The sequence below is a fragment of the Odocoileus virginianus genome, chromosome 2 (assembly GCF_023699985.2).
Source record: "Odocoileus virginianus isolate 20LAN1187 ecotype Illinois chromosome 2, Ovbor_1.2, whole genome shotgun sequence".
NCBI lineage: Eukaryota > Metazoa > Chordata > Mammalia > Artiodactyla > Cervidae > Odocoileus > Odocoileus virginianus.
In genome coordinates, this window is record NC_069675.1 from 60,318,989 (window position 1) to 60,372,025 (window position 53,037).

Here is a 53,037-nt window from a genome sequence, read left to right on the forward strand (position 1 = left end):
CAGTCAATTTTACATCAATGAGGGCTTCCCTGGTAGCTCAGCTGGTAAAGAATCTGCCTGCAATGTAGGAAACCCTGGTTTGACTCCCGGGTCAGGAAGATCCCCTGGAGAAGGGGTAGGCTCCCCACTTCAGTGTTCTTGGGCTTCCCTGGTGGCTCAGATGGTAAAGAATCCACCCGCAATGCAGGAGACACGGGTTCAATCCCTGGGTTGGGAAGATCCCCCGAAGGAGGGCATGGTAACCCACTCCAGTGTTCTTGCCTGGAGAATCCCCATGGACAGAGGAGTCTGATGTGCTACAGTCCATGGGGTCACAAAGAGTCAGACACGACTGAGCGACTAAGGAGCACAGCATATCTCAATGAAATTAGAAAAAAACACTATAATAGTAGAGTTGTATAACCATCACCACAAGCAATATTAGAACATTTCATTATCTCAGAAAGAAACCCCATACCCATTAACACTCACTCCCCGTTTCTCTACTTCTCCCCCACAAGCCACTAAGCTTAGATAATCTATCTTCTGTGTCTAAAGATTTGCCTATTTTGGATATTTCATATCAGTGGAATCACACAATATGTGACTTTTTGTCTCTGGTTGCTTTTTTTAGTGTAATGTTTTCAAAGTTCACCCATGTTGTAGCATGTAGCAGTACTACCCTGCTTTTTTGGCTGAATAATAATCTATTATATGGACTTCCACTGCAGGGGGCACGGGTTTGATCCCTGGTGGGAGAGTTAGGATCCCATATCTCATGGGGCTTGGCCAAAAGAAAGAAAGAATGTTAAAAAAATTTAAAAATAAATAAAATGTCAAGTAAAACTGTAAGTCATATACACGTAATGCCTGTGAGAAGCTTTCCTGATGGCTCAGTTGGTAAAGAGTCTGTCTGCAGTGTGGGAGACCCATGATTGATCCCTGGGTGGGGAAGATCCACTGGAGAAGGAACTGGCAACCCACTCCAGAACTCTTGCCTGGAGAATTCCATGGATGGAGGAGCCTGGTAGACTGCAGCCCATGGGGTCACAGAGTCGGACACAACTGACACTTTCACTTTCACAATGCCTATGAGATTGGTTTTCTTGATTTGAAGAAACCCTTAAGTAGTCTAGTTTCAAAACTATAGCTGTTTAACTTGAAAGCAAATGCAGTGACTAATTAGGTAAAAACCTCTTAGCTTTGAACATGAGAAATTGTGGGTCAGGCCAACTGTACTTGATTGTTTTTTGGTCCAATTTGGCAACAATCACTGATGACTGCTTAAACTCCCATCTGATGGCTGCTTAAGTGACAAGTTCCTGGGGAAATTCTGTAATAGGTCATTTGGGACCCCCAAAATCCAGTCAATATTCTTAACATCACTAAATATGGGGCACCCAGACATATTTCTTCAAATGTGACACAAGAGGAAGTACATACTACTGCCTATGAGATACTTCTGCCAAAATAACTGAATCTTAATCTAATCATGCTTCTAGATCTAACTACCAGTTTACAAAAATATGGAGGCTAATAGAACAAGAAAAACAATGCTACATATCAGCCAAATCTAGAATGTTGGAAAATCTAGAAGACAAAATGGTCCAGTTTATTCACCCAAAATATAGTATAGAAAGGAAACAGGGAAGTAGTATAGATCGAAATAATCTTAAGAGACATGTAAACCAAATAAATGATATGGATGTCCTCTTCCTGAGTTCTTCAGATGCAGAATAAGATGTAATAGATGTGGTAAGACTATCGGTTTCCTAAATGAGAGGACACCTTTGGAATGAATTAAAGTGTTACTCAAAACATTCCCAAAGTGACTTTGTGCTCATTAAATTAGAAACTGCAGGTATAAATCACTGCACTTATAAGAGAATCCAAGGAAATCATTCCTATCCATAAATTCTGGAGAGAAAATAGTTAATAAACTATATTATTTTACTTTAATTACTAGAAGACAGTATTTTCCTTCTGAGCTCAAGTAGGATACACATCAGTGAGTAGGAGTGTATTTTAACAGTTATTGTATTACTCTATAACCATAAAAATATACTGACTCACTTTCATTTAAGCACAGAAGCTAAATAAGATCCAAGTGAAATGCTAGGAAAGTCATCTCCAACTGAGATGCCAACTAGAGGTTCAGGTTTTCATGGCAGTTCCAAAGTTCCCCTAAATCCTGAATGACTGGAACTTTGGAGTCAGTCACACCTGTAACTGTTCCTGATTCTGATACAGTTTGGTGAATTTGGGCAGGTAACAATTATTAAAAACAACTCTGTGGAATTTACAAGGTATAATTTACAATTCTCAAATGTACAGTTTCATGATTTTAGTGAATTATGCCATTGACCAACTTTCACCAATTTCCATCACCCCATAAAGTTCTCTCCTGCCTATATTCAGTCAAACCTGTACTCCCAGCCTGAGTGAACACTGATATGCTTCCTATATCTACACATCTGCTTTTTCTAGACATTTTATATAATTGGAATCATACAACACAGAGTCTTTTGCAGCTGGTATATTTTTAAGTCTCATCCATGTTGTAGCATGTAGTTTCCTTTTAATTGCCAAACACTATTCCACTGTAAGGATATACCACTTAGTTTACTCATTCACAAATTCAAGGACATTTGAATTGTTTCTACTGTTCACCTGTCATGAGTAATGCCACTCCAAACATTGGTGTACAAGTCTGTGAATATAATTTTTCATTTCTCTTGGGTATAATATCTAGGAGTGGTATTGCTAGGTATAGTGACTTTAGGTTTAACTTTTTGAAAAACTGCCAGACTGCTTTCCAAAGTTGCTGCCCCATTGTACATTCCTACCAGTGATGTTTGAGGGTTCCAGTTTCTCCACATCTTTGCCAATAGGTGTTCTTTTCTCCTTTTGATTATAGACATTCTAGTGAGTATAAAGTGGTATCTCATAATCAGTTCCCTAATGACTAATGACATTGAGCATCTTTTCACCTGTATATCTCCATCAGTGAAATGTTTACTCAAATCTTTTGTCCACTTTTTGATTAGATAATGTATCTTCTCATTGTTACAACTATTTTTAAATATTAAAAAAAAATTATTTTTGGCTGTGCTGAATCTTCATTGCTGCATTGGTTTTTCTCTTTTCTCTGCATGGGTTTTTCTGGAGAGCGGGGGCTACTCTCTAGTTGGGTTGCGGTGCATGGGCTTCTCATTGAGGTGGCTTCCCTTGTTGTGGAGCACGGGCTCTAGGCACCCAGGTTTCCATAGTTGTAGCATGTGGGCTTAGTAGTTGCAGCTCCTGGGCTCTAGAGCACACGCCCAATAGTTGTGGCACGTGGGTTTAGTTGGTCCTCAGCTTGTGGGATCATTTCTGATCGATCCCATGTCTGCTGCATTGGCAGGCAGATTCTTTATCACTGAGCCACCAGGGAAGTTCCTAAGTGTTCTTAATTTATTCTGGATACAAGTACTTTTTTGGCTATGTGATTTACAAATATTTTCTTCTAGTCTGTGGCTAGTCTTTTTCTTTTCTTAATACATGACTTAAAAGTGTTACATTTCTATTAAGTGTATCAGTTTTTTCTTTTATGGATCATGATTTTGGTGTCATATCTAGGTCATTTTTAACTCAACATCAAAAGATTTTTCCCCTTGGACTTCCCTGGGGAAGTCCTCCTAACGTAGGGGGCCTGGGTTTGAGCCCTGTTCAGGGAACTAGATAGCACATGCATGTTGTAACAAAGATTCCAAGAGCCACAACTAAGACCCAGCACGGCCAAAATGAAGAATTTTTTTTGAAGATTTTTCTCCTGTTTTTTTCAAGAAATTATGTAGTTTTAGCTCTTTTACATTTTGGCCTATGATTCATTTGAATTAATTTTTATGTATTGTGTGAGGTAAGGATCAAAGTTCTTTTCCCACTACACATGGAAATTTGGGGCTTCCAGGTCTAAAGAATCCACCTGCCAATGCAGGAGATGCAAGAAATGTCGGTTTAAGCCCTGGGTCTGGAGGATCCCCTGGAGTCAGACATGCAACCCACTCTGGTATTCTTGCCTGGAAAATCCCATGGACAGAGGAGCCTGGTGGGTTACAGTCTGTGGGGTCGCAAAGAGTTGGACACAGTTGAGTGACTGAGTAGCAGCAGCATACATGTATATTCCATTATCTCAGCACTACTTGTGTAAAAAAAAAAATTACTGTTTCCCCATTGAATTGTTTTAGCACATTTGTTGAAAATCAAATGACCATAAATGTTAGAGTTTATTTCTGGGCTGTCTCTTCTGTTCCATTGATCTATACATTTATCCTTGTGCCAATACCACACTGTATTCATTACTGTAGCTTCATAGTAAGTTTTGAAATCAGATAGTGGAAGTCTTGGAGAAGGAAATGGCAACCCATTCCAGAATTCTTGCCTGGAGAATCCCAGGGACAGAGGAGCCTGGTGGGCTGCCGTCTATGGGGTCGCACAGAGTCGGACACGACTGAAGGGACTTAGCAGCAGCAGCAGCAGCAGTGGAAGTCTGCCTCTTTCACTTTTCTTTTTCAAAACTGCTTTGGATATTCTGGTTCCTTTGCATTTCCACATAAACCTTAGAATCAAACTTGTCAATTCTAAAAAGAGAAAGGACTATTGGGGTTTTGATAGAGATTATATTGAAACTGTAGATCAATTTGAAGAGAACTGTCATCTTAACAAGTGTTCAATTTATGGCAATGGTATATTTATTTACCTGGATCTTTCATTTCTTTCAACAATGTTGTGTAGTTTTCAGTGTATAGGTCTTGAATTACTTTCATTATATTTATTTGTATTTTTCTTATACTCTTGTAAATAAAATTGTTCTCTTTAATTCTCAGATTGTCTGCTGATGGCATATCTAAATATATTTATTTCTGTATGTAGATCTTGGTAGACTTAATTTTTTTAATGCTCCCATTTTGTCATATGTAAAAAGGAAAGACCTGCCTAGCAAGATTTTGTGCAGAATAATATACATAAAATTTCAGCAGAAGGCTAGAAATGAAACTCTCTTCCACACACACATGCACACACACACCCCCCCACACACACAATTCAATCACCTAAAATGTGAGGTCACATTATTTTGAGGAAAGTGAAATGATCAGGATGAGGCTGGTACAGAAGACAGGAGCCAGTCACCAAGAGCATTATATCTGAATCTGCATAATCAAGGGGTTTTACTGCATTTTCATTAGTGTAGCAAATAGATGTTTGTTGATATTTTCTAACATCTGCATCTACTGATTTTGTAACCAGAACAACAAATGCTACTTCTTAAAGAGTAAAAATTAGTAATCCATTAAATTTCATAAAGAGGAAAAGTAAAAGGACACAGAAATTATTGAATTCAATTTGCTGAGACCAATTAAATACACTTTCAGAAAAAACTGCACAGTACTACTACTCAGGCCACAAAGGTTGTTGGTTTTCTGTCACTCAGTCACCTCTGACTCTTTGGGACCCCATGGACTGCAGCACACCTGACCACAAAAGTAAGATGTGTAATTTATGAACTACTGCAAAGTTCAGCAGGCTGAGATAACTCAGTGACTACAGAAGCAGATGCAGGGAAGACAGATTTCCCTGTGGCCTTAACCCATCCTAAATTTTCAAACTTCCAACAACTATGGCAGTTTTATTTTGATTTTTCCCCCCTCAAATTTTGACTGTTCAGCTTGTGGGATCTCAGTTCCCCGACCAGGGGCTGAACCCCAGGCCACCACAGTGAAAGCACAGAATCCTAGCCACTAGACTACCACGGAACTCCCTTATTTTGATCTATTTTAATATACTGGGTTTCCATTTAAGATTAAATTTAAATAAAGCATTCTTCATCTTTATAAAGTTCGAAAACTACTGATAAAAGAACAGAGTGAAACTGAGAAGCAGTCTAGTATTATAATACCAAACTGGGGGTTCATCATCCAAGTTTTATTCTTGTCAATACACATGTACAGCAAGAGAAAGGCACAGTCCTAGTTCTCACCTCTCAAATATGATGGCATTTTTAATAGATTAATGTCATTCATACAATAAATACTTGTTAAGTGTAACAAGCACAATATTCAAACACCCATGGTAAAATAATAGCAAGGAACAAGAATAAAGAGCATCTTGGAGATTATCGGCAAAGTCTTCAAAGATGTGACAACCGGCTCTGAGAGCTTAAGTCTCCTGATTGATTAAAAAGAAAAAAGACAGGAGCACTATAGAGAGATCTACAAGTTTAAGAGGGCTTCCCAAGAGGCTCAGTGGTAGAGAATCCACCTGCGAGTGAATGCGAGTGGGATTCCATCCCTGGGTTGGGAAGATCCCCACTCCAGTGTTCTTGCCTTTAAAAGCCCAAGGAACAGAGAGGCCTGGCCCGCCACAGTCCGTAGGACCACAAACAGTCAGATACGACTGAGCACGCACACTCGAGCTTAAGAATATGGAATTAACAGTAAATAGCGTCCACTGAATGGACTGCTTACTTTGTTGTGTAGTCACTAAATCCTGTCCCACTCTCTGCGACCCCATGGACTGTAGCCTGCCAGGCTCCTCTGTCTATGGGATTTTCCAGGCAAGAATACTGGAGCGGGTTGCCATGTCCTTTAAGCATACAACCCATGGAAGAGAGATTGCTATCCCCGTAAATAGACGGCGGTAGGCCCAGATCACATAAGTCTTCGTTGGCAGGGCCGTATTTGAAAGTAGGGTTGCCCGATTTCAAAGTTGAGAGCCTGGGTTCAAACAGGTACAATAGAGGTGTGAAGCAATATGGTGCTGCTGGAAGGGAAGTGGTGAGCAGTGAGGCTTACCTAACTAACGGCAAACCCGGACAAGATGGGTTGGACTGGAAACGGAGGGATCGGTATAAATGCACGATTTCATGTGTCTATACCGATCCCCGCTCCGCCCAATGAAAAGGCCTAGAAGGAATGACACACCAAGTCTCATTCAATGGTGGGGTTAGCAAGGGTGTCTTCCGTTTCGGCCCTGACGGCAGGCTTCTGTCACATTTCAATGCCCTCTCGCCACAAACCCACTGTCCTTCATCTGCCTGCAGCCGGGAAACCCCCAACTCCTGCGAAGCCTTAGAAAGCAGGGCAAACCGCCTGGCAGCTCGGCTACCATCATAGCCCACCAAAGGGTCGGGAACTAGACGCCTACAGGAAGAACCCGGAAGGGCGGCGACCCTAAAGGAGGAGCAGGCGCGGGAGCCGGACTGGCGCCGTAGGCGGGGTCTTGGGCTCCTTTTTTTCTTTTTTTTTTCCCTTTTTTTTCTTATTGGAGTTCACTACTGCCAGTCTCGGCCTCCTTCCTCCCGTCCCCGCCTCTTCCGCGCAGGCAGTTTGTTAGGTGGCGGGTGGGACCAGGCGGTCACTTCCGGTTGGGGGAAAAAGTTAGACCGAAGGCGGGGCCGGGACGAGGGAGGAGGAGGAAGAGGAACGAGACGGACGGTGGGTGCTCTAGGTTGTTCGGCAGCGGCTCCGGCTCCGGCTCTCTTCCGGGAGGACGATGGACAGCCAGGGCAGGAAGGTGGTAGTGTGCGACAACGGCACCGGGGTAAGCGCTCGGCGGGGAGGCTGCAGCGGCCCCGGGCCGGGGCGCGGATGTGCTGGGGGCGCGCGGGCCTAAAGCGTCCGGGGCTGCACCCCTGGGCCCTCTGCCGCCCGGGCCAAGGGGCGCTGGCCCGCGCTTTCCGCCCGTGTGGGTGTGGGGCTCGAGCGGGCTGGACCACTTTAAGTAGCCCCGAGCCGCACTCCCGCAACTCCGGGTCAGGACGGCGGGCGAGGCCGGCGATGGATGGGGTTCTCACCTGCTACCGGGCCGGGGCCGGCCCAGCGCTCTAGCCGCAGGAATTTGGCTAGAGGGCTGGAGGGGTAAAAGGCTGGGCTTGTACGTTGCGAAAGGGCTTCACTCTCCAGGGTCGCCGGTGTGTAAAAAGGAAAAAGATCTAGAGGCCTTCCTCTTCCTGTAGAGTTGAAGATACGGAACAGGAGGCAGGAAACGGGTTTAAAGAAAAAAGGGAAGTGCTGTCATGCAATGAACCTCAGTCCTTTCGCAGTGTTTGAAGCTTTTGTTGTTTTGTTTCTTGTTTTCTGAGAGGAGGGAATGCCAGATCGGCTGTGCATCATTTGCTTTTTGTTCTCCGTGCTGGAAATTTGGCCCAGGTGCAGCCCGGCAGAGACCAATATGTTTCCTGCTTGATCTTGATCCATTAAGGCCCAAGTGTTAATTCCACTAACCTTAGGGAAGTTAATCAGTTTGGGTACCCCTCCTCATTTTTTTCCTTATTGGCAGACTACAGTTAATGCTAGTATTTAAGATCCTGAGAATGCAAATAATTGTAAAAATCAGAGTAAAACACTGATTCAGACATTATTTGAAAGTTGTTTCAGTCGCCCCTCCCCCCAATTAAAAAAAAATGTATTTTAGGCAGCGAAGTCAGCAAGTTAGAATACAGAACTGTTACTTATTTTGGGTGAGTTCTGTAGTGATCACTTCCCCCTGCGTTACAGCAATTTCTAGCCATTTTGAAGCTGCAGTATTTTGTCACTTTATCCCCTTCCTTCCATAAATGTAATGTATGAATTAAAATAGATTTTGTATGAACTTCAAGTCACTTTGGAAACTGGATAGTTGAGGGGAAAAAAGAGCTGATATTCACCGCCATAATACTGCCCTTGATTGAATTTTTACAAGCAATGATTATACTAGCTTTATCTGAACTAAGTTGAAAATGGAGGAGAGTAAGAAGAGTGTTATCATTTAATGCGGCGTTCATACAAAACAGCATAGTACTTAAAAAGAGGCAGGTTCATCACTACAGAAACATTTAAAAATTTTATTTCCATTTATGTGCGTGTCCTTTATTAAAGTTATTTATGTGTCCACAAATGTGTATGTGTATGTGAGAGTTTTGAAGGGATTTCTGAGAAATTTAAGTTCATAGTGGTTACCTGTGAGACTAGGGATAAGAGTGAGGTCAGGTGGGAAGGAATTCATGACTCAGTTGTTGAGAAAATGTTCTTTGTTTTTTAACAAACCATGTAATGTTAAACTGTCTTTAAATGAAATTGTGTGTTCCTTTTACAGTTAAAACTCAGTTTAAAGGTGCTTTTTAAAAAAAATTGGCCTAATTCCCCCCTGTAGTCTCAAATTGACATCTAAAGAAATGTAAATCTTTTAAAAACTGATAATTATTTTTTGTGACTATGCCAGTTTTTTGTTTTTTTTTTAAAGAAATTGAAGTCAGTTATATTTTAATGGATTCCTCCTCTTTGAAGGACAGTGAAACCAGCTTTTGTAGTGTATGTTTTTTCATAATATTTAATTAAAAAAATTTTTTTTTCTTTTTCTTAAACTTTTTTTTTTTTTTGGCCATTTGGCATGTGGGGATCTTAGTTCTCTGGCCAGGGATGGAACCCACGCCCGCTATAGTGGAAGCACTGGACTGACAGGGAAGTCCCATAATTAGTTTTATGTTACTGTTTCACTAGCTTGTTAGAAAACTCATTGTGTATTTGATTAGCCTTATGCCGAATCTATAATTTAAGAACCTTGTTCTTTAAGACAAAAGATAAGTTACTATGACCTAAGTAGAAAAGTGTAGTTAATTCAAACAAAACCTTGTGTAATATTTGGCATTGTATTTCTAATTAGTTTAAATATCCAGATTTTCTATAGGCCATGATTGACTTCATGAAGAAATGTCATGAAGAAAGCTCTGATGTAGTATGTAGTCAAGAATGCTATGCTATTTCTGAACATTTAGAAAATTAGGAGCCACTTAGAGTCTGTATTTCTTATACTTCATAGTCCTCTTGATTTTATTTAGGTACCTGAAGGCCTAATGATTCCTCTATGATAAAGGAGATAACTAAAATTTAATTTCTAAAAATTTATGAGAGTAGTTGTTACTCTAAAGCAACTTGCCACTCAGCACATTTTAGGTTTTAAAATTATAGGCCATTTGAGAAGTTGATTATTTTTTTTTAAGCCTCTCTGGCAGGCCCTAAATTGAAAGCCCTAAGGGTAGATGAGTTCTTCTGATCACATGCCAGGCTGTGGTCCTGCTCCTCAACCTCTCCAGCTCCCAAGCCGACCAGTGCCTCTGTAGGGCCTCCTAGAGGAGGAAAGCTCATCCGATTCCAATACCTTATGCACTTCATCCTCATAACCATCCAAACCTAAAATGGAGCCTGTGTAAACCGCCACCTAAAATAAAGCTGTGAAAAGTGGCCAGATAGGTGAAGATGTGGAGATCTGCTTCGGTTTAGGTGCCTTTCAAGGGTTGGGCCCAGGCCCCTGATATTGTGTATTCTTTTGCCAAACTTGGGTGATTTCATCAACACTGAGTTAGTTTATCAACAGTGAAGACTTCACTCCTTCTCACAGCAGAGTGCCTGCTGTGTGACTGGTATAATTTTTAGGGTCCAGTGATACAAAGTAGCTTGTAGTGTTAAGATAGTTACACTTTTTTTTAAATTGTACTTTTACAATTTACATTTATAGTTGATTACAGCTTGGTTTATCAGGCTTAAACAAATTTATGTGTTGGATTTAGGAGTGTTAGAACCAAATCAAAAGTAGATTTGGTTTAACCCTAGAAAATGCTTTGGAATAAACAGAATAAATATTTTGGTGGTCTAAGATCAGAGTAATTGCTATGCAATTAAATCATTATATCAGTGCCATTTGTTTAAAATAATAAAGGAAAAATACAAATTAAATAAGCCCAAATGAAGCTTTATAAATCCCAGTTTGTTTTTTTGAGGGGAGAAAGATACCTTTAGAGCAAATGTATGTGGGCTTTTTTTTTTTTTTCTTGAAAGAAAATTATATTGTTCATGTTCTTACCATTTGATGACTCAGTGGGAAGTAAGGGAGCCTGTTTAAACCACAGTGCTATGAAGAGGAAACTATATATGGTAAAGTCTATTTCTTAAACACAGCCTTATTGCACACAGTGAGAGAACTAAATCACCAAGTCTTAAAATGATTGAAGTCGGGGAAGGTATTTCAAGAATTAAAGTTATGCCAAACAAGTAGTTTAGAAAAGAATATTTTCTTTGTATTTTATTACATTATGGTTTAGACCTTTAAAAAAAATTTTTGGCTTTTTTGCAAGAAAGGAAATGCCAGGTTGTCTGTTGGTTATATATTACTGAGAAATAGATCATTGTAATTATATTCTTGTTATTTTAACTGCTAATGCGTTGACATTTGAAATAATGTGATGTAGTGCAGCTATTGCCATTTTGACCAAACACTAGTTCCTTGTAGGAATGCTAGCATTGGATTACTGTGGCAGCATCTACTTCCAATAAGTTAACTGCTTAATCAGAGTAAATAATTTCATTAATTAGTGATTGCTATCTTTAATTTGAACTAAAAGCCAACTTTCCATTTTTAAAATAATTTTTTAAAATATTTATTTTAATTAATGTATTTATTTGGTGGCACCACGTTAGTTATGGCACATGGGATCTTTAGTTGTGGCATGTGGGATCTAGCTCCCTGATCCCTGGGAATCAGGGAATGCATTGGGAATGCGGAGTCTTAGCCACTGGGCCTCCGGAGACGTTCCTTCATCTTTTAATAAAGCACAGGAATAGTAGTTCAGAGTTATTTTTATAGTTTTAGGAATTCTTAATTTTTGTCTTCTTACCTTAGGCACTTGGCGAATATGTTGTCCTGCGAAATGTGCTAGAACAAGAATTTTGCCTCCCCAACCTCCTGACTGCCTGGGGGTGAGGATGGGACGGACGTGACTTGACTTAGGCTCCATCCCAGGCTCCCCCTCCCATCTTCACCTAGTGTTAAGATTTCTCAGTTAAATCATTGGTTTACATTTAATATGCTGAAGTTGCCTTTACAAATGTGTAGATTCTTTTTTTTCATTCATTTTATAATTTTCTTTAAGAACATTTATACCCATGGACACTTTTGACCACCTAGTGTGTTTATCTGCTCATCATGTCACTACATAAAAATTTAATGTGTACATTGTATTTGCTACCTATATTTGGAATATATGTATAAATTATGACTAAAGCTGATACTTGTCTGGTGGTCATGACAGGTTTTATTTATGTAGAAATTTAAATATAGTGGCATAATGAGAAGAGATTCTCTGGTCTTACATCTGATTTCAGTTCACGTCAAGTGAGCTGGCTTTTAGCTTAAGGACTAGAGAGTTTGATTCAGAAGAGACGGGTGTGAGAGGTTTTTTCCTTTTGATTTGAGTAGACTAGAAAATCCTCAGTGGTATCTTTTCCTCTGCTGCAGCTGTCACTCCAACTCTTTCTGGGTCAGATTGATCAATTATTTGGGAAGATACTGTGGAAAAATGACCTAACACTTCTGAATTCTGTTAAACACTTTTTTTTTAGGGTGGGAAGTATATTGTTCTTTACTATCAACCACTATTACGGCAGAGGTAGGTCTGAGCAAGCAGGATATCTATTGCATATGTCATCATATATCACACTAACTTCTCAGCCTTGGAAGGTAATCCAGAAAGAATTGTATCATAGTTTTAGGTTTTAGAAAACCTAGGTTCAGTGGCAATCTGAGCAGGACTAGGTTTTGTGGGTTTGGAAGAAAACCTATTTGAATGGTGTATTTTATGTAAATTCTAAAATGTGAACTTGAATGAGGGGATATGAATTCAGGTGGTATTGGAAATGTGCAATTTTTAAATTTGAGACAGATTTTTTTCAGACTAGTAGCTTCAGTCTGCTGAAGACAAGATTTTAACATATTTTTTTAAAGCACTATTTTAAAAAGACTTGCAGTTATGCATGGCAGAATGTTCTAGGCTATTTATAATTAAATGTGGTTCATCAACATCATTTCCAACAAGGTTGTCTTTGAAATAGAAAAATTTTGTATTTTAGAGAGTTAGAAGTCATTGAGTTTCAGGTTGTTGCTAGCTTTTACCACCATCAAACAAAACAGTTCCTTGTATGTAACAGCTTTCTGTCCACTTTTGTGTTATTTCTGTCATATGTCACATGCAGGTATTGTTTTTCTCCTTAATTCTTCTAAGAGAATGTGGTGCCAAATCCATGGAACAATAGATTGTCTCAATATTGAACATATTCTCTCTATTAAAATAATCATAGTATTGTACCTTTGAGTCAGCAGCAAAACTTTTCATTTTTATTGATCAGTTAAATAATATGTACCTAGTATGTGTCAGACGCTGTTCTGGGTGCTTGGGATTCATCAGTAGACACAAAAGTGTTTGCACAGTGTACTGTATATTGCAGAAAATCTTGTTAAGGGAATGGTAGAGGTTGATGACAGCTCCTCTCTTATATAGCTTCTTCCTCCCACCCTGAACTTTTTAAACTGCCTTTTCCTTGTAATGGCTGCTCTTAAAAATAAGGCTAAACAGACTGTATTATTGATGTAAACATTAAAAACCCTTGGTTCTATTTTCAGTTTTATTGTAGTCGTTAAATCTCCTAGTGTATCTGTTTCTTATTCATAAAGTGGAAGTATTATTAGAATCAATGCTACATCCTCATTGGCGAAGTACACTATCTGAATATGAACTTATGTCACCTGGTATTACTAAATGTTTCTCTAAATATAAAAATGTAAATAGCCAAAAATGCCTAATAAATGTTTAACTTGATGCTAGTCCAGATGCCATTTGATTTTCCCATTTTGGAAAATGGTGTTACTTAAGTGAATTGCCAGACATGAATGAAAGCCTGCTTTCGTTCTGTTCATTTTCTGACATTTCTTTTAAAAATCCTTAGCATTCATTGAATGAACTTGTCCCTTCTTTGCTGTGCGTCAAGGCAGCAGGTTCCAGCATGCATGCTCAGCTTAGCTCCCTTGAGGCTTTCCCTCAGAAAGAGTTAACCAGTCAAGAAATGGGAACTCCAGTAGTCGTGCCATGAAGGAAACAAATGGAGGATATGATAGATGGGGTGATTACTTTGGGTAATTTCAAAGCACCAAAAATTTAGAATATTATATAAATGCAAAGCAGTACTTTTCAGATACAGTTTTTAAGTGGATAATAGTGTAAATACTTTGACATTAACCCACTTTTACTGTTCTTTTCCAGTTTGTGAAGTGTGGATATGCAGGCTCTAATTTTCCAGAACATATCTTCCCAGCTTTGGTTGGAAGACCTATTATCAGATCGACCACCAAAGTGGGAAACATTGAAATCAAGGTAATATTTTATTTATTGATAAACGAGGAGCAAAACCTACTGAAGTGTTCTTTGAATTAAGTAGTTTTAAAATGTGATGCCTTGAAAAGCAAAGGAGGAGGGCCGAATTTCTTATATTTAAAATTTTTATCAACACGTGAAGAAAGGCAGAGAAACTGAAAGTAATTTCATCTGACTTTAAGTATAGCTTGATGCCATTACTCTCTGAATACAATAAAAATAAGATTTTTATGTTGATGTGAATGTTGTATTAGTGACTTAAAGTCCTATAATATAATTTTAAAAGAAATCAGCCTGGTATTTTTATGTCTTTCCAATTCCATATATTTGTCATTCAGTGTTAGTGTCTCTTTGGGAGCTGAAACTCCTCCTTCCATGTTCTCATGGCCTGATACCCCTACATTTTTATATAGCTAGTCAGGAAAAATAGAGTGTGCATCTTATTGGTTCCTTTTTTCACCAATATCATAACTGATTTCCACAGTGTGCAGAAGGAAGCTGTGCAAGTCGATTTGATTTGCATCGTTTATCTTAGGACAAGGAGAAGGGAGGGAATGTTGTCAGTGCCTACATACCGTCCTTAACATGAGATTGGACCTTAATAGATTTTTGTCTTCTGTTAGAGGAGGTGGAAATCAAAAGGGAGTTACAATATTTTAGAAGGAAAAAAAAAAAAGAACAATCAAAAGTCATTGGTTACCACTTCACTTAAAATCTTCAGATAGCATAGGGATCAGGTTAGTTTATACGAAATGTAGTAGAATTTTGAAGCCGTTTTAGGAATCATTTGTGAACAGACTAGCGTCATTGGTCCTGCCTGGACGGTCCTTGACAAGACTTCAGAGAGTTTGTTAGGTTGTAAGTTAAGGTACCCATCTTTGCGACATTTGTTTGAGGTGTCTAGAAAGCTGGTAATAGATAGTAGACGTTTGCTGCTTAAGAGCTCTCTGCTGTTGCAACTAGAGGATTGAGTTACACGATGAATAAAAATACAAACTGAAACTTAGGTTCTGTGATAATTTTTTTAAAGACTTAAAAGAGTGAATGATTCTGGCCTCTGTTTTATTACAATCAGAAGGGATACTCAATATGAGAGTTTTTTGGTTTGGGTTTTTTTTTTTTTTTTTAGGGTCTTTTGGAAATTTTACAGAATCCCGTATTCTCTTTTTGTTAACTCCTTTCGTTCTGATTGAATTCCATCTTAAATGAGCTTCAGCGTGAAATTTAGCTAGTAATAGTGATAAGGATAAAGTTTTTTTTTTAATAATGTTGAAAGTCACTTTTATTCAGTATCAGCCTTTTAAAGAAGAATGGCTTTTTAATATACTTTATGGATAACATTTTTGAGGTATTAAACTACATCACATATAGCTGTTTTTCTTGTCCAGCATAGTCACATATAATTACCTATATTTTCACTCCCACTTTTCTTGCTTTTTAAGGGCAAGTGATAGAAATGAGACTAGATGATACTCAAGACATTTTTGCTAAGGAATTCCCCAGTAACATTTGCTTGTATGGTTTGTCAGTTGGTTTACTTCTGTTCAATCTGCTTAATCTTTTTAAGTCTTTAAAGTTAATTTGTTCTTCCAGTAGAAAACAGTGAAAGAAAAGAGAACTGTGTCAAATTTAACTTGACTACTAGAGCTTGGAAAATCACTCTAAACACCCTTTACCTACTCAGCTAGACCTTTTCTGCTGTTTATTTTCCTTAATTAAGGTTCTTAAATCCAGTAACAAATGAAAGAAATTTGACTTTTTTGGAATACCTATGCCTAGTGGATTGATTTATAGTTTTTGTGTCTTGTTACCTAAAATGTGGTAGACTGAAAATTGGAAATTTAAATTGTTTAATGAGTTAACTTTCATTCAGGAGTAATAACTGTCCGTGTTAATTTGGCCCTAATTATTAACTCCGTAAACTATAGTAGTACTGCATCTGCCTCAACCTAATTTGTCTCTATTGCTTGTATGTTTAAAAATTTCAGTGAGGATTTTATTTAGGCCTTTTCTGACTCTTACTTCTACCTTCTCTCTCTTCACCTTTCTTGACCTGTTGAAGTAGAATAACAAAAAGATGGTAAGTGAGGTTACACACATGCTCTCTGTTTGTTTTCCACTTTTGCTTGGTGGGACAGTAGTTGTTGTTTTGTGTCCCTTTAGTATTGGGGAGGGGGGTGATTCCATATTTTAATTTCTAAGTACTTTGCTTTTTAACCTTTTCCATTGCTTCAATTTGGTAGCAACTAATTAAGTCCTATACTCTCCTGATTGCATACAATGGACCAAACCAGAACTAATTACTAACATAGTTTTGAATTGTTTTCCTTGTGTTTTTTGTGGATGAATGTTACGATTAAAATGGAATGTAATGTGCATTATGTTAGAAACCAAGTGGCTTTCTTTAGGATATGTGTGATCCAGAAAAGTGGGGTGAAGTTGTTGCATTTGGATCAATTCACTTTACTGACCACTGTTAAATTGGACATTGCCTGTCATAGCCTGTATATGTATTTATTTGCATCTGGTACAGTATCATATGTGTATTTAATAAACTAGGTAAGATTGTAATGTGCAGATGAACTATAAATAGTAAAGGAGAGGAAAAGAGATTGATTTGTTTACTGTATTATCCTTATTTATGAGCAGATTTTACATTATCTGATTATAAATAAGAAAAAGGTAGAAGTCTTGTAACACTTTTCCATTGACAGTGGGTTTTCCCTCTAAATAAATACCATTGTGCCTTTTTCATTTGAACTAGAACTAGACACATCCTGGCAATTGAGTCTTATTATATTTTTCTGTGATAATCTTAAGTTTTTCTATAGTAGATCTTCTCAAGTTTGTTTTTAATATTATTTGTAAGTAACTTTGACAGAGATAAATATCATGCCTTTCTAGTGATAAGTATTTTAGCTAGTAACAGTAACTAGTTAAATCAGTGGCAAGTTTTCTTTTGAATAAACAAAAACATGGAAAACTGGAAATTACTATATTCTAAATGAAAGATCATGCATTTGTCTTAAAATCCTAAGGAGATTAAGAAAAGAGAGTACTTGCAGACAACTCTTCAATGTTTTTTTATGAAATTTCTTTCTAATAAAACTGGTTTTAGAGTATATTTGCTCTAATTTCCAATTTGAGGTGACATTGTTCAGAATGATTCTTGGTGTATCTAATCTACACTGCTTGCTTTTCATAAAATATAAATGCCTTTAAAACAGCATCTTAGCCAGCTACTGTTAACTTTTCATTTTTTCAGATAATAGGTGATGGTTTAGGCTTGAGGTCCGGTGATGAGGTGGGTGGTTAAAAAAAAAAAACCACTTGTAATTTTGATCTTGGAGATGAAGGCAAGTTCCATAAAACTTAGCATTTTGAAGTTTTGGAAGTTGAAATGTTCTAGAGAAAACTATGTTTTAGGATTTTTTGAAATAAAATTTTAGATAAATTTTTGAAGTAGGTAGCTCGAGTTACTCAAGAATGTTTGTACTAGTTTGACAAGTTAATACTGGTTTTCTTCCATTTTAAATGTCCTCTTTGTTCAGAAGGATGGTAAGATACTCGATGCCGATGTTTCTTTCAGTTAATTCTTCATAGTATGTGTGCCTAGAAGTAGACACATGACACTTTTATTTTGAGTTGGTATTCGATCCGACATCTGTAGGCCCCTATTCTTGCATGGAATAAGAACTAAATAGTCAGATGTAATTAGACCAGATTTATACTGAATTTGTTGAAATACAGTTGTGAATATGTACCAGTGATATAAACCATCTTAATTATCTAATCTGTTATTACCTTGTATAACACAAAGAAAGATACATTCCAGAAAAAAGTAACTAACATTATATATTAAATTATATTGATGACCAGAAGTCATATGGGTATTTGGAGATATAGATTCCTCCCCCTGACATTTTATTATAAAGTATTTGGAATACACAGCAAAGTTAAAGGAATTTTATCATGAAACCCATACATCCATCACCTAGATTCCAACACTAATGTTTACTTTGCTGATACATCACATATCTATCTATTTATCCATCTGTTAGTCCATCAGTGTATCTTGTCTTTCAGTGTATTTGAAATTAACAGTATTCTTCTCCCTAAGTAATTCAACAAATGCATGTCATTTACTAGAGTTCTCTAATATAAGATTTTTAGTTTTTCATTTTCGTATCAGATAATTCTAAATAGTTAATATTTTAAAAGTTTGAGTATTAAGGCACGGTACATTAATTTTATATGAAATTTAGTTGCAACAGAAACATTTTAGTGAATATTTCTAGCATCTGCTTTAACTTTGTTTTTCCTTTTTGTTGCTTTCAGTGGATTTTCCAGTGGGTTTTTTTTTTTTTTTTTTTTTTGGTTGTTGTTATCTTTAAATAGAGTCCTTACCCTGGTTTCTTATCTCTCTTTTTTTTAAATCATTATTTTAAAAAATTTTAAAGTCATATATTTATTTAAACTGCTGTTTTAAAACATCTTAAGATCTTACAGCAAATAGTAGCTATTTTTGATACTAGGATTTTTTTTAATTCATCAGTATATGTTTAAATCAGGATTATTTAGTATTTTGGCTAGCCAATTTTTAAAGTAAGTTTTAATTCTGAGACATCATTAGCCCTATACACATAAAATTTGACTTTTGAAATGTGGGTCATCTTAAGTATGCGCTCATTGGAGACAAGACTTGTGAGTATTCTGCTTCCTGGGTGATAGCGTAGTTTTCCAGTATTATACTTAAGATTGGAAATGTTGCTTATGAGATAGTTTTAAAGAAGAATTTCTTCTCTGCATCTTAATTTTTTGTTTCTACAAATTATCTTTCATCTTGGTGAGGCACATATTGAAGCTTAATTTCAGTTTTAATTGAAGCATATCTAGGTAGATGTTTGTGAAACTTACAAGTTTGTGGTGTGTATATCCATTATTACAGTATAATCAAAATAATTTTATTTTTTGCTTCTCATTATGCTGTATAGTACTACACTTATCATTTTGATATTTAGTACAAAGAAATGTGCTGCATGCATTGAGCATTTTTCTACAAGTTTTTTTTCCCCTGATGTGCTATCTCACATATCACAGGCCTTATTTTTTGAACATTTGAGCAAAAGAAAGAGATGAAACCTCATACAAACCCCTCCAAAATATGAAAATGTGGGGTTTATTTGTGCTAATGCTCTTCTTTTGGAAACATATTTATTAAAGGTAAGGTCAATTTATTGATTTAAACCAACATTGTACATAAAAACTTAACTATTCATGATTAAGATTTATGAGACATTGTTCATGAAAGGAAAGATCTTTTTAACTTGTGGAATGAAGAAATTTATCTGAAAGTGCCAGAAATATTAAAATTAATTATTCCCCAGTTTTCCAAAATATGAGAGGATAATTTTCTGATGGTATTTTATGCAAAAATTTGGTCTAAAGCTTTGATATTATAATTTTCTAGGATCTTATGGTTGGTGATGAGGCAAGTGAATTACGCTCGATGTTAGAAGTTAATTACCCTATGGAAAATGGCATAGTACGAAATTGGGATGACATGAAACACCTATGGGACTACACATTTGGACCAGAAAAACTTAACATAGATACCAGGAATTGTAAAATTTTACTCACAGAACCTCCTATGAACCCAACCAAAAACAGAGAGAAGATTGTAGAGGTAAGTTTTTAGATGGCTTGTGCATATATGTGTTTCCGTGATGTGATATTAAAGCAGAATTTTTTGTTTTATGTTACCTCTGTTGTTGAGAATAAAGGAAATAAGAATAATTGTTACTTTCTCCCAGATCCTGTTTATTGAGCACCTAAGTATATGTTAGTCATTAGAAGTAGAATATACCAGTAAACAAAGTCAAAATCCTGCTGCTATGAAATTTACCATCTAGCAGGGGAAAATAGACCAAAAAAGGTGAGTTAATTGAATGGTTTATTAGAAGATTCTAGATGCTAAAGGAGGGGTGGGAAAGAGGGAGATCGGGCATGTAGGAAGGCTGCGTTTTTCATAGGTGTGGTAGTACATGTCTGTAGGGTGATATTTAAACGGAGGGAGTTAGCCAGTAACTAACTGGGGGAAAAGCATTCCAGGCAAAGGGAGTAACCAGTGTAAAGGTCTTGAAATGGGAGCAAGCGTGCATATTAGTCGGCAAGGAAGCCAGTGTGGGAGAGCAGCGGGAGAGGAGGGGGGAGAAATGCTGGGGCTGAATCATCTAGGTCCCTGTAGGCTCTTATAGGAGCTTAGATCTAAACTCCGAGTGAAGTGTAGGGCTGTTACAGGGAAGAGCTATTACAGATTGAGGTTTCTGTGGCTGCTGTGTTGAATGTAGAACATAAGGAGGCAAGGGCAGAAGAAAGACAAGTTTGGAGACTTTTTTCAGTTATCTAGACACCAGATAATGATGGTTAGGATTAGGGGTAATAGCAGAGAGGGTAATGAGAAGTGGCCAGATTGTGGCTCTGTTTTGAAGGTAGGACCAAAAATATATCCTGATTTCTTAAATACATGTGATAGAGGGGTAACCCTGAAAGTTTCACTGGAGCAAAGACTGAGAGTAGGACAGGATTTGGGAGGGAAATGAATCAGGAGTTCAGTTTTGGACATGTTATGTTTTCTTTAGACATCCAAGCAAAAATGGTTACATATATAAGGTCAAGTTCAGGAGAAAAGTCTGAGACTGGCGGTATAAACTTGGGAGTCACGAGGATATAGATAATATAGGTAACCAAAGAAGTGATAGCAGACAGTGGGGAGAATGCTGAGGGCCAGGGAGATGGGAGGGCTTGGGAAAGGAGGTGGAAACAGTAATGAGGTGTAGGCAAAAAAGAAAGCAAAAAGTCTACATTCTTAATACTTTAGATAGGTAACTTTTCAACAGTTACCTTTAATTTGTTATATATGAGGTAGAAAATTTTAATTAATTTGTATTTTATCAGCTTTCCAGATACTGCTTGATGTAAGTAAATATTTTGTTTTACTCATTGACTCTGTTGAGATGTTGATGCAAATTGTAGAAGAGATTTAAAATTTTTGTATTTTCAAATTTTGAGACCGTGGTTTTAGCTACAGAATCATATCATTTCTTATGGTTCATATTTTTATTTACTTTTTTTCTCGTAGCTACCCCTGAAACTATGAAAAATGGGCTTTATTGTATTTATATTTTAATTGTGCTTTATACTTTCTAAATGATTTATAGTCAGTAATAGTTTGTAATGGATAAGTGGTCATTTATAATTGCTCTTTATTTTTAGCAATGCATTGCAAACAGAGTGCAGAGATATTTTTGTATTATATCAAGAGGTTACCAGACAAGGAAACCCCTTTCAAAAAAATTATACAGTAGCAGAATGGAAACCCAAGTTTTCTTTCAAGTGAAAATTTAGGGAGATGGCATTTGCTATTTAGTGGATAACATCATATCTGATCTCCACTAACTATTTGACTAGGACAGATTTTTTTTTAATCTGCAGAAGTGGCAAGAATTAGTCTTACCATACACTCTTTGTTTAATGCTCTTTTTTACTTGTAAATACAAATTTGACTATGACTGATAGTGCCCCATTTTAATCTCATTCAGGAAGTTGCTTCTGAACTACAAATACTTCTTAATGATCTTATGAATAAAAACAAATTTTGACGGACTGTCAAGTTGATAAATGCAAATGACCTTTGAACAACACAAGGTTAAGGGTGCCAATCCCCCTCAGTCAAAATTTGTGTAAAACTTTATAATTTGCTCTCTGTATCCCAGGTTCTGCATCCCTGGATTCAGCTGATCTCGGATCATGTAATGTTGTAGTATTTATTTATTGAAAAAAATCTGCAATTGAATGAACCTGCACAATTCAGAACGACCTGTGTTTTTCAAGGGTCAGCTGTAGGGCATCCCTCTTCCATTTTCATCCCTGTAGCAGGGGGTAAAGGATGATGGAATAGAATACTAGTCAGAAAATTTAGGTGCTTAATTGATGAGTTTGTGTTTCAGAGTCGTAAAATTTTTTTATTTATTTATTAGGATTAAAAAATTTTTTTTAATTTAGTTTTATTGAAGTATGATTGATTTACATTGCTGTGTTAAGTTTCAGGCATACAGCATAGTGGTTTAGAGGGTTTTTTGTTTTGTTTTGGCTATGGCATGTGGGATCTTGGTTCTCTGACCAGGGATTGTGTCCCCAGCAGTGGAAACACAGAGTTTTAACCACTGGACCACTGTGGAATTCCCCTGAGTTGTAAAAATTTAAATTGTATATAATTCTCATTGTGGTCAGTTGTAAAATTTCTAAATGTCAGATATTCATAGTGGTAGTCTGCACTGCCAGTCAGTGAATGCTAACTGTGGATGACAGAGAAAATCCTACGGAATATTCCCGGCCAACCTGCGATACAGACAATGAGCAGCATTGTGAGCAGAGAGGAGGTGAAGGAGCTCCTCCCTGCAGTGGACCTCAGCACACGTGGAGCACAGCCTTGCCCCATTGGGGAGCACAGACTCAGCAGCTGAGCAGCTTCTGGATCTGCCCGATTTCAAGAATTGTTTAGTTTTGTTTCTCTGCCATACCGTTTATTACCTGAAGGTAGAGCCACAGTCTTCCTTGGCCCAGGTTGAGGGAAACGGATGGGAACATTGGCAGTTAAGTAGTTTGTATAGTTTGTCTTTAAATTAAAAGACATTTCCCTTAAGGGACATGAGAAAGTCTTGTTCAAAAACAGAACACTTTCTTTCACTCTAATCTGCCATTAGCTAAAAACTCTCAGAAATCTGCTTTGTAGCATTTAAGAAATGCTTGGGGACTCAGTGTGTATTAAAAAAAAAAAATCCATCCTCAAAATTGGGGTTCTCTGACAGCAGGACTTTAATAGAGGCAAGAAACAGCTGAAGAGAATGGAAGATTCTTTTGGGTCCTTTGATTCTATTTTCATCAGCTAATCCACTCTGGCCATCAGGATAGAGTATATAAATATATATATATTACATTTTATATATATAATGTAATTTCTAAATACTAATATTTTCCCTTTCCTTTTACACTTTCAGGTAATGTTTGAAACTTATCAGTTTTCTGGTGTGTATGTAGCCATCCAGGCAGTTCTGACTTTGTATGCTCAAGGTGGGTGAAGCTTAACTTTCAGTTAATTAATAATTATTATATTATATATAATATAATATTAATTGTATGTAATTTAAATTAACAAATTTAATTTATTAAATTAATTATATAAATATTTATATAAATTATATATATAATAATATACATTTTATATAATATACAAAATATAAATATATTAATAATTAAATATAATTTTATATAATATATAATAATATATTAATAATTGCTGAGTCATTAATTCAGCAAACATTTGTTCAGTTCAGTTCAGTTGCTCAGTAGTGTTTGATTCTTTGCGACCCCATGAACTGCAGCACGCCAGGCCTACCTCCCTATTTGTTACATGTATTTTATGTCGCAGGAATTTGATTTCTCAGGAAGTTTTAAGTCCCAGAAAGCACAGTTTTATATATTTATATTTATTCAAATATTCCACAGTTTGTCAAATAAAATATACACATTTTTGTTCTCTTTACTAAACAATGAAGGACTTAAGAAACTTCTCAGTTTTTTATAAGTAGGAAGTTCCTTCTTTTAGGCTATTTAAAGTAAGAAAATTTTTGAAGAAAAGAATGAACATGGAATCTGTCCTCAGAATTGTCAAAAGAGTTTTAAAAAGCCAGAAAGGTTCATATAAAATTATGTTTGTCAAATACACAATAGATTAAATGTAAAGGAAAAGGCAGACATTTGAGAGCACCTTCCCAACTTCTGAGACTGATTTAATGGAGGGGACCTACTTTTACTTTGTTTGCTTGATCCTGCCATTAGTAACTGCCTCTGTATCTACTGGGAATAAAACCGTAGCTATGTAGGGAGAACTCTGTATCCTGATGGTCTTGTGGAGAACTTAAGAGACCATCAGATACATGCACAGAGCCTGTTGGGCACTTAAAATGTAAAGATCCCTCAAGAAGTTAGACTCTTCATGGGGAAAAGATACAGAAATTGATTTAGCATGTCAGAGAAGGTTTCTGAAGAAGGTGACAACTAAATGTCAAGCCTTAGCACTTAAGCGGTATATGACAGTACGGTCGACCCTTGAACAGTGCTGATTTGAACTGTATGACTCCATTTATACGTGGATATTTTTCAGTAGTAAATACTACAGTACTACATGGTCCATAGTCAGTTGAATCGGGATGCAAAGGGCCAGCTATAAGTTATATGCAGGTTAACCCCCACGTTGTTCAAGGGTCAGTTGTGTTAGGATACAAATTTTAATGTTATGGTGATCCATCTGATTCTACACGTGAATGAGTAAAAATCACTTTATCAAAATACGTGCTAGGTTTTAAAACTGTCTTTGCTACTTCATGTAGATATTAAGAAGATACTTGGGGAGAATTAAATTTTTAAAGAGACTCTATTCATTCACCAAGTGTGGCATGAGCTTGGCGTTCTGTTTAGGACAGAGGATACAGAAGTGAGTCAGCTACTCAATAAGCTACATATGGTCTCCTTGCCCTTTAGTCCATTATAGGCAGGCTCTGAGGAACTAGTGCTTGTCTGCATCTAGGAAATTGTGTTTCATTTTTTTAAAGTAAATTTCAGAATTTATTTTAGAAAATACGTTTTTAAAATAGATATTTAAAATTTTGAATCTAAACTTTGAAACTGGTGATTCCATTTAGGGGGTGGAGATGGGACACCTCTGCTAAAATGAATTTTAACTTTAATTGTACTTGAATAAAACTGACCTTAACAGATATTTCTAGTAATATTCATAAATTTATTTCTTCCAAGAAGAAGATATTCTCTCTTAACTCCTGATATTTAGCTGCTTTTGTTTAAACATTGAATTCTTAATTTTGAGAAATGATAATCCAGTAATTCTAATCAAAAGAACTCTTCAGCTGAGGAAAAATTCTGCATAAAAACAAGGTGGCTAAAACCTACCAGTTAAATCAAAAAAGTAAGAAGCTACACTTGGAGCCAGGAAAGGTTTTTGAATAAGAGAGGTGACACGGTGATTCAAGAAAGTATGACTGCATTTTGTGTACAGGATTGAGGGGAATAACTGAAATTATGGAGTCTGAGCTAGAGGTTAAAGTGGTCAGGGAGGGTATGAATGAAAAGTTAAGAACTAGATTGAGCTTTAAAGAATCCTTCAGAGTTGAAGTAGAAAGAGTGAGTAATCTAGTGCTTCAGTTGATATTACTGGAAGCGTTTTTGAATTAATGATACTATGGATTCTTTTTTTTTGCAATAGAAAGTCTCTTGTTTAAAAGAAAGCAACCTTAAGAGGCAGTGTATGATTTTTTTATGAAACTTGCAAAATAAGTCAAGGAAAAACAAATTATATGAACTTCAGTAGGAGATGTGAATAAATGTGATCAGAGATAAATTAGATGTTTTGTGCATAATAAGAAAGAAGGAGAGAGTCTATTCAGGGATGGGACAGTGATAAAATAATAAGCTTAAGCAATTAATGCTTAATGCATATTCTGGTTAAAAGTATCATTAGACTTAAAAACTGCTAGAAAATGTGATTTAGAAAAAGTGTTTTTTTTTTTTTTTCCTGAATTAACTCTGGCACAAAAGGTGAAATACTAACTTTCAGCCATTTGTACTTTTATATATATATATATTTTTTAAATCTCATTTTATTATTATTATTTTTGTTTTTGGCCATACTGCACAGCATGTGGTATCTTTTTTTTTTTTTTTTTTTTTTTTACTTTTATTTGCATTTATTTTCTGCGGCATTTATTCCCGGGCCATAAGTTTTTGTTTCTTCAGTTTCTTCTGGGATATCTTTTTCTTCTGTGCAACCTCCTCTTCTGGTTTAGGAACAATCTGTTCTTTTTCAGTAAGGATCATCTCAATGTGGCAGGGAGAGCTCATGAAGGGGTTGATCCGACCGTGAGCTCTATAAGTCCTGCGCCGCGTCTTGGGGGCTTTGTTCACTTGGATGTGCTCAATGACCAGAGAATCTACATCTAAGCCCTTAAGTTCAGCATTGCTCTCTGCATTTTTGAGCATGTGTAGTAAAAATTCAGCACTCTTTTTGGGCCACTGACCCTGCATCCAGCCCCACTGTTTGGCCTGTGCTCACCCACCAACTCCACCATTGTAATGACGGGATGGCACACATTGCTTCTTTAAAGTGACATCCTTCAGATACTTGGTGGCTTTTCGGATATGCATACCCTTTATGGCCTGGGCAGTCTCACGAGTGTTCTTAAAGTGAACACGAAGATTTGAACCTCTTGATTTGCATGATTTTGTGAGGTTTTCTGGGTCGAGTGAATAACGCACCATTTTTAAGGGTCAGCTCAGGCCGCCTACTGGAAAAGGAAGAGCATGTGGGATCTTAATTCCACAACCCCCTGACCAGGGATCAAACCCACGTGTCTCCTACCTTGGAAGCATACAGTCTTAACCACTGCACCATCAGGGAAGTCCCTATTTATACTGTTAAGTAGCACATAATGAGGAACAAAGAGACTTTCTAGGTGGTGCTGGTGGTAAAGAACCCATCTGCCAGTGCAGAAGATGTAACAGATGTGAGTTCGATCCCTGAGTCAGGAAGATCCCCTGGAGGAGGAAATGGCAGCCCACTGCAGTATTCTTGCCTGAAGAATCCCATGGACAGAGGAACCTGGAGGGCTACAGTCCATGGGGTCACAGAGTCGGACACGACTGAAGTGACTTAGAATGCATATACTCACAAGAAAGAAGATGGCTTCTTTGCTGTTCTTTTATTAAAAAGTTTAACTAACACTGTCTTCTTGATTTCTGGTGAATAATTGAAATGATTCTTTGGCTAGTCAAGATGAATTATTCTCAGATTTCTGGCTATTTTGTATCAACAGAAATTTTCCTAACAGAGTTTTGAATATACTATATGACAAAAATAATAAGAACTAGATTATTTCAGCAGATTCACTGTTAACTTGTGTAATATTTACCCTTCACAGTGGTTTTCATAAAAGCTATCCATGATACTTCAGAGAATTTGACGTCAGGGGAATTCAGGGATCGAGATTAAAGTTAGGATTAAAGACCATGTTGTATTTTTCAGTCCGCAGTCTGAGGATCTGTTTCTTCCATCACTGGGGGAGCACATGATTAGACTAAAGGTCTCACAGGAGGCATGTGAGAGAACACCAACGTCAGTGTCTGTGTGTTGGAAATAAACTGCAAAATAAGCAAATAATAAAGAAATGCTTTTAGACCATTTTGGTTGGTTATGTTTCTTATCAATTAGTAAAGAAGCCAGCATCTTTGAATATTGAAATACTTGAAATTTTCTGGTTTGATTTCTGATTTGGCTTTTTGTTTACAACTTCATGATTTTTCCACAGGTTTATTAACTGGAGTCGTGGTGGACTCTGGAGATGGTGTGACTCACATATGCCCGGTGTATGAAGGCTTTTCTCTCCCTCACCTTACCAGGAGACTGGATATTGCTGGGAGGGATATTACCAGATATCTTATCAAGGTAAGCAAAAGGAATATCATAGAATTAGATTTTGTAGGTTTGTGTATATCTACTGAAAACAAATTTGAATGTATCACCTCAGGGTTCTAGTGAATCTGCACCACCAGAGAAGTGGCCCAGTACTTTATTCATATAAAAATCTGTATGAGATTTGCACACATAATCTCCTGTGTACTAATGAGAGCTCATCATTACGTAATTAGAATTACATAATGCCTTTCCTGAGGAATGGGAAGAGAGGTATGTCAAAGATGGAAGAAGACTCTTAAGGCTTCCTTGAACAACTTGGGCAGCCTTTCAGCCGTAAAACCCTCTTTGAACAAGATGTAAAAATTTATTTGTCAGTGTAGTTAGTGATGATATTCTTTAAAATATTGGCCGATATTTAACATATAAGGCCACTCTTTGGAAACATGTGTGGTTTTTGTAATGTAGGGGAAAAAAGATTTAGAATATTGTCTGTACCAGAACTCTGTAGTTAGTACATTCTCTCCAGGTCAGTGGTTCTCAATCAGGGATGATGCTACTCCTCCAGGGACACTTTGAAATGTCTGAAGACATTTTTTGGTTGTTACATCTTTGCAGAAAGGCCGCTAAACATCCTACAATGAACAGGGCATCCCCCACAACAAAGGACTATAAGGTCCAATATGTCACTGGTACTACTGTGGGGAGACTGTTCTGGGTTGCGTTAAGTCTTCATATTGACATTGGGTTAGTAATAAGATTGGTAATGAGAATTATAATACCATTCTAAGCCACAATTCTATTTGAGGGTGACTACCAAAGGATTGCCCAAGAGTTTTCTTTTGAATGTAAACTCAAAGATCAGAGGATTTTTAGTTTTTCATGTGAAAAGTCTAATTTGTTTCTGATGCATATTGTGTGTGTTTTTGTTTTTCCTGTCAGGTTGAATTCTTGTTTATGTTTGTTTGTTTATTTAACAAATACTGTTGCCCCTCTAATATGTGTCAGACATATTTCATGATTATGGCATTGACTGAGTAAATTAAATTGCAGATTATAGGAATCCAGTGCTAAAATATTATTTATTAATAGATTATTATTATTATGTCCATTTACTATTCATGAACTGTTAATTCTGTCACTTCCTATGGAACTTTTCTGTGAAAGTGAAATGTAAATTCTTTTATGGTAAGTAATATTCTCCTTTCTGAAATAGTAGAGCTAAGGTTCTGCTGTTCATTGTATTTGGTATTGATGTGACATACTTAGAGAACATTAATCTCTTTTGTGGAGTTGAACTCACTCAGATTAATTACTGCTCTTTTTTTGTACCAGCTGCTTCTGTTGCGGGGATATGCCTTCAACCATTCTGCTGATTTTGAAACGGTTCGCATGATTAAAGAAAAATTGTGTTATGTGGGATATAATATTGAGCAAGAGCAGAAACTGGCCTTAGAGACCACAGTATTGGTTGAATCTTACACAGTAAGTATATCTGGTGTATGATATATAAATATGGTTTTAAAGTGGGCGACAGTGACTATTGGTGTGTGCTTAAGGAGGTTTTCTTGGAATTTAGTACTTTGGGTTTGGGTTGTTATAATTTGTATATGTATGACCTTTAATGTCTTTTCTACATTATGATACTATGATTTAGTTATTTTAATAAGGCAAGAATCATATATTGCTTTTCTACTTTAGGATGCAGTTAGATATGAAATGTTATTTTGAGATTCTCGTACCTGGAGTAGCATTTTTCAGCATGGGTTTCACATAATGTTATTTCTCTGAGATGTTAGTAGGTATTGACAAAAATTTTAAATGTAGGGTTACATTGTCAGATGAATTTGCGAGAGAGTCAGTTTCCCTTTATTAAAGGACTTCTCAGAACCTTTGATATGCTGATTTCTACATGATTACGGTATTCTTCAGCATTTCATGGGACTGGTATTCTAAGATACTTTGGAAGATGGTCATCCTATAGGATTGCTTTAACAATTCAGTAGGTGACAGTCTTCCTGACTTAGTATTTTCTTACTGAGATGTTCAGAACAAATGTTGAATTGAAATTGTAACTAATGATACTTAGAACCAAGTTATAGTTTATATCAGGGGAGTTGAATTTTCAGTGTATTGCTGCCTTAAGTCTGTCATTTTCATCTGGGTATAAAGTACTTCCATGCTGTGTCTTTGATCTGCTACTGTTGTTTAGTCGCTAAGTCATATCTAACTCTTTGCGACCCCATGGACGCCTGCCAAGCTCCTCTGTCCATGTGATTTCCCAGGCAAGAATACTGGAGTGGGTTGCCATTTCCTTCTCCAGGGGATCTTCCCAACCCAGGGATTGAACCCTTGGAAGGCAGATTCTTTACCACTGAGCCACCAAAACTGGAATTGAGTGATAGGCAATAAAAGCAAGTATTCTTCCACCATTTAATTCATATAGACAGAAGATATCACAAATATGTACAAAATAGTCACTTTAAAGATAATTTTAAATTTTTATAAGTTATATTGTTTTATTTCAGAGGATACTGATCCAAATATTCAGTAAATCAATACTTTGCACCTCAGTCATCTACAGATTTGCCCTAGGGATTCTTTCCTGAGGCCTTCTTGATAGTTCCCCTAGATTTATAATTTATCGTCTACCTGACTTTGGAAGAAAGTATCATGAGACAGAGGATAAGGGAACTAGAAATATAAAACATATTTTATCTCTTCCCTCCTTCCTCAGAATTTGAGGCAGGTTACAAAAGTATATGTGACTATGTGACAAATAAACCGGGAACTGATGAAGAGGGAAAATAGTGGACAAATAGAGGATAGGATAAGGTTTGGTGCAGAGAAATTGGGAGGCATACAGTTTTAACAGTTCTGAGAGGTAAGTAGTTTCATGGGTAGGTGGCCCTAGGCTGATCTCCAACCAGAGCTTTGAGAAGAGCCACATTGTCCAGGTACAGATGTTTTATGCTAATGATAGTCTGCCGTGTGAAGTTTTTCTATATATCTTGGATGATTTCATGTGGTTTTTAAAGTCACTGGATGGTTGTGTTTATTTTGTTAAGGGTAAATTTTTTTACAAAAAAATTTGATACAATTTATAAAAAGATAATTCTGGAGTTTTTGAAAGATGTGATTGCGTTGCACATACTGTATACAGTTAGAGCAGACATGGAGTAAATGTCTTTAAGAACTTGCCTTGAGATACTTCGTCATGTTGGAAAGTGAGTTTGGGAATCTAAGTATAGTTATTATAATTATGTTATTTTAAACTGATATACTGTTAGAAATGTTAATGTAAAACTAATTCTGGTCTTTCATATAGAAATGTGTCAACATGCTTGTTACTTAGGTCAATTCTATGAATTGTGAGGGAGTTTTTGTTTAACATTTCTCATTTAATTAAACATAAACATGATGTAACTTAAAGGTTTTCTGCACAGGGTCATATGATAGTGGTATCTTACCAGTTGCTTAAATCTTATTTTCATAAAATTATATTTATCTATTTAAAAATTTAATAGGACCTAGTAAGTAGGATACAACTGAATTGCCTAATAAAAACTAGGTTAGCGTCCTTAAGCTTTTTTGATCATAAGATTTTCCTTGGATTAAATGATTTGATGGAAGTTTCACACGTGATATAAAGTGTTTGATGGCAAAAAAATAGCTCCCCAGAATAATTATTTGGTGAAAGAAATTTAAAATTTTTAATTGAATGTGTCTGTGCTACGTGGTAAAAATCTCCGTAAACTCAAAAATGTGTTAAAATGATAAAGAGAAACAGCATTGACTCCGGCAAAAGTCCAGTTGCTGTGGGTGATCAGCACTACCTATAGTGCTCACTTGCACACACCAGTAGACATCACACATTTGTGTATTGGTGACTCCTTCAAGAAATTCCTGCTATTTGGGGGCAGGACATATCATTTCAAAAGCAGAACAGAGCATGATAATAAAAACAATTATTTTAATGTATTTTACTTTGTCTTTTTTCAAAAATGTATTTTGGGAAAAATATATTGCTAATGATTTTGGTTATAAAACAGGTGTACTAGCACCTAAAAAACACTGGAAACTTTTTAAATCTTTTGCTGATACCCGATTGTTCTTGGTCTCTAGCTCCCAGATGGCCGCATTATCAAAGTCGGGGGAGAGAGGTTTGAAGCCCCGGAAGCTCTGTTTCAGCCTCACTTGATCAATGTCGAGGGAGTAGGTGTTGCTGAATTGCTTTTTAACACAATCCAGGCTGCTGACATTGATACCAGGTACTTTAGAAATGGTTGTTTCAAAGTTGCTTATCAGAAATAGATGGAATATAAATAGCTAGAGTGACCAAGTTGTCTATTGTTTCACCCAAGTTTTTGATGGGATGACACTGGTTGTTGAATGACATATATCATTGTGTCTCAGATGCCCATTTAAATTTATTTCGAAATACTTTAAACATTGCAAGTTGCCAGAATAGAACAGAGGACCCCTGTACACTACCCAGTTTTCTATTTCACTACTTTTAGCATTCTGTGTGTTTGTGTGCCCCCCTGCCTCCTGGTCTTGAGTCATCTGAGAATAGGTTGAATGTGAAAGTCCTTTGTGCTTCTCAGGAGTGAGGCTGCTCTCTTACAGCCACAGTGCAGTTACTGAGTTCAGGGCATTGATTGCTGATGTACTTTTACCTGCCATCCGTATTTCAGTTTCATTCTCTGTCCCAGTAATGTCCTTTATATACAGTTTTTCTTTTCTCCAGTAAAGGGTCAGAACTGAGAGCACACATTGTGTTTAGTTGTCATGTCTCTTAGTTACCTTTTATCTGTTGTAATCCCTCAGTCTTTCATGACATTGATATTTTTGCAGACTACAATTTGGGTTTGAATGTTTTCTCATGATTAAATATAGATTTTTGCATTTTCGGCTGGAACACTCCTTAAGTGATGTGTCCTTCTTAGGTTATCACATCCAGAAGTGATCTCGGTTTGCTCCTATTTGGTGATATTAGTGTTAAACTCTTAGTGAAGTTTCCTGTTTTCTCCATTGTATCAGTTCAGTTCAGTTCAGTCGCTCAGTCGTGTCTGACTCTTTGCGACCCCACGGACTGCAGCACGCCAGGCCTCCCTGTCCATCACCAACTCCTGGAGTTTACTCAAACTTAAGTTCATTGAGTCGGTAATGCCATCCAATCATCTCATCCTCTGTTGTCCCGTTCTCCTCCTGCCTTCAATCTTTGCCAGCATCAGGGTCTTTTCAAATAAGGCAGTTCTTCGCATCAGGTGGCCAAAGTTGGAGTTTCAGCTTCAACATCAGTCCTTCCAATGAATATTCAGGACTGATTTCCTTTAGGATGGACTAGTTGGATCTCCTTGCAGTCCAAGGGACTCTCAAGAGTCTTCTCCAACACCACAGTTCAAAAGCATCAGTTCTTCAGCGTTCAGCTTTCTTTATAGTCCAACTCTCACATCCATACACGACTACTGGAAAAACCATAGTCAACAAACCATTGGTTTGTTGGCAAAGTAATGTCTCTGCTTTTTAATATGCTGTCTAGGTTGGTGATAACTTTTCTTCCAAGGAGCAAGCATCTTTTAATTTCCTGGCTGCAGTCACCATCTACAGTGATTTTGGAATCCAAAAAAATAAAGTCTGTCATTGTTTCCCCATCTGTTTTCCATGAAGGTGATGGGACCAGATGCCATGATTTTAGTTTTCTGAATGTTGAGCTTTAAGCCAACTTTTTCACTCTCCTCTTTCACCTTCATCAAGAGGCTCTTTAGTTCTTCTTCAGTTTCTGCCATAAGGGTGATGTCATCTGCATACCTGAGGTTATTGGTATTTCTCCTGGCAATCTTGATTCCAGTTTGTGCTTCCTCCAGCCCAGGGTTTCTCATGATGTACTCTGCATATAAGTTAAATAAGCAGGGTGACAATAAGCCTTGACGTACTCCTTTTCCTATTTGGAACCAGTCTGTTGTTCCATGTCCAGTTCTAACTGTTGCTTCCTGACCTGCATACAGGTTTCTCAAGAGGCAGGTCAGGTGGTCTGGTATTTCCATCTCTTGGAGAATTTTCCACAGTTTGTTGTGATTCACACAGTCAAAGGCTTTGGCATAGTCAATAAAGCAGAAATAGATGCTTTTCTGGAACTCTCTTGCTTTTTCGATGATCCAGCGGATGTTGGCAATTTGATCTCTGGTTCCTCTGCCTTTTCTAAAACCAGCTTGAACATCTGGAAGCTCATGGTTCACGTATTGTTGAAGCCTGGCTTGGAGAATTTTGAGCATTACTTTGCTATCGTGTGAGATGAGTGCAATTGTGCAGTAGTTTCAGCATTCTTTGGCATTGCCTTTCTTAGGGATTGGAATGAAAACTGACCTTTTCCAGTCCTGTGGCCATTGCTGAGTTTTCCAAATTTGCTGGCATATTGAGTGCAGCACTTTCACAGCATCATCTTTTAGGATTTGAAATAGCTCAACTGGAATTCCATCACCTCCACTAGCTTTGTTTGTAGTGATACTTCCTAAGGCCCACTTGACTTCATATTCCAGGATGTCTGGCTCTAGGTGAGTGATCACACTATCATGATTATCTGGGTCATGAAGATCTTTTTTGTACAGTTCTTCTGTGTATTCTTCCCACCTCTTCTTAATATCTTCTGCTTCTGTTAGGTCCATACCATTTCTGTCCTTTATTGAGCCCACCTTTGCATGAACTGTTCCCTTGGTATCTGTAATTTTCTTGAGGGAGATCTCTAGTCTTTCCCATTCTATTATTTTCCTCTATTTCTTTGAACTGATCACTGAGGAAGGCTTTCTTATCTCTCCTTGCTGTTCTTTGGAACTCTGCATTCAAGTGGGTATATCTTTTCTTTTCTCCTTTGCTTTTCGCTTTGCTTCTTTTCACAGCTATTTGTAAGGCCTCCTCAGGCAGCCATTTTACTTTTTTTGCATTTCTTTTTCTTGGGGATGGTCTTGCTCCCTGTCTCCTGTACAGTATCATGAACCTCAGTCCGTAGTTCATCAGGCACTCTGTCTATCAGATCTAGTCCCTTAAATCTATTTCTCATTTCCACTGTATAATTGTTAGGGATTTGATTTAGGTCATACCTGAATGGTCTAAGGTTTTCCCTACTTTCTTCAGTTTCAGTCTGAATTTGGCAATAAGGAGTTCATGATCTGAACCACAGTCAGCTCCTGCTCTTGTTTTTGCTGACTGTATAAATCTTCTCCATCTTTGGCTGTAAAGAACATAATCAGTCTGATTTCAGTGTTGACCGTCTGGTCATGTCCATGTGTAGAGTCTTCTCTTGTGTTGTTGGAAAAAGGTGTTTGCTATGACCAGTGCATTCTCTTGGCAGAACTCCATTAGCTGTTGCCCTGCTTCATTCTGTACTCCAAGGCCAAATTTTCCTGTTACTGCAGGTGTTTATTGACTTTCTACTTTTGCATTCCAGTCCCCTATAATGAAAAGGCCATCTTTTTTGGGTGTTAATTCTAGAAGGTCTTGTAGGTCTTCATAGAACTGTGCAGCTTCTTCAGCATTATTGGTCAGGGCATAGACGTGGATTACCATGATATTGAATGGTTTGCCTTGGAAATTAGATCATTCTGTCGTTTTTGAGAGTGCATCCAAGTACTGCATTTTGAACTCTTGTTGACTATGATAGCTGCTCCTTTTCTTCAAAGGATTCTTGCTGAGAGTAGTAGATATAATGGTCATCTGAGTTAAATTCACCCATTCCAGTCCATTTTAGTTCTCTGATTCCTAAAATGTTGATGTTCACTCTTGCCATCTCCTGTATGATCACTTCCAATTTGCCTTGGTTCATGGACCTAACATTCCAGGTTCCTGTGCGGTATTTCTCTTTACAGCATCGGATCTTGCCTCCATCACCAGGCACATCCACACCTGGGTGTTGATTTTGCTTTGTCTCCGTCTCTTCAGTCTTGCTGGAGTTATTTCTCCACTGATCTCCAGTAGCATATTGGGCACCTACCAACCTGGGGAGTTCATCTCTCAGTGTCCTATCTTTTTGCCTTTTCATACTGTTCATGGGGTTCTCAAGGCGGGAATACTGAAGTGGTTTGCCATTTCCTTCTCCAGTGGACCACATTTTGTCAGAACTCTTTACCATGACCTGTCCATCTTGGGTGGCCCTAGACGACATGGCTCACAGTTTCATTGAGTTAGACAAGGCTGTGGTCCATGTGATTAGATTGGTTAGTTTTCTGTGATTGTGGTTTTCAGTCTGTCTGCCCTCTGATGGAAAAGGATGAGAGGCTTATGAAAGCTTCCTGATGGGATAGACTGACTGAGGGGGGATACTGAGTTTTGTTCTGATGGGTGAGGCCATGCTCAGTAAATCTTTAATCCAATTTTCTGTTGATGGGTGGAGCTGTGTTCCCTCCCTGCTGTTTACCTGGGGCCAAACTGTGGTGGAGCTTCCCTCCTGGCTTAGATGGTAAAAGCATCTGCTTGCAATGTGGGAGACCAGGGTTAGATCCCTGGGTGGGGAAGATCCTCTGGAGAAGGAAATGGCAACCCACTCCAATACTCTTGCCTGGAAAATTCCATCAATGGAGGAGCCTGGTGGGCTACAGTCAGTGGGGTCGCACAGAGTCAGACACAGCTGAGCGACTTCACTTCACTTTAAACTGTGGTGGAGGTAATGAAGATAAGGGTGACCTCCCGCAAAAGATGTCATGCAGGTACTGCCACAGTCCGTGCCCCCAGCCCTGCAGCAGGCCACCACCGACCCACGCCTTCGCTGGAGGCTCCTGGACCCCCATAGGCAAGTCTCCTGTGGGGTCACTGTTCCTTTCTCCTGGGTCCTGGTGCACAAGGTTCTGTGTACGCTCCAAGAGTCTGTTTCCCAGTCCTGTGTACGTTCTGGCAGCTTTGTGGTGGGGTTGTGGTGACCTCCTCCAAGAGGACTTAGGCCGTATCCATACCCAGAGCGCCTGTCCCTGCGGCAGAGCACTGCCGACCCGCACCTCCGCAGGAGATGCTCCGGCACAGTCTGTCGCGGTCTCTGTGAGGTCCCTGGGTCCGGGTGCGCACAAGGTTGGTTTGAGCCCTCTGAGCGTCCTCTCCATTGCATAGGTTTTCTTTTTTTCCTGATTTATAAGTAATTTGTGGGAAAGTACTTTCAGTAGTGTCCAGGTCTCTGCAGCCCCATGAACTGTAGCCCGCCAAGCTCCTCTGTCCATGGAATTCTCTAGGCAAGAATACTGGAGTGGGTGGCCATCCTCTTCTCCAAGAGATCTTTCCAACCCAGTGAATGAACCTGAGTCTCCTGCATTGCAGGCAGATTCTTTACCGTCTGAGCCACCAGGAAGCCGCAAAATACTTTTGAGACTGTAAATCTGTTCTTCATCAGTTTCTGACTTGCACCCCTTTTATCATCAATTGATGATTTTTGCCTAAATCCATTTTTACTGTGATGGTTGCAAAAAGATGATTTATCTCATTCTGTCATTCCTTCTGTATTTATTAGTTGGCATTCTAGCATAAGGAGCTGCCTTTCCTTCTCCCTTGTTTTTGTTAATTATCAGCATGGACTTGTGATTTTATTCAATGGATTATAATTTTTATCTCTGCCTTATTTAATTTGGGTACCAAATTGTCCCAGTTTGGCCTATGAGAGCCCCTTCAAGTGGGCTCCTGTGTCCTTTGTTGTTCAGTCTCTAAGGCATGTCAGACTCCCTGGGACCCCGTGGACTGAAGCCCGCCAGGCTCCTCCGGCAATTCTCCAGGCAAGAACTTTGGAGTAGGTTGTTGTTTCCTTCTCCAGGGGCTCTCCTTTGCACCCTCCTCTCTTTTGAGCATGTTCTATTTCATTCTGTTTTGTGACACAGGATAGTCCCAGCTCATCTTGAATTTTGGTTTCTGAAGAGGCTGTCAAAACTACAAAGAAAGGACCCTCAGAAGTATTATTGTCCCCACCTGTTGTCTTCCACCTTGGTGCTACTCCCTGTATTTCTTATTTTCTTGCACAAGAGGTAGCATCCTGTAAATACTCTTGAACTTTGTTTTTTTCTCTTAATATATCCTAAACAACCTTATACCACTTCCTGTGTGTTGCTGTTGTTCTTTTTTCCACTGTGTACACATAATGGCTTCTTCAGTGAATCCTGGTTATCTAGGTAGGGTCCAGTATTTGTGCTGACAGATAATGCTGCAGTTAATAACCTTGCGCACACTGTATCTTTGTATTGTTGGGATATATGTCCCCTGAGAGGGGAATAGTTGGGTCAAAAGGCAAATGTGTGTGGTTTTGTAATTGCTCAGTTCCCTTCTTTTAAGGTTGTACCCTTTCTCTTTCCTACAGTCATGTCTGAGGACACTACAGCTGTTCCCAGAGTCTGTCAGCATTTTACTTGCATGTCAGTCTAATGAATGAGAAATGATATCTCAATGTAATTCTAACTTGCATTTCTCTTAAGATTGAAGTTGCATATATTTTTCTATGCGTTGTGTGCTAAGTTGCTTCAGTTGTGTCCAACTCTTTGCAACCCTCTGACTGTAGCCCCTCCGGCTCCTTTCTCCATGGGGATTTTTCAGGCAAAAATACTGGAGTGGGTTACCATGGCCTCCTTCAGGGGATCCTCCCAACCCAGGGATTGAACCCAAGTCTCTTACGTCTCCTGCATTGGCAGCCAGGGTCTTCACCGCTGGAGCCAACTGGGAAGCCCTATGGACCATTTTTATATCTTTTCTTGGTGAATTATCTGTTTGTGGCTTTTGCCTGTTATCTGTAAAATTTTTGTAATTTTTTTTTTCCTCTCAATTTTTAAAGAAGTTCTTTATATTTGAGCTCTGTGATCCATTTGTAGATATTTTGTAATTTTTCATTTGTCTCTTCTGGTGTTTCTGGCCACACAAAATTTTGGTTTTATTTAGTTATGTGAGAAGATTTATAATCTTTTATTGCAGCTTGAGTTTGAGTCACAGAAAGCTCTCCTCTTCACCCAAGTTGAGAAATTCACTCAGAAACATTTTATTAAGCAAGTGTTTGCTTACTTCTTTATTTAACCCTAATGAAATAACCATCTAATTTTTGTGGGAGGCTGGGGAACAGGACAATAATAATAATTAGCAAAAATAGCAATTGTCTTAGAACAAGCTATAAATCTAATGGAAGATGTTCAGAAGTCTAATCTAGACTTCATAATTATGATAAATTCTCATAGTGGGGATTGGGTAGATACTTTTGTCCCTTGATGTAATGATCATTAATAGCAAGAATATATATAAAAGTGCTTACCTGTTGGTGGTGATTGAAGTTTTGGTGATGCTAAAGCACTGGAGTCAGGTTCAGTACCCTTTCCACATTGCTAGCGTTGGAAAGTTGCAGCACTCAGATTTTGTTCTGCATGTTCAGTGTATTGAAAGCATACATGGGCATATGCCACATATAGCTATATGTCAGCTGCTTAGTTTATAACATTCATGCATGCATTTGCAATTAAATGCAATACAAAACTTCTTCTAGAAGCTAGAATTACAATAGCCTGAGCCCTTCAGAACGTGAAAGGAAGTAAAACCTGGAAGCCAGTTTGAATGAATCCAAAATGGATACAACTTAGCTCCTGAGCTTTACTAAAAAAAGTTCCTTCGACCCTCACATAGATTATACTGTTAATATTTTTACTCCATATGCACTTATTTTAGATTTGATTATCTGGTATCATGACCAACAGCATATTAAGGAAGAAAGAGAGGACTGCTATTAGAAGCAAGCACATCAATCTAACCAAAAATAATAGCCAGCGGCCTCAAAGCAGGGGAACAAAAGGGAAAACTACAAAAGGCAAATGGAAAAATTCAAAAGCTAGAAGTGGAGTCGTGGTGGAATATGGTTTATTATAGTACACTACCACATCTAAGTGGCTCCGTGGAAGCACTGTTAAAGCATAACCCAAATACCACTCCTTTGTGATGTGAACTAGTCGTTATCGAAAGACTTAATTACATTTGCAAGAAAATGTGTTATGTACTTTACGAGTATTGTCATCAAAATGATAATAAATATTTTATATATAAAGAGTTTGTTATCTGTTTACAGTAGTAATAGCAAGCTTTCAGCCCTGCGGTTTACATGTTGAATTTTATTTAATTCTCGCAGCAACCACCTGAGGCTAATGTAAATAAAAGCAACTCTTGAGATGCTGTTTTCCTAATATGAAACCCCTAATGAGTACCTGTTGTGTCTTCCTAGATCTGAGTTCTATAAGCACATTGTGCTTTCTGGAGGGTCTACTATGTACCCTGGTCTGCCATCCCGGTTGGAACGAGAGCTTAAACAGCTTTACTTAGAACGAGTATTGAAGGGTGATGTGGAAAAACTTTCTGTAAGTATTAATCAGTACTCCAACTGTTAGCATACTGTTAAAACCCTGTAAAATAGCTTGTGATTTTTGACAACCACCAGAGGGAGCAAGAAGTCTTCCTAAACAAATGTCTAATGCAGTCTAGTGCAGCCTTGAAAAAGTAGGAAGAAGTAAATGGTTCAAGATGAGCTTTGTCTCAACGGTCCTAGTGCCAGCTCACCTTTCTACTCAGTGAACTGAGACAGCTGGGTCCAGTGACAAATGTTTTGGTTCATCTGTAACAAATAGCCTGGAACCAGGGTGCCTGTACATGGGTGGGAAGAACCTCCTGTACTGTGGAGAGAGGCCCGTTGGTTTGGTTTTGTTTTGTTTTTTAAGAAGTCATCAACATTCTGTGCTACTCTTGGACTGTCTCGTATTTCTGATTTAAAATGATTTTCTGGCTGTTTCTTGCATATGTCTTTTATCTACCCAATCAGATAGTCTCCAGTTCTTTTGCATCCCTGTCAGCTATCATAGCTCTTAAAACAGACTTGAAATGATAGTTGTTGATACATAGAGTGGAAAGAAACTTTTAAACTAGGGTGTAACAGTTGATGGTTATTTGACATTGATTTTTCTCTACAAACCCTGGACTGTGTGAAGTACACTATACATACTACGTGCTCAACTAGGAGTTGTTTAATTCTAAGTTAATCTCTGAGGTTTGTCTCACCAACTTTGATCAGCTGTTTTAGATAATGAGAGTGCATCATACAGAGGGCTTTATATATTGGAGACACTATATTACATCTTTCATTTGTGACTCAAATTACTGAAATTAAATTCTGTATGGACTCATACGTTAAACAGATTAAAAGACTTAAAGGAGGCGTGTTGTCTAAGAACTTCACTCATTTGTCTGATTTTATTGAGTTATACATATAATTTAAAGTCAGTCTTAGATGATTATTCAGTAGATACTTCTTGAACTCCTTCTGTGTGCCAAACACTTGTTTAGGTGCTGGGGGAAACAAAACAGTGGTGAACAAAACTGAAAATCTCTGCTTTTAGTCTATGAATAATACTTTGGTTAGTAATAAGCACTATGAGGAAAAGTCAGGTTAGGGGCTCGAAAGTGATAGTGATTGGGGGAGATGGTGTGCTTCTTCATGTAGAGTGATCAGAGAAGGGGCCCAATGAGATAACTTTTGAACAAAAACCGGAGGGATAGAGGAGCCTGACCCTCTGGGGGGGGAGAATCTTCCAGGCAGTAACAGTCCTGAGTTACGGGGAGTGTGTAGATGTGGCTGGAGCAGAGAAGCAAGGGAGGGGACTGGGAGGTGAGCGTGGAAAGGTAGTCAGGGGACCTCCCTGGTGAGCCAGTAGTTAAAACTCCACACTTCCACTGCAGGGGGTATGGGTTCGATCCCTGGCGGGGCAACTAATCCCACATGCCACACGGAACAACCAAAAAAAGAAAGGTAGTCAGGACGCAAGTCTTGTTCAGCTGTGGTAAAGATTTTGACTTTCCTTCTATTGAGATAGAAAGTCTTGGGAGGATCTTGAGCAGAGAAAGTATTATCTGATTTGTTTAAAGGATCATTAAGTCTGATGTGGTGAATACACGGTTGAGAAAAGAGAGGAAGAACTGATGTCGCAGGATGGGTTAGGAGGCTCTCAGAGGAGGGGGGAGCTGGTAGATGTTTGTGAAATAAATGAGGAGGTGTGAAGTGGTGTCTTAGAGAGTGGAACAGAGAAGAGAAATGTCATGGGGTTGCGGAGCATCTCTGAGGGGCTCAGTCGAGGTAAAGCTTAACGTGGATGTTGAGTTTTTCTCACCCCGCACTCAGTAACTTGAGGGCAGGGGCAGAGCAGAGAGTTGACCACCTGAAATGGGGTTCTGCCAAGCAAGGCAGAGAAGGACAGCGTCACTGAGGATGGTGTCAGGGCGTGGTGGAGAGAGCGCACACGCGCCACGGAGCAGGTCTGAGGAGAATTCCTCTTCGTGGGGCTCTGTAGACACCATGGGCCCAGAGAGTGGTGGCTGGGATGGCCCAGAAGGGCGAGTTTCTGAGGGTCTCTGGAATGGCAGTGGTGAGAAACAGAGCCCGTTGCAAAAGCTGCAGGGGCAGCGGTGTCCTCAAGGGCTAGCCAGGTTTCCCCAGGAGCAGGGTGGCCAGAACACAGCCCCAGACCAGACCTGGCTGTTTATAAATGAAGCTTTTGGGAACATGGACAAAGCAGACTCTTTGGTCACCTAATATGTTACTGTTGTCACATACTGTCTCTGGCTGCCGTTAGCTATTGCCAGAGTAGACCCTGCAGAGCTTCAAGTATTTACCCTCTGATCCCTGTAGAAAAAGTTTGCTGACCCCTGCCTGAGAGTGAAAAAGTAACTAGAATAGTTAGAACAATAGGTTAGCCTCAGAATTAATTAATCAGTTAACAGGTGTTTTCTATGTCATATATTATGACAGATCCTACAGTTCATGTATGTGACATAAAGACAGTTAAGATGACATAGTTATTTTGAGTCTTTTTGCACAATTTGTGACTTTGTAAATAAAACTGCTACTTCATTTTAATGTTTCTCTTTCATGAGTTGACTTACCATACAGAAGGAGGTCTCTCCTTGTTAGACAGCTAAGAGTGGCTACAGAGTGTAAAGCTTTTCCTGCTTGTGTTTAATTTTCTTTACTGTGTTCATTTTTTCCAACATCCTTATAATTTATCTTGACCATATTTGGCCTTGTTTATTCAAACATTCGTTTGGATTTGAGACAATAGAAAGTGAGCTTTGCTTATAAGAACTTAAATCTTACTTTTTTGCCTAGGACTACGATCATAAGGGCATGAGACCTTGAAGAAAGTATAAATCCTCTTATCCCAACTCTTCACTTGATAGTTGGCTGGATGATTTGCCCATCAGTGAGACACTTGTCACAGTCAGGGCTTCGATACTTGGGCTTTTAGTAGGGTGACCGTGGAATTCATTGTTCGTATCAGGATGCTTTTGAGAGTGACAAGGGGTGCAGTTAACGATGGGGCCACAGGTGTAAGTAGGGAGTGTTCTAAACACACTGGGATGGATTTGCGATCTCCTGGCTGTGAGTTAGGGCAAGTTACACAAGGTATCTCTCTACTTCACATGTATACATCACAGAACCTTTGTGAGAATTTAAGAAAAAGTCATTTTCATAGGATAGAAAACACCATGTACGTGTGACATTTTACTGTCTCCTCTTTTTTCCTTTAGAAATTCAAGATCCGCATTGAAGACCCCCCCCGCAGGAAGCACATGGTTTTCCTGGGAGGTGCAGTTCTAGCAGACATCATGAAGGACAAAGACAACTTCTGGATGACCCGACAGGAATACCAAGAAAAGGGTGTTCGTGTGCTGGAGAAACTCGGGGTGACGGTTCGATAAACTGTGAAGCTGCTTCCCATCATGCCCCTAACGTGCTTTCTTTTTTTCCTTTACTGCCAGTCTTTGAACTCGTTCAGCTCCAGGACCTGGAAGAGGCCTCTCTGTGCCCTTTGACTGGAAAGGTCAGGTTTTATTCTGGTGTCTTGCGGAAGTTGTGTTAAATTTGTGTTAATGTGGGTAAATCTGACTGTTTAATTCCACCACTTCCCTGCGAACACAGGGAGAGGGCAGGGGTCCTGTCTGCTGCATTGTCTGTCCTAAGCAGGCATTTGGATCGTTCCTGTAGGCTTCCTATTTTCACTTTACTGCTCTAATGCTGCTAGTTTCAGTCTTTAGCACACTAGGTGGTATGCCTTTATTAGCATAAGAAAACAACTTCAGCCAGAGCTTTTACCTATTACTGGGGTGGGGGTGGTCAGGACTGGGTGGGCGGCTGCTGAACCCTTTGTGGCGTTTCCTCTGTAGTGTGGTGCTTTCTACAGTTACTGCTGCAGCTTCTGGTATTAACATTTTAGGGAAATGGTAGGCTCAGAACAAAACTGTTTGGGTGGGTTTTTGCGCGGAGGACAGGGGTAGTCTTTTGATATTCATTTTGTGATTTTTGAGCTTTTCTGCTCTAGGGTACGGGAGATGAACTTTATTTACAATACTCTGATTTGGCAGGTTTTCTTCTACTTTTGGTCTGCCTGGAACTGTTTCCATATGATGTAAAAAGCAGGTGTAGTGTCCCATTATTATGTGGTTTAGGGATTTTTTAATTTGTTTTTTAAAATTAACCATGTCAACTGGAATTAGACTCCCTAGAATCTATCAGTGGAAATGTAACATTGAAAAAATGCTTTTAGAAATTCAAATTTCAAACAAAAAGTGCTTAAGAGTTGGTGTTTTTTCTAAGTGCTTCTATTTATATACCAGAAGCATTAAGGTAACCCAGTGCCAAGTACCATTCTTGAAAAAATTCTTTTATATAACCGACCAGTGCTTATTTAATAAAAACAAATAGATACATATAAATAATTACTGGCAGTAGATTATAATTATTGGGTTAAAAAGAACATTGAAATATGGGACTTTCTGCCAGTTGGGTAATTTTCACTAGTTTTTTTTTGTTGTTGGTATGTTTTGATTTAAAACCTGGAAGTAGAGTAAAATACGACTATTTAAAATGTTGGCCCCCCAAAATCAAGATATAAATACGTATTTGAACTGAAAAAACTTAATCATAACTACTAAATCTTAGCCATCTTAGGCTTGAAAGAAAAGTTGTTGGTATTTTGTAAATGTTAGCAGACTTTCCTGTCAGAAAATCATATTTATGGATCCTGTCGGTATTGCTTGGTATCTGAAAAAAATATCAAATAGTACCCAGACTTGAATTCCTTCTAAATTGAAAAATAAAGTAATAAGAGATTGTATCACTTCTGTTAATATTATGTATCTTTTGTCTCTTTTACCTCAATTTGAACAAATAAAAGAAGTTTGCCTGCATGCTGGACATGCTTCAGTACACATGAATAAGCCTATGAATAATGTCTGTAAGATTTTAGGGACGTGGGTGGCAGAGTCACTTTGGAATTCTAAAATGTTCCTGAATTATATACTTACCAATCCCCCCAGACTTTTGACTACTGAGTTGTTAAAGGACATAAATGCAGAACTAGCATCTACCAGTTGTTTATTTCAGGTAAATGGATAGACTCCTAACCTTTGATCATGATTTTAAAATACGGAGATAGAAAACAACAAAGAATGGAATAGACTCTTAAATAAAACAGTGAAGACATTTGTCCCTTGAATGTAGAATTTGGTTTTAATTTTGTAATTTTGCTATCAAACATGACAGTTAAAATGTATTAATAGAGAGAGAGTGTAATTTTTAAATTACATTTTTAAATTTTCCTATTCTAAGGTGAAATAAGGCATTTAGTATAGTGATTTGGGGGGGTTGGTGGGGAAGTATCATTAATTGGAGTTGTCAGTTATGAGCCCTTCAGAAATGAAAATGTTTTCTGTTTTAAAAGAGATGTGATTTGTAGCTCTTGAAAACCACTGTCACTTAAATTCCCAATGATGTTTAAAATTCTTTTCTTTTAAATTTAGAATTGCCAATGCCTTGACCTTCGAGAAGGGTTTCTTAGAAATAAGTCCTACATTTGAACTTTTTTCCTTAAAATGGTATTGGATGTTAACTTTTACGAAGTTCTGAGCACTGTCAACGATATCTGGAAGGTATTTTGAGAGATCAGTGGAAAGTCAAACATTCTGATTTTAACATAAATACACTTCTTTTTGATTGAGGAAAAAATCAGATTTTTCAAAGTACATTTGAATTTTGTCTTTGTTTTTCCTCTCGATAGTATTTCTTTTTGGATTCATTTTCTTATTTTTATTCATATTTTCATTTTTGCTAACACAGGAGAGATTGACAACTTTATGCTAGTTGTTAGGCCAAGTTCAGTTCACTGTCAAATTATTTGACAAAAAAGAACTTACCTTTTGGTATGTTCTTTATTTCTGAAATGATTTTAAATACATAAGAAAAAAATAGAATAAGAGCAAGTCACAGCTAAAGTTCTATTAAAGACATTTTTCCCTCTAGGAGACTGTTTTGTCTCCTGGAAGATTTAAGGAGGCTTTGTCAGTGTTAGAAATGCTCGAGAGACCTATATGAACATGCCTCTTCTCAAGGACATTTTAGCTCATATCGCAGACTTTTAGGCACGTTATTTTTAACAAAACAGCTAAAGACAGATGAAAATTTATTAAGCCAACCCTTTCTTACTTTTATATTAGCCTTTGAGGAGCTGATGCAGGTATTTTTGTTTTTCCTTCTCCATGAACTTGAATGCTAGTACCTCATGGCTCCCTTCACTGCTAGAATTCCTAGGACATCCTCTGGTGTCTCATACGCAGTCTCTTCCTGGTCACCTAAATCATCATGTGACCGCTCTTTCCGTGTTACAGAGGAGGAAAATCTAAGGCCCTGTATTAGGTGTCATTGTGAATACAATGAATGTCTCGGTACTCTTCACGGTTTTTTTTCCAACCACAAACTTTGACTGCAAACTTCGTACAATTGAGTGTGGTGATTACTGCTAATTTTAGAACTTTTGAGGAGGGTACCCAGCTAAAAGTGAACCAGAAACTCAAGGATTGACTTTATCTCAATATTTAATATGCTTTCTAACCTTGGACTTGTCCAGCCACACACACTACCTGGGGTATTTGTAGGATCACTTTTTCCCTCCAGTTAAAATTCCTTGAACTATCAGAAAATTGAAGATGCTACATCCAAGGTAAGTGAAGGAGGTGGGAGAAGGACCTGGGAAAGTGTTAAGTACTTGGTAAAGGCCAAATTGCGGACTTTTTAACCCCACCACATTGCAGTAACCTCAGCTATAGAATAAAAGTAGAATTGGGATGTAAATAAGGCGGCTCTTAGTATCAGCAGGGAATTGGTTCCAGGACACTACCCATGTGTTCCCCCCACCCCCAAGGATACCAAAATCCAAGGCTGCCAGAGCCCCTTTTATAAAACAGCATGGTATTTATGTGTAACCTACATACATCATTCTGTGTTCTGTAAATCATTCCTAGATTTTGTCTGATAATATAATGTGAAGGCTGTGTAAACAGCTGCTAGGGCATGCAGCAAACTCACGTTTTGCTTGTTGGATTTTTCTGGAATTTTTTTTCCTGAATATTTTCAATCTGCAGTTGATTGAATCCTCAGATGTGGAACCCATTTTTTAGAGGGCCAAATGTAAGTTCCAGTGATTTTTTTCACATTAAACTTAACATTTTAAAAGCATCCTTAAGCATCTTGCTCTTTGTTGGTTAAATAACATACAAAGTTAAGGGGGAAAGCTATTATATTTTTGTTTAAATCATCTTCACTGTAGCAATGACAAAAAAATAAATCTTATACCTACTATATCTCAATTTTTGTTATGTGCAGATGTAAAATATCTTAACTGGGTAAAGTGAAAGTCAGTCTGATTCTTTGTGACCCTGTGGACTGTAGCCTGCGAGGCTCCTCTGTCTATGGAATTCTCAAGGCAAAAGTACTGGAGTTGCATTCAGAAATCTTCTTGACCCAGGGATCAACCCTGCTCTGCATTGCAGGCAGATTCTTTACCATCTGAACCACTAGGGAAGCCCCATCTAACTAGGTGGAATCCAAATCCTCTTTCTCAAAAAAAAAATTCTCTTTCTCTTCCTTGGGCAGAACAGAATTCCTGTCCTGTCTTTCTCATACCTACACTCAACTCCTCCTACCCACTAGAGGAAAAGGGAAAGACTGGAAAGACTCTGCAAATAATTTCCCTTGAAATAGATGAATTAGTATTTTAACAAGGCTTGCATGAACTGGAAAGGTTTGGGAAACCAATCACAAGGATAAGGTACAGTTTTCAAGGCTAAGGTAGACCCCTGAGAACACTGCTTTTTGCCATTAACATCAAGTTGAGCTTTTACCTGTTGGATGCTTTTTTTTAAGATTAGTAAAAAGGAAACTAGTCAGCTGCTTTGTACTTCCTTGAACAGAGGTTTGAAACAGGGCCCCAACTCTCAAGAGTAAGAACTCCATGCATAAAAAAGTAATCACAGATATTCAAATGTAAAGATACTCAGTTCAGTTCAGTTTAGTTGATCAGTCATGTCCGGTTCTTTGCGACCCCATGAACCACAAGGCCTCCCTGTCCATCACCACCTGTCAGAGTACACCCAAACCCATGTCCATCGAGTCAGCGATGCCATCCAACCATCTCATCCTCTGTCGTCCCCTTCTCCTCCTGCCCTCAGTCTTTCCCAGCATCAGGGTCTTTTCAAATGAGCCAGCTCTTCACATCAGGTGGCCGAAGTATTGGAGTTTTAGCTTCAACATCAGTCTTTCCAATCAACACCCAGGACTGATCTCCTTTAGGATGGACTGGTTAGATTTCCTTGCAGTCCAAGGGACTCTCAAGAGTCTTCTCCAACACCACAGTTCAAAAGCATCAATTCTTCGGTGCTCAGCTTTCTTTATAGTCCAACTCTCACATCCATACATGACCACTGGAAAAACCATAGCCTTGACTAGACGGACCTTTGTTGGCAAAGTAATGTCTCTGCTTTTTAATATGCTGTCTAGGTTGGTCATGAGTTTCCTTCCAAGGAGTAAGCGTCCTTTAATATCATGGCTGCAGTCACCATCTGCAGTGATTTTGGAGCCCAGAAAAATAAAGTCAGCCACTGTTTCCACTGTTTCGCCATTTATCTGCCATGAAGTGATGGGACCAGATGCCATGATCTTTGTATTTTGAATGTTGAGTTTTAAGCCAATTTTTTCACTCTCCTCTTTCACTTTCATCAAGAGGCTCTTTAGTTCTTCACTTTCTGCCATAAGGGTGGTGTCATCTGCATACCTGAGGTTATTGATATTTCTCCTGGCAATCTTGATTCCAGCTTGTGCTTCTTCCAGCCCAGCGTTTCTCATGATGTATTCTGCATATAAGTTAAATAAGCAAGGTGACAATATACAGCCTTGACGTACTTCTTTTCCTATTTGGAACCAGTCTGTTGTTCCATGTCCAGTTCTAACTGTTGCTTCCTGACCTGCCTACAGATTTCTCAGGAGGCAGGTCAGGTGGTCTGGTATTCCCATCTCTTTCAGAATTTTCCACCAACTAAATGTTGGCATTTTAATTTAAGATTTTTTGTTAAATGAGTACCTTGATGTACAGGGGTTGTTGGAATTTTTATTATAGGTCTGTCCTGCACACGAAAATTTCCTGTCTATGGGAAATAAAATCAAAGGATTTCCTGAGTGAGAATTCTATTAACTTTTTATGTTTTCATATTTCATGCCATCTTAGTGTTTGAAGTGTAAGAAATTTGGGCCTTCATTTGTACCTATGTGGATATCATATGATATCACTTATATGTAGAATCTTTTTTTAAAAAGATGCAAGTGAACTTATTTACAAAACAGAAACAGACTTAGAGGCTCTGAGGACAATTTAGGGTTACAGGGGATGGGGGGAAGTGGTAGGAGGCAGGATAGATTTAGAATTTGAAATTGACATGTACACACTGCTATGTTTAAAATAGATAACCAATGAGGACCTACTGGATTGCACAGGGACGGCTGCTCGATATTCTGTATTAACCTAAATGGGAAAAGAATTTGAAATAGATAAGCTGTATATGTATAACTGAATTGCTTTGCTGTATGTCTGAAACTAATACAACATTGTTAATCAATTATACTCCAATATAATTTTTTTTTTTAAATTGGGCCTTAACTGAGGTTCAGATATTGAAAATAAGTTGATAATACACATTTGACCCCTTAATATGAAATCTTCTGTATACCCCCAAATGTGTGTATGTACTTGTATATGTTTTCTTAGATTTATCTACATGTGAAAGCATCTGGCATTAGTTAAATTTAATAACTATTAGCAAGGATTATATGTTTAGAACCTAAAACTATTGTCTAGGTACAATTCAAAAATCTTAACCAGTTAGGGAGGCCGTTTTGCTTGTTTTTACCTAGCAGCTTAGGTGGAATTTAATGTTTAAGTGTCCTGTAGAAAATGATGTAGCTAGGGTGTATTTACCTAAAATTTTTAAATACTCAAATTATTTGCCCCTCGATATCTTTCTGAATTCAGAATCACATGAAGTATTTAAAAGTGCAGGTTTCTGGGCCCCACTCTGACATACTAAATTTAACCTTGGGGTCTGAATATTTGCTTGTTTCCCGGCTGTGCTGTTGTTTCGGAGCCCTGCCAAAGCTCTCGCACCCCTGTTGTAGGATATTAACAGGATGTTTAACTCCCCGGGGTCCACACCTGCATGCCCTTGTCCTGCCCTTCTGAAAAATTGTCTTTCCGCAAACAGGTTCAAAAGTGAACAAGCCCTAGAAACCAACTGCCCTCCACCACACTGCCCCAAACATATCCTCAATTTAGGTGGTGATAATATGTTTCGCTCAAAATGCAAATACTTCTGGGCCGGTTAAAGCACATTTACACATTTGTGAGAGTTAAAAGGGAGTCCAGTAACTCAACAGACGCCTAATGAAGATTAGCAGGTCTTTGTGATTTAAGTGAAGGGAAGGTCTGTAAGTTTGGCCTGAGTCTGTTGGTGAAAACAGGCAGGCTCCTGAGAAGTAAAGAAGTCACAAGGGCAAGCTTGCTTTCCTGGTGCCTAGGTAGACAGATGCGACTTGGGTGCTGGAAGTGGTCCAGTCAGGGAGCCCACCTACCACATATTTTTGTTTCAAGTTCCACGCAACTAACACACAACGGAAGGTGGAGGCAATGTGGAGACCAGCTACACAGTTCATGGAATTCTCCAGGACAGAATACTGGAGTGGGGAGCCTATCTCTTCTCCAGGAGATCTTCCCAACCCAGGAATCGAACCGGGGTGTCCTGCATTGCAGGTGGATTCTTCACCACCTGAGCTACCAGGGAAGCCCTATTTATAGTTGTTTTGGGTTTTAATTTTCTTGTTTTTCAAATATAAGCTCAGTGCATTACAAAATTTTGAAGTTTGCAAAATTTTAATATGTTAACTCATAGCTACTAGAGAGAGAAACAAAAACTTAGTCTTGCATTTGCTCCTTTTGATGAGAACAGTTTTAGCCAGAGATTTGAATGGGAGTGATGGGGGCCCATGCAGCTACTCTATATCAGAATTAAGTAACCAGCTGCAGGTGAGCAGGTGGTTAGTTTTCAGTGCAGGAACTGTCTTTCAGGAGTTTGGTGGACCCTCTGGGTGAGTAGGAAGTACTTTTATCTTCTGAACCTAATTCTTACATAGCCCATATTGGTAAGTTTTAGCCATTTCTGTGGATAGAGAGTGTGTGGTTGATGCTGGATGCATTTTCTTGTTTGCCTGCATATCTCATTCCTACTGTTTTCACCATAATAGCTTCTCTTAAATTTTCCATTTCACCCAAGGGCATATAGCAAATATCGTTCAACCTTTTAAGCACCACGTCTGATAGTACAGTTAGCTGAAAATGCATATCAGATATTTGGAAGCCTTGTTTGTTCTCAGTGTTGACCCAAAGGTTGTCCAAAAGTGGAAGTGTTTGTTTATAAATGTCCAGTAGTCATTTTAATGACTGCTATCAGTACATTTTCTTGGGACGTAAAAACTGATTGCAAAATTACAAGGTTCCCCAAAGCAGAGTGCTTGCTGTTCACAATGTGGATTTGCTATTTGCCTTTTCTTGAACACAGGTGGAGGCGGTGCTTGGAAAACAGTCTTACGACTTTATGCTACTATTCTTTTAAAATGATGTGGCAGTTTCATGGCTGTCTTTTTTTAAAGTTTTGAATAATTCTGTTCTCAGAAAAGAGTTGGCTGAAAATTATCTTTCTTTTCCATTTTATATATGTAGCATCCTTAGGCCTTAAACATGTTTCTGTTCATCCCATTCAAAAGAAGCCAAGATTTGTGGTGTCAGCCAATGGAACTCTGCAATGTCTTTAAAAAAAAAAAAAAGTCTTTCTTGAGCATTCTAAGTGAAGGTTCTATTTTGTTGCATTTGTGGGTCTTTTGAACAAATATATGACAGGAAAGATTTATGTAATGAAATTCCCATGTGTTTAGAGAGGCTGAGATTTATGGCCCTCCCACCCCCATGTCTGCCGTCAAATCATTGAGATTGGAAAACTTTTGAATACGGTTCCAATCACAAAAAACCTTTGCTGTTCCCACATTCTGTGAAGTGACACCTTAAACTCTTAGAGCTCAAGCTTTGTTAACTGCCAGACAAAACTAAGTGCTGCTTCACTAGCTGATTTTATTCCAAAGCTGGGGCCTTTCCCCACTCCATTTCAGTACAGTAATTACTTCCAAGAATATATCCTGTTTTCTTCAGGCTCGGAGCTTGTCTGCTGGAACAATTAGCTGTGAAGCAGACAGGGGAAGAGTTACATCTGCAAAAGGTAGGACAGGGTTAGGAGATGAAGAGGAGATAAGACCAAGAGGTGATAACTCAGCTGCCCACCCTGCAAGGAGGGGCTGGCCTAGAACATCCATGCTGATTTACAAGGAGAAATGAGGAAACCTTTTACCCCAGATCTCCTGGATTTGTGACAGCGTTGGTGTAAAATGATTCCATTCAGACCAAGAGAGAATTCCAAGTCTCCGAGGTGTTCCCTTCCCCACACCTTCACTCTTCCTCTCCTAGCCTTTCTGGCGACATTCAGACTGGTGCTTCTCAAACTTCTGGGTGCCTGAGAACCTCTTGGGGAGCTAATGATGGCCCAGATACCTGACCCTCCTTCCAGAAACTGAGGTGACCCTCTCAGAAGGGCACATTTGCCCTTGGAAAAACATGAATCAGAAACCTGGGAAGTTTGGTTCAGAATTAAGCTACACCCTCAATGATAAAAATATGGGCATTTTTGTCCCCCCAAAGCTTTCATTTAATCGGGAGTTTTCTAACAGAATGAAGTTAAGGGCTGTCCAGTCTAGAACTTCGCCAACAGGGACTCTTGGATTCCTGATTAATCTCTGTCTCTCTCATCTCCCTACCATATGCCTTGAGAAACCTGGCTTCCT

At 38.3% G+C, this 53,037-nt stretch overlaps 1 protein-coding gene across 2 annotated transcripts; it reads left to right on the forward strand.

The window, feature by feature from the left end:
* Window positions 1-7,391: 7,391 nt before the first annotated feature.
* Window positions 7,392-44,887, forward strand: ACTR2 (actin related protein 2). Of its 2 annotated transcripts, XM_070480246.1 has the most exons (10): window positions 7,392-7,557; window positions 14,084-14,194; window positions 16,260-16,274; window positions 19,665-19,880; window positions 23,254-23,326; window positions 27,634-27,770; window positions 29,073-29,222; window positions 31,863-32,008; window positions 39,952-40,084; window positions 43,302-44,887. In XM_070480246.1, the coding sequence occupies exons 1-10, from the start codon at window positions 7,510-7,512 to the stop codon at window positions 43,470-43,472; spliced, it is 1,200 nt and encodes a 399-aa protein (XP_070336347.1). In that variant the 5' UTR covers window positions 7,392-7,509; the 3' UTR covers window positions 43,473-44,887. The 2 variants fall into 2 exon arrangements, with proteins under 2 accessions (XP_070336347.1, XP_070336349.1); XM_070480248.1 differs by lacking the exon at window positions 16,260-16,274 and having other exon boundaries at window positions 7,394-7,557.
* Window positions 44,888-53,037: the final 8,150 nt, after the last annotated feature.

What these genes read in the sequence shown, in the direction of transcription:
- ACTR2 (XM_070480246.1), top strand. Translation starts at nt 7,510, where the DNA reads ATGGACAGCCAGGGCAGGAAGGTGGTAGTGTGCGACAACGGCACCGGG. An exon ending in TTACCAGATATCTTATCAAG is followed by an intron (nt 27,771 to 29,072) that starts GTAAGCAAAAGG and finishes TTTTTGTACCAG; the next exon opens with CTGCTTCTGTTGCGGGGATA. An exon ending in TATTGGTTGAATCTTACACA is followed by an intron (nt 29,223 to 31,862) that starts GTAAGTATATCT and finishes CTTGGTCTCTAG; the next exon opens with CTCCCAGATGGCCGCATTAT.